At 42.1% G+C, this 72,089-nt stretch overlaps 1 protein-coding gene across 1 annotated transcript; it reads left to right on the forward strand.

Moving 5' to 3' along the window:
- The first annotated feature begins 2,395 nt into the window (after nucleotides 1-2,395).
- Nucleotides 2,396-56,457, forward strand: EFNB1 (ephrin B1). The gene is made up of 5 exons (XM_072429332.1): nucleotides 2,396-2,622; nucleotides 38,615-38,892; nucleotides 48,282-48,374; nucleotides 49,483-49,608; nucleotides 49,738-56,457. The coding sequence occupies exons 1-5, from the start codon at nucleotides 2,516-2,518 to the stop codon at nucleotides 50,124-50,126; spliced, it is 993 nt and encodes a 330-aa protein (XP_072285433.1). The 5' UTR covers nucleotides 2,396-2,515; the 3' UTR covers nucleotides 50,127-56,457.
- The last annotated feature ends 15,632 nt before the right edge of the window (nucleotides 56,458-72,089 follow it).

Consider the following 72,089-nt stretch of genomic DNA (forward strand, 5'->3'; position numbering starts at 1 on the left):
CAGAGTTTTGTCTGTTTGTAATAAAAATACTTTCACTGCAACCAAACCACACAAACAAAACGCAGAGAAAACCTTCCCGGCACCTGGACGTCGGCGCATAAATCACCGGCATAAAACCGTCATCCGGGCATCTTTTAATCCCTCTAATATGATGGAAAATAAAGGAAGCTTTAAATATACCCATAAAATTGTCATTATTACCCGGCAAAACGCCGACCTCACCTAGTGTAAAACGTGTCGCGGCGCATTGAGACGTCTCACAGGGGGAAAATATAAATACTCCAGCGATGACTGCATAGCGTTTCTCAGCATGGTCACCTAACCACTGGCACTGTGGTCCATGGCTATGTCAAGTGCCCTGAAACTACAAATTGTGGCCCCCATCAGAAGGAAATGCCAGGGAGCAACTGAGAAACAGGACAGGGGTTGTCAGCCTATATTTTCAACAACACATATAGATTGCATGTTTTATGACCGGTTACTACAATGGACTTATGTCTTTTTTCAACCTAACCTACTATGTAACTATGTAATGCATAAGTATGATGCGCATTGTTTAGAATTTATTAAAGATGATGGCACTCTGATGCACCCAACCAGCGCATTATAACAAATAAATAACAATTGCCAGGGTCACCGAATTGATTTTGTAATGGCGAAGATTTTGTAGCAATTTTGCAGTATTTTTGAAAAGTGGGCAGGCAATGGCAGGATTGCCATATTGGAATTGTTGGAGAATTCGGACGTTTTCAGGTTGCATTTTTGCATTGGTAGGAAAGGGAGGGGGGTGGCAATAAAATGTGAGAATTCTGGTTCCCTGGGAAGGTGAGTGGAGTGGGAGAGGCGGCTGCAGGTTTTGCGGTGTAGAATAACAAGAAGCTAAACCAACAAGTTTACACAGAGCTGAAAAGAGCTTTCTCATTGTATGTTAGGGGGGGAGGGGGGTGACCTGTCTATTGTGTCCGGGACCTCTCAGGGGAAATGGGCGCAGTCGTGTTAGTGATTGGTTGGGTGCACAACGGTGAGTTTTGGTAGCGCCTTTGTGCTTGAAAATTTGTCTGTAATCATCAGATACATTGGGGTTCACCCATAGTGGGCAACAAGGAATCGGCTTCTGATCCTTACATATGGCACCTGACTCCCTACCACGAGTCCCCCCTGATGTAGGGCCATGGGTGTGTTTCAAACACATCCCCCCTCAATGAGTTCAGGGTTCCAGGGGTCACCACCAGCCCCCCACTAGCCCAGGGGGCACCAACAGACCATCTCACCAGTACAGGGTCAAAAGCTTAATAGACCTCTCTAACCTCCAGTTTGTCCTGGGATCTAAGGCCCAACTATCAGACAACCCTGCCGGAGGTCCTGGAGTCCAGGGACCTACCACCAGACCATTCCCTGGTACAGGGCCCCACCATTGCAGCAGGTGGAGGGCGATACAACACAGAATGTGTGTGTGTGTGTGTGGGGGTAGATATTACAAGGATGGGGGGGGGGGGGCACTATTATTATAAATTGCCAAGGATTTAGGGGGCATTTATATAATATATATATTCACACTTTTAATCAGAATTTGCAGTTGTCAGATTGTAATAATGTATTCACATATAACTTTTAAATAAGTGCCGCATCCCAATTGTCTTTGAAATACATCCACCATAAACCAAAATAAGGGACTTTGAAGGCATTTATATTAGCAGGTGGTCAGATGGGCCCCAATGCAACAAGCTTCTGTCAATGAAAACTTAAGGAGTAATCGTTTTTGTTTTTTAGGGGCGGGGGAGTGTTATTGACTATGCACAGGGGCCCTTTATTGTCAGGTGATCAGTACCCAGACTCACAGGTACTGGGATAGGTTAATTCTGTTTACCCCAGGGACCCATATATTATTATTATTACACAGTTACCTATATAGCGCCATCATATTACGCAGCGCTGTACAAAGTCCATAGTCGTGGCACTAACTGTCTACATGATCAGGTAGATCCGTGCATACCCCGGGGACCCCTATACATGATCAGATAGATCCGTGCGTACCCCAGGGACCCCTATACATGATCAGATAGATCCGTGCATACCCCAGGGGGCCTCATAAATTATATGGATAGTCCTATAACGATCTTTTATGAATCGTACGCTGAAGTCGGTGCTATTCACTGGTTCTTTCCTCCACATATCGCGCTCAGTTCGCTCAGCTCCAACGCAGCTTCTATCTCTTTAAGAGGCGTGGCATCCCAGCGCATTCTCCGCCCTGTCATTTACATTAGGGGCGTGTTCTTGTGCGGGACTCCCGGGGCAAGCCTGCTATTGGCTGAGCTGTGGATTATACAGACCACGCCCGCCGGGGGCGGGGATGATGCGGACGGCGGGTGAGCTCCAGAGCTCAGTGTGGTTCGTCCGCTAGAAGGAGAAACATCGTAACGGCGGCTGATCGGAGAGCCGTCCATGGACCGGGGTGGGATTGTACGCGGACATCGGTGATGGGCAGTTTGGATACCTAAAGAAAGATCGTATCGGGATGGAGGCTGTGCGGGGACTTATCGGGCTCCTTATCGCCCTGTGCCGGGTCTGTGCTCTGCTCGGAAAGAACCTGGAGCCGGTTACCTGGAACTCCCAGAACTCTCGGTAAGGATTTGATCGCAGAAGGTGGCAGTCCGATGTGATCGCAGGGATTTGTCTCCTGGCGCCTCCGGGATCTTTCTCTGCTCTGCTGACATCCCTGAGATTATCGTCCTCCTAGGACCGCTCCTCCCGGGGATCAGGATTTGTCTTTTATGGAGCAATCTTCATCTCATGGTGTGTGGACTGTGCTGCTGCATATGGGCCCCCTGGGACTGGGGCCACATGATTGCTGGACGTGGATCAGGCGGTGCTGGGACTCTCCTGGTGGTCACATAGTCCTGGATTTACTACTGGGGCAGGTGAGAAGGGGACCCATGAGCGTAGAATATCTGCTGGACACGTCTGTCACTCTAGGGGCCCCAAAATTGCTAGGAGGGGTCCGCTCTTCATCTGGATCCATCTTTATATAGAATTAATGGGTATGGGTAGTAGAAGAATAGGGGGCCAAATATTCATGGGGCCCCAAAATTTCGAGGAGGGGTCTGCTCTTCATCTGGATCCATCTTCATATAGAATGCATGGGTATTTGTAGTAGAAGAATAGGGGCCCAAATATTATCTTCATGGGGACTCCAAATTGTCCCCAAACACTGTGCACTTACTCTAATGGTCCCTTCCCAATCTCTCTGTTTTCTGGTCTCTCTGTTCCTCTTTTTTTTTTGGGTCTGTTCTTGCAAAAAAGTTAAATGAGATCCAAAAACTGTCCCTTGGACTCCGTCCTGCACGGATCTAAAGGTTCCCCTCAATTTTCTCCTTGGTGAGTTGTTTAATAAATGGCTATAAAGTGAGGTTATTAATTCTCACAGTGCCCACCCATCCTGGGTTTTTTTTTTAATAATCCTGACATAGGGCCACTTCTGCCCTCATAGTTCCCCTTGCCCTTCAGTGAGTGCATTCACCTAAGTCTGTTCTGTCACTATGACTCTTCTATATGCTTTTTGTATCTTTTCTGTACCCCCCTCCCTTCCTCACACTTCTCTCTTTGTCTGTAGTCAGGTACAGAAACTGTCATCACAACGGGGCCCCTACTGATCATAGCATTTGGGGCCCCTTTGGTGACCCTGTACACTTATCTAAGCTTTTCTTCAGCCTCTCTCATTTCTTTTTTATGTCTCTCTCTTCCCTTGCATTGTAGTTGCATGTTGGGCATAGAAATTGCCCTCGCTTCAGGGGCCCTTACTGATCCTCACATCGGGGCCCTTCTGGTGACCCCATCCTGCACTGATCTGATGAGTCTCGTATAGAGAGACGACTTCCATGCCCCCCTCTCCCTTCCCTCGCTCTGTCTGTACAATAGTTATATGTTGAGTACAGAAATTGCCCTCACACTGGGGCTCTTTCTTTTTGTTCCTTCATTGCTGGGGTCCCTGATAGAGCTGATTCCTGAGGCTCAGATCTGTATAGTGAGGGGAGAAACCCAGCATTGTGGTGTCTGGAAGTATAAAGTACAAGGCACCGTCCATGTTGTCACCAGTAGCTAACTTCACAGCTTCTACATGGTCACTAAGGGGCCACTGGTGCAAGAAAAAAATGTAAGCTTCCCCCATTGTAGATGGGTTCAGATGAAGAATTTTTGGGCAATTTTTCCTCCTAATTGTGTCCAGTGGAATCACGGCGCCAATTTATACATTTGTATATTACAACCCAGGGAATTGCTGGGGATATCAACGCTTCTCACCTGTTCCAGTATCAACATGAGGACCCAGCACCTGCCTGATCCATCGAACCTGGCCCCCAAAGTCCTATAGGGCCCAGGCTGCAGCGTCACAGTCTGTATAAATGGTAGGTCTATCCTTGTGTCATCTGGTTCATTCCTATCCTCCGGTTTCACAATCTTCCTCCCTATACTATACAATGAGGATGACACTAAAGTGTAATCTTTATATCTGTGGGCCTCTATTAGAGTTGTCCCCCTTTCCCCAGCCTCATTTTTAGAATCAGGGCTGGCTTTGTTTCCAGGAACTTCTTAATGAAGTCTGAGACCAGTTTTTTAGTTTTTCAGAAAGAGATTTACAGCTGCACAATGACCTCTCTGATTGTCCCCATTTATTGCACCCGTCCCAGAAGGCTTCCAATCTGCTTTTCATGTGTCTAACCCTGTCTTCATGTGTCTGAACCCTGTCTTCACATGCTGCCCGATAGATGGCCAAAAAAAAAAAGAGCTCCATAAAAAGCGGCCCCTTAAGTTGGAGGATAAATCCTGCAACTTAGATCTCCGCTTTTATAATAGCAGTTTCTGATTCTTTTATTCTTTATCTGAACGTTGGCTGTGCAAGCACCATAGATGGTCATTGGAAGCCCAAGTTTTGTGTAGGTTAGCAAAACCAAAAACTTAAAAAAATCTAAATTGTAGTGAATGTGCAATGCAGATGTAATTTGTAGGTTCAAAGTGATAAAATGTTTCAAAAATGTTGCACTTCGAAAATCTATTTTGGTTGAGGTCAATGTCTTCTTGACATTGTCCATTCAAAGTGTCAAAGAAGCAGAAAAAAAATCTCTTTGATGAACTGAAGGCCCTCTGAAGTTATTCCTATTGGAAGTGTCTTTTTTCCCTAACTTTTAATGGGCCTGCTTTGTGGCCCAAGCAAAAGGGTGTGATGGGTTTTTATTGCGGGGGACGGAGATAAGGTCTCTTGTCTCTCCAATACAAAGAGCGCCTACTTAAAATGTGCTTTCATAAAGGCCGTTCATTGACATCAATGCCTGACAGAATAATACAAAGATGGATGGTTCTTCTAAAGCCCTATCACGGGCTGAGCGTGCTCCGGTTTAATGGCCGGCTGTTTTTAGATTCAGATATTGTTTATGAAATGCTGCGTTTAAATGTCCTTTTGAGCTTTTTAGGACTTAAAGAAAAATGTTCCCAAATTACGAGGCTTACAATTTTTAAAAAAAGTTCTCAACTGCAAGTGTAAAAAAAACTTTCACCATTTTTGCACCTCTCCCTCGTTAAACACTTAGGAGAAATGTGCCATTTGCCTCTTAGTGTCTTGTTGACCTTCAGTGGTCTTTCCACGTCAGACAAAACGTCTACAATGTTATATTGGGAGACGGATGGTCTACTGTAAAGGAAGGCTCTTCTTGGCCTCCTGTTGACATTGTGCGGTCGTTTTTTTTTTTTTGTCTGACGTTCTGGCTGGTTTGTTCACTTTCCATAAGTCCAGAGATTGCACGCCGGTGCGGCTTCTAAGTCGGTCTACTGCTTGCGAGTATTTGCAGATAGCTTACAAAAGTCTGGCGTTGAGGCAAACAAACCCTCATAGAAGCTTTTTTTTTTTTTTTGTTTTTGAAATTCTTGCATAAAGGCAATGTGAACGCATTGGGTGCGGCTGGAAGCTTCTCCTTGAAAGGGTCTTTGTAATTAGCTTGCTGGAAAATAAAACTTTGCTATATGTGCTGCCAGAGGGAGCTGTAATCGGTTCCCATCTCTGACAGTCAGCAGACCACGGTCACCGATAGAATTCGATTAACCTTCTCAGACGTCATGGACCCCCGCGTTTCTTTTTTTGGATTGTCCTGACTATGTTTTAAATGTTTTCAGTGCTAAAAGCTGCGTGAGTGGTGAAAGCGATTATAGCTGCTTGATGGATGTGTGGGAGAATGTAGCATTTTATTTTTTATTGTAGGTAAGAAAAGCCCACAAGTTTTTCATTCCAAGTCCTGGATTAAATCCCCCCCCCCCTTCACCGTTTTAACTGTTTTTGATGTAGGAGGGAGTGAAACTTATGATCTGATGTAGGGATTTTTTGTTCTTTGGCTTCCTAGGAGCTTTGAGGTAGGGAAATCTTCAGAGGGTCTCCTGTCTGGTTGGAGGACTGTGTTGACCCATGTTCAGAAAAGGGTCATCTTTGAGCCTTGACCCTCAAAGGGCCTACAGATGGGTAATAAGTTACTTATAACTCTGCTGAGTAAACTGAAATTGATTGTCTTGCTTTCCTTGAGTTTTGTTTTTAGACATGTTTACTTAAGTCAAAGACTTCTGCCAGAAAGGAGCATCCAGAGAACAGCTGAAAGGCGTCAGGGCCAAAATGTGTCCTTAATGTTTTTACGTGTGTTAACACCTTGCCATGTTAAGGAGACTCCTTGCTTGAAAAGAATTGTGGTTTCCACCATCATCCCTTGCATGGAGGAGCTAAAACATTGATTAGACCTCAACAAATTCCTGATATTTAATTTGTATCTACAGGAAACCTCCAGCTGACCTTCAGAATTATAAAACAATATTAACATTGCTCCCCCCCCAGTGTCCTCCTTCCCAGTTTATTATCTCCAAATCTCCAGCGTTTTGTAAGGGCCATAATGGCGGTAATATCATCGGCCTTCCTCTATGGGTATTTAATCTTTGCAGTGAAGTTTCATTACACCTAATTAAAGTGAAGGGTTCTGACAGCGGGACAGGCTGCAATTATGACTTTATTGGTGCTTTGAAAAAAAACACACGGGCCTCATATTTTTCCCAACAGTAGAAGCGAAGGGAATTCAAACTTCTCTTCAAAAATTTCAAGTTGGCCATAAAAAGTTTAGCAGTTCTATTAATACAAATTCGGATTTGTGTTCTTGTTTTACCTGGAGGTTTTGGGTTACTTTTGAATCTTCTACTTCACGTCATTGGATAATTTGAGGGAAAAAAGGGAAACATTTACTTTTTTCATTATCAATCACAATTATAGGCAATTTTCTTTTTGAAACCCGAGTCCTTTTTTTTTTTTTTCTGTTTCAAAGTAAAAAGTAATGTATCCAGTTTTAGAAAAATTGAATTGCTTGTATTCAGCGTTGGCTAAAACTAGTTTATGGTTTGCCAATTTTGTGACCTAGTATGATATCCCATTCCTAGACCTGTTCAGAAATTTTTTGAAAATTTGCGCTATTTTTCTTCATTGTGGGTAAAATTCATAAAATTATTTGGGGTAATGGTGTTTTGAAATGCAGATTCATATTATAACTTCTGCATTTTGCTGATGGTGAAATGAATACTACTTGTACTTTTTACCTTTTTTTTTGCCCCCTTCTCTGTAGCCCCCATAGCAGGACGTGTGTGTTTTTTCCCGTAAAATGCTGTCTTAACTTTTTTTTTTCTTTTCTTTTCTGGACTTTTAACGCATCATGCTGCAGCTGTTAAGAAATAGAAAAAGCTGCGAATGTTTGAAGTAATGGCTGCGCTGCATGTTTTTGAAAGCTTAATGTGTGGTTTTTGGGAGCGCGGTTAAGTAGAACAAATACTTTTATTTCGAGACCTTTTTATATCCCCTGAGATTTTTGTGCCCAGGCTTCAGGCGTGGCACTTTAACCCTTAGCGCGCTGTGGGACTTAACGCGTCCATCTTGGCGCACAGTAATTGGTTGCTGGTCGTGGTTTTTGGGCAGTGGTGACATTTTTGCATTTTTGTTCAGCTTGCGGCGGATAAGACGATCGCTCAACGATTTGGTTTTGCTGCGGCAGGATTGCGACGTAGTTGGACAATTCGTTACTAACAAGCTCTCATTTGCAACCTGTGACAATTCACTTTCCTGCGCCGTGTTTCATCCGGCAGCACCTGGAATTAATGGCTCCGGTGCTCAGTTACCAATGCGAGTTTATTTGATGTCGTCTATTCCTCCAAATGCTTTGCATAGCAACTAAATTATTCTGCGCTCTGGGACTGACAGATTAATATTCAGCATGTCACCCTCACAGGTACTGCGCTCCCAACAATTTCCACTTGTCTGTAGAGACGAAATGCAATAAGGCACCTCGGAGTGGGGAGGGGAGTCTCGCAGCCCACCTCCTCCTGTGCGCTCACCGCTAAAGTAATGTGACAGATCCTGCAGACGCTCTGTGCACGGGCTGGTCGCAATATTGCCGTCTAAATGCTGGAGGGGGGGAATAGGGGGAGTTATTTACTCCAAGGGGGGATAGTAGTAACAGGAAGCTGTCTGATAACTCATTAAAATAACTCAAATCCCAAAAAGAAAATGTAACCAATGGCAGCATGACAAGAAAACAAATACAGCCATCACATCTTAAAGGAACTACAAAAACCTTGATCCTGCCAAAAACCCATTGCACTTTGTGTGAGCCGAAATCCCACAAATTCCTCCATTATGGCAGATTTGGGGGGGGGGGCGGGATATTGTAGTCTAGATCATTAGAGCAACCTAGGGTGAGAACGCTGCCCCTTCAGTATCAATACGGTACAGTGAGTGCTGTTACTCTAGGAGAGAATTACAGGACCCCCCCCCCCCCTCCTGCTTATGTTATAGGAAGGTGAAGGTCTTCTGTAGTCCTGTGTGTTTCAAAGTGACAATGCTGCTACTTCATACATGCAGTATAGTGAGTGTGGTCACCTAAGGACTACAGAAGACCTTCTCTAACATAGGAAGAGTGAACAGTTCTGCTCAGTAGAAGAAAAGTAGAACACCCCATCTATGGATAGTTGTATGGCTTTGTATAATTTTGAACATTACATTTTTGTTTTTGGGTTTGGATATGATTTTGAGCCCACTGGTCATATTTCCAGAGCAATATTCTATCAGTGCTTTGTAACGGGCGGTGTCAGCTAGGACAAAGCTTGCCTGGTGACACTATATATTGTGGAGGATTGTTTGGTCTTCCTGGGTTCTATTTTTGCCCTTTCTTGTTTTAGGGTTTTGCAGTGCTGAGTAAGTCATTCTGTGGCTGGCACGACGTTCTCCACGCTGCTCGTCTTTCACTCCTTTACCCCTGGATGTGACCCTTTCCATGCCAGTGAGGCCGGCTGAAATATAAATATGTGAAGCACTTTCTATAACCGGAGCGGAGTCCCAGAAAAACACTTCAGAGGCTCTTGAGGAGGCAGGGGAGACCCTCAGTGATGGGTGGGTGGGGGGGGGGGTTCTGGCGCCCGGATTCTGCACAGCGAGGAGTATGGCGCTCATTGTGCGGTCTTTGTGCAATGTCTCCATGTACCCATTCATTAAACCCCCCCATCTACATCTGTAATAGGGGGGTAATATTCTATCTGTGTCTTCTACCTCCCCCACCCATTCCAGTGCTGCAGCTTCCATTGGTGCTTCCAGCATTTAGGACTTTTGGGAGTGTCGGGCGCCTTGATTCCCCACCATGTGCTGCGGTTCCTTCTCAGCCCAGGAAAGGAACTGCAGCACATGGCAGGGGTCTGATACCCCCTAAATAATTGGAAAAGGATCTCCCATTGCATTTTTTTGTCACCCCCCCCCCTATCAAAAAATTTAAAAAATTATCATGAGTGACAATGTTTCTCATGCAAGAATGCACTTTTGCGTTTGTTTTGTTAAGATGGTTGGGGGGTAATAGGCAAACCTCCATTACCTAATAAAAGGCCCACCATATTGCCCAGCACTGATGGGAACTTCAGCAGGGAGAGGTAGGTGACACGGGATGCCCGGGGACCATAATACCTTTTCTATTATTCACATACAATATGTGCCATGATTTTTTTTTTTTTTTTCATTGGAGTGCAGCAAAAAAATAAAAAAATCTTGTTTTTGTTCTGTAACAGTTTTAGGGTCCAGTGATCCTGCCAGAAGATCGAATATTTTTACACTTTTATAGTAGCTTTGTCACATTATAGCATGGTGTCATAATTTGGTAACACTCAGCCTCCACGTAGAAGAGAAAACCTAATAAAGCCATTAAAAAAATTGAATTCCCATTCGAAATACCCAGGAAAAAATAAATGTTAAAAATTGTCCTTGCAAAAAAATAAAAATTTTGTTTCAGACAAATATTTACCCCATGCAGTGACCAGAATGTGATATTTTTACATTGAATTTTTGGGTTGGATTTTGGGGATTCTCTTTGTCCTGCACCGTATCGGCCATTTTTCCAGCTGCTCTCCAGTGAAGCGCAAAAAACCAACCATTATCTGTACTTTCAGGGCGCTGCACTCAAGAATGCATCTGGGGTCCGATATACCATAGAAGCCGACGCATTTCTCTCGTTTCAGATATGGCCGTTAACCCCCACAGCTCTCGGTTTTGCAGTTAATGTTGGTATAGCAAGGAGGAGGTTAAAGCAACCGCGCCCGCGTTATAATCCGCCATGCGCTGTAATCCGTCTTTTTTTTTTTTTTCATTTTTATAATCACTTCTTTTACTCTCTAATCTTGTGATTTCTCAATTCGGTCGCTTTTTTATTTTTTAATTTTTTTTTTTGCCTTTTCAATTTTGGCGGTTTAATTCCCTCCGCGTATTGAAAATTTGGCGACTTCTTCAGGCATTTTCACCCCAGTTAACCTCCTTCGATAGTAACATTTTAAACTGCGATTTATCTTAAAAGAATAACATTGTTATCAGCGGCAGAGTGAATGTCCAAACATTCGTGTGCTGCTCCTCTTTAGACTTCCATTGGCCTTGTGTGCAAAAGCTGCCTCTTATCTGCAATACTTTATGTATTAAAATCGATAGGAAAGGAATCTCAGCAGAATCTCAGGCAGAGCCGCAGACCTCCCACTGGGATTTCTGTAAAGTGGTTCTGCTGACAAAGGTTTTTGTATATGTGGAACGGGCAGGAAAGGGTTAAAAGTGACCAGTTTCCCATTGGGGAGATATCCTATGACTTCCTGTTCTGGTGTCACAACAGGAAGTAAGGAAATCCCCTATTATTTGCCCTTCCAGTCTTTTAAAAGTAGATGTGAACACATTTATTGATCACATAATTCAATTCCTTGCAATCCTGCCATAAGGGTCTCCAAATAGTGCTTGTGTGTTGTCACCCTGTTGTATAGGTTTTTGATGGAGACTGTAGCAATGGCAGTGTACATTTAAAAGCACATTTTGCATCTCGGTATAGAGATTCAAACTTTGCAGGCATGCTTGTTATAGATAGGAAGTGACTGCCAATGGGGCTGCAGGAGATTAGCAACACTGAGATGTAACAAATCTTTGCTGAGAATAAAATTAGGTGTTTTTGATTCAGAGAGCCAATTAAATATCCTCCAGTTGGGGTTCACATTGACTTTTCTAATCTAGATATATTGCAATCATGTTAGAGTAGAATTGATTTAACCATAGGTGTAAAACCCACCAATCAGAAAAGCCGCCTCCTCTCCATGCGCTCACCATTGTACCGTCGCCCCTGCTGGATCTCCCGTACCTAACTCACAAGAACATCGGCGAGGAGCCCTAAATGCCATTTGGAAAATCCATTAGTGAGTCGGAGCTTCTGCCAAGAAAGAGAACAATAAAACAAAGCAGTGACTTGTAAACGTGTTAATTAGTCCGGGGACCCAGCAAGCTGCACCGCGCCAGATAATGAACTTTCCTGAAGAGTGCTTGAAGACGGTGGAAACTCCCGGCCCCAAAAGGGTTAAACCCGCTTTGGGGAAATGGCACTTAAAGTGCATTTGTGCATCTCTGCAGCCCCGGGGACAACAGCCATCATGCAGTCCAGAGTTTGTCATGGTGAAATATTAAAACGCATGAATGGAGCTGTGACTCTGCCCTCAAATACCCTCAGAATTCCATGTGTGTGGTTTTGTCCCCCCCCCTTTACATAGAAGCATGGACTATTCCATGATCATCTAAATTGCGTACAATGTCAGCGTTTTACCCCTAAATTTATCTGATGATTTCCAGCCTTGCTGCTGAAATTATAAATTTTACAAATAACGGTTCCTAAAGCCGGGAGGGTGGCTGATACATCAATTGTTTGATCTCCGACTAGAATTATTAGTTGTCCGTGCCCATCCAGGTTTAAAGTAGCCAAAATAGGTAAATGCCCCCAAGCTGCCCCACATTCTACCAACCTTTGAGCAAAAACGCCACTCAAAGCATCTTCGGAATCTAAAACTTTGGCATCTGATTTCTGGTCCCTCATTGTGCTTGGTTGGTCTTCACGCCATGATTGCATCTTCTAATGACATTACAACCAACAAGTTGCACCTTTGAGCACGAGGTGGGACTGAAGTATTGGATTTGAAAGATTCTCGAGCAGCAGTTTACATCAAAGAACAACAGGGCAACTGAAGGGGTAAATCTTAATACTTGCAAAGGGGTACAGTGATTATGTATTTAAGATAATTAGTAGTGGTGCCATATTTGTAGATTCCTTAGTCCTAGATTGTGATTGGCTGGGGAGGACATGTGACCCCACAAAAATGTTGCTTCCCTATAAATGTTCCTGCATGTGTTACAACCAGCATAGATGCAACCGGAGCTTAGAAAGTGACCCGATACATCTAGGATGGTCACCTCGATACTAAGGTTTTTAAAACCCAATGGTGACATAATAGACCTAGGACCAGCAGTCATGCATCCGCAATGTAGTCCCCCAACTTAAAACAATTTCAGGCTCCTTGTGAGGGTTGGGCTTCACAATTTTATGGGTTTCAATGCAAGCTTCCCAAAGTCAGAAGCATTCTTTAGTATGTGTTGTGGGTTGTTGAGTCAGAATTTTGTCCTATCCTTTATTCACATCCTGCTGATGATAGAAGACTGGTAGATGTCTGTCATAGGAAGACATTGTCCTGTCAAAACTACAAAATAGGTTTTTTACAGCAGTGACCCCTTAAGCGGATAACCATGGTGGAGGACCAGCTTACCTGTTCCACCATGGAGCCTCCAAGTTTAGAGTTGCATGTTGCTATGCATTGGAATGCATCAGTAGGCCTTCTGACTTGTGTTCCCCTTTAGAAAACGAGGCAACACATCAGCTAACATTATTCAAAACATGTCTATGGAACAATAAAATGTAGAGATTTCTTGGATGCAGCTCTCCATGTATGGTGGTCCTGACTTCCTAGCTGGTCAGTGTTTTCCTCCAAGTCTGAGCCCAGAATTTTGTTTGGAATCCGTGTGGAAGGAAGCTGTAAGCAATTGGTGGATTTCAGATACTACTTTTAGGTAACCAGTCATGTAGTAGCTGAAAAGTGCCGGGTGGTGCGCCCAGCTAAAACAAACCCGGGGACAACACCAGAGCTCTAATCACCTCTTGAACACGGGCCAGTTGGAACATTGTTATCCACCTTATAACTCTGCCCAGTAATGTAAAATCTATCGAATGTTCGACCTGTTCAAGCTAAATTAATATTAATGCAGCCTTTATGCTGCATTCAGGAGTTTAGAACCATTAGCAGCAGTGTATTTTTTGTACATTAGGTATGCGGTATTGATAATGCAACTTAAAGGTAAGCACTTAAACAAAATCAAAAGCATTAAAAGCATTCTTTGTTTAGAGCGTGTGTCCAGCTCTGGTCAGAATTCCTGTGACGACATCTTGTTTTCCTGATTCAGGGCAACTGTGCGGCAACAAAGTAAATAGGACACCATTGGGCACGTGTGAGCCCATTGTTTCTGTGAATGGGTCCCTTTTTCGATTCATTTTCAATTATTTGAGGTTCAGCTGAAATATATTTATAATTTTGTGAGGTCTCCAGAACTTCTTGAGTTGATGTTCTAAATGAGGTGGAACTTGGAGCTCCTTCTGTCTGCTGCTGATTAGGAAGAATCTCTTGCGGGTCTCTTTGCTTTACTCCTCAGGATGCTCCCTGGATCCACTCATCCTTAATATTATCACCACTTTATAAAATTTATGATCTGGCGTCCACCAGTCCAGGGTGGGAATCTTCATCTCTGATGGGTTCCATTGAAGTATATGAAGGGCCAGGTGCCATATTTTGCTCAACTGTTGGTTTAGGGCCACAGTAACATTCTTTGAATAGTGATAGAGACACAATGACATCTCCCCCCCCCCCCCCTTACAAGTTTATAATCCTAAAAATAAAACTTTCCATTTGGAATGTAAAAATTGGAGATCCGCATAATGTAAAACATCTGTTTATCAGTCAACTGCACACACGGTGTCTGACAGACAATCAAGAAACGTCTGAGATTATAACGCTAACAAACCTATTTTGTTCCGGCCGATGTTTGGAAGACGTCTGTTCTGCAGACACATGGTGAAGCAGTGCCTTGTGCAGGTCTCCATTTGCTATTTTCTGGTCGCCATTTGTAAAGTTACAAATTCGTTTTTATAAAGCCAGAGCTGAAAATGGGGATTATCCGCCGTGGCATTTTTTTAAGCTGCTTGTAGCTTTTCTACCTGTTCAGACTTTTCCATGCTGGGTGTGATGTCCTTGGTTGCATGAGTTTGTCTGAGCTGTTAGTGAATTCACCTCCTGTCCTTCTGCGGAGGTGAGAATGACGGCTCCAGATGAAAAGACATTAGGCCAAGCTGGAGCTTGGAGGGAACAAAGGTTGCTTGTCCGAGGTTGTGCCTTGAAACCCCTGACTTTCTACTGATGTTTTAACCCATTGCATCAGCACATTGTAGGGCATTTTGTGCTCCAGGCTTGGTTTTGCTACAACAATTGTATCCAAGAACAACTTTACTCAGCAACCTAGCTAAACATTTACCTTTATCACACTCTAGAGGTCTTCACTAGGTGACCCTGCCCAGGAAAGGTCTACATGAGTGCTGCTGCCTCATTTTTTTTTTTTTTTTACTGGACTGTATGTAAATGGTGGAACAATTGTAAAATAGGGCTACAAAGTGAAGGTCTTTGAAGGAAAGGAAGGGGTGGAACATTGATAGCGAAGGTTGTTCCTTAGGTCCATGACTGGCAGTGCACAGTTTGTGGTTTCTAAGTGATCAACTCGCTCACATTTGTTTTATGCCGTTTGTCACCCAACAAGTCTTTCAAGGTCAGCCATTATTCCCTTTCCAGGAGATGTATTCATATGTAGAAATGGGTTATGGTGTTCTAAAAGCCCTTCTTTGTCAGCATTAGGTTGAAGATCAAGGTTCTGTGCAGGACACTCGAGTGCCTCCACACCAAATTAGTTCCCCATATTTTTTTGGAGCTGGTTTTGTACCCTGGGGCACAGTCATGGAGGAACAGAAAAGGGTCTTTACCAAACTGCCCACAAGGCTGGAAGATCCCATTTATCTGCAATGTCTGTATGTATGATGGGGAATTACCAGGACTGGGGATACCTTAACCCCATAATTTGGAAGGGGGTCCACATTATTTTAATAGGTGTTATGGTTTTTTAGGTTGCAATACTGAAAACATAACTCCATGGGCTCAATTCATTCCTGTTGGTCAACCACACCCATCTGGAGGCTTTGTGTATGGCTCAATATAGTTCAGTTACAAGGAGCTTGCAGGATAGTTTTACAGTGCCAGGTGATCTGCCATCCGTTAGGGTGGACATCCATTAGTTACAGTTGTCTTTCATGAAATTGGATGGCCAATCTTAATGGCCAAGTCACACCAACACTGTGCACTCCATTGCTTAAAATATCAGCCCGGGTCTGCAGCATGGCTTGTAACACCGTGCATCCAGATCACAATGCACTGTTTTTATTGCTCCTCTCTCATGTGACAACTGAAACATCGTCTGTCCTCGAGCAGAATGACTGAGCGCTTTCATGCCTTGGGGCACTTTGTAGCTGTAGTACATATATGTTTCCTATTCCCTCCTGTAAGTTATTTATGACTGATGAGATATGATAGCATTGGGTCATGGAGGAGGGGGTTCAGGGATAAAACAATTCTCTAGGTTTCCAATTTCTTTCTGTTCCAATTACACAAGCGGCGATCTATTTGCAATAATGATTATAATGTTTCTGTAACGTTTGGTTCAGATTTGCTTTCCTGAAATGTCCTTGATTGTTCACAGCAATTTGGTTGTAGATTATTCGCTGCCTTTGGTAATCCTGTTAAAACCTCATCATCTAGCCCTGGTTAGGGATTGTACACTTAATCCCTTTGCTATAGAATCAGCCAAATGGACGGTTATATCATTTTTTTTTTATTTAGTTTCTCTCCCGGCTATGTTTGCTGGATGGAAGCTTTCCAAGACAGAAAATGAATGTTTATTATTTTTAATGCAATTAAAAGAAATCTGTCATTTCAAAAAAATAAATCTAGGAAAAGACAAAAAAGAACTTTTAATTTGTGTCTGGCGGGTAAAGTCTGCACACTTCTTCTCCATGTGTTGGATGGCTGGTCCCCCCGAACATGCAGTGGTTTCTTCCACATGCTATAGTGATGTATAGGTGGGCTGACTGAACCATAGAACTTACCAGGGGACGCCGGACTCTGACCCACCTGGAAGTGTTAAGCTACGTACACACTTCCAATTATTATTGTTGTTAAACGAACGACGAACGATCCTGCACGATATCTGCGAACGATCGTATAGCACCGATCCTGCACATACAGATAACGACACGATCGTTCGTAGATATTGTACACACAATAGATACGATCGTTTGAGCGATACAGGGAGTGACGTGCACCACAGGAAGTGAACGAACGTTCGTTCGTCACGCATGCTCAGACCATGGACGATCAACGAACGATCGTACACACGAACGATGGTCCTCCGATCCGCCGGTCGTTCGTTTCCAACGACTTTCCTCGTTCGTCGGCGTCGTTGGTTACTTTTTTTACGAACGATTTTTGCCCAATCGATCGTTCGTTCGTCGTTCATTTTGAACGATAAAAATTGGAAGTGTGTACGCAGCTTTAGATGCTGAGGTTTCCCCTGCGCACGACCTTTTGCCGGCTTTCCCTAACACAAGTGTCAGTAAAAATCTTACCCCTAAAATCTTGCTCAAGTTCTTCTTGGGACTTTTGCACGCAATAGTAATTTATTAGCATCTGCTGTGAAATGTCTTGGCTGAATGGGAAGGGCACAATATTTTTGGTGCTACAAAGCAGAAAGCCAATCTTGCACAATGCATGATGAAATATAGCGGCCACTGTATATATTCCAATATAAACTATACATGCAAGCAAGGCATGTGGATATCTATATGCAGGGTTCAAGTGAGAAATTTTGGTGGCACGAAATTGTAGGCAGGTGGGTGTCCCTGTATTGTGATCAAATATTTCAGTAATTATCAAAAAACACCTGGAGGGTTTATTGAAAAATGCCGGGTGGCGCGCCCAGCTAAAAGGGGCTGTAGAGAACGTTTTATATGAATGTCCCTTTAATGCAATCTCTTACAAATGATCTTTTCCTCTGAATTTTGTAACCACTATTTTTGTTTTTGTACTATTTTTCCCAAATGTGAAGCCGCCGCCTTTGTATTGACGTAAAGAGCGCATTGTAACAAGCTTTTATGTCTCGCTGCTATTGATTTGAGGTTACAGATTTAATGTCATTTGGCTACCTCACCTTAAAGAATCGTCTGTACCCCTCCTCCCATTTCTCGCTCTTCGGAGTCTTTGTTTAAACATTTCTGCTGTTTTTTTTATATGATACACTTTGATATCCTCATGAAAGATGGCGTGATCCATCCATGGCCAGAGTTTGGCTCCACGCCCCCACGGGCAGGCTTGTGATCATTGAATTCTGTGTTTTTATAAAAAGATTCTCCTGTTTTATCCCGTTGGCCTGCAGGAAGGTAATGAGACGAGGGGAGCTGGTTGTTCATGGCCTGTGTGACCACAGATCGGGTCTAAACTGAAAACGGTTTTTGGTGTCACTAGTTCAAAGTTTGCATTAGCATTGATCATTTTGTTAAATATGTATTATTTTTATATTTGATATTTTTTTAGACCCGGCTCATGTCTAGGATGGTGGTAGGTGTCTACCAGCTCAAATATTGGAACAGTTTTATTTAGTTTAGCACTTCTCGTGTATTTTTTGAAGTCAGCCATTATTTATCAGTGTTTAGTAATAAAAAGAGCCAAATGCATTTCAGTTTACTGTTTTGAGATGAGTGAAAGCAACTCTGATCTCTGGGTGATGCAGTTTTTTGCTGTACAAGTAGAAATGAGGGGAATGCAGGTAGAACGTTGGCCCAGGAAGCCTCAACCAATAGGGACCAATAGCAGATGACCGCTTCCCCATAGAATCTTTTCCTTTTAATACGAGTCTGTTATGTTGGGGCTAAGGTTTGTAATGGGTAAAAGAACGGTCACGGGATATTCTTTTTTTTTTTTTTTTTTTTTTTTTTTTTTTTTTCCCCTACTCTTTAGCTCCTGACTTTAATCCTTCACAAGACTCTACAGATGTCAGGAAAATCCTCCGCTTGAAAGTGGAAATTGATCTGATGATCGGAGCTGAAAATGACCTCTTAATCTTCACCTCTCATTTTGGGATTATTTTATGCTGAATGCAGCATTTGCTAGCTCTATGCAATACAGCAAAATATTGTGCGACGGGATTAGCTTGGGTTTTTTTTTTTTATGATTTTGAAGGTCTTAAATCTGAGTTGTAGGGGGTTATTTTTTTTTTAATGACATGGTTGTGTAGGCCTAATGGAAAATCTTAAGGGATCAAGATCTGCTTGAACCTTTCACCAATGTTTCTGATCAATGTTTCTGATCACTTGATCTGTATTTGTTGGAGGTAATTACCAGTGATCTGCAGTCCATGTAGAAAAGGAAACCCAAAGATGTTACCACCAGAAAATGAAAAATCCATATTTCCGTATACTGCTTTGCAGACCCAACATTGAATAATGGTCAGGTACAGATGTTGGATGAGAAGACCTGGCTCACCATTCTAATTCATCCCAAAGGTGTTCAGTAAGGATGAGGTCAGGGCTCTGTGCAGGACACTCGAGTTCCTCCACACCAAACTGGTGACCCCATGTCTTTATGGAGCTGGCTTTGTACCCGGGGCCATAGTCATGGGGGAACAGAAAAGGGTCTTCACCAAACTGTGACCACAAGGCTTGAAGAGTGCAATTGTCTGCAGTGCCTTTGTATGATGGAGGATCACCAGGACCCTTCTCTGGGGACACCTAAGCTCCAATATCTGGAAGGGATCTACCTACTTTTGACCATATAGTACACGTGAAGGTCTTTGTGTGCTTCCCATAGTTGATGTACATCAAATTTGCCACGTGACTGAACAAGCAGGGTAGGGTCCATGTCTCCCATCTATGTCTTTGTTTGCCATTGGAATGTTGGTTCTTTGCCAAATTTTCCCATAGAATATGCAAAACATATCAAGAGGTGTGGAGCCTTGGACCATTAGATTATACACATTCCCCATCCCATTCATGCAATTTATAGGACCAGCCCTAAGCACTTAATCTCCAAATGGACAATTTTTGTTTCCCTAAAATTTGAGCTTCCTGGCATTCCTTGAGTTTGGTTGGCATTGCAAGGACTGATCCATGTCTCTTCGTTGTTGCATGCTGCATTGAGCATAAGCAATTGAATGTGTCTGCAAGCAAGGACCATTTTGGATTCTCTTGGGTGATGCCAAAAGACTTATTATCCAACGCCCATTATGTGCGCTCGGTATGCACAATTTCATTTCTAAAGAACGTTAACAGAGCCATTAAAAGTTGTCTCAAACCATAACAAATCTCTTGTGCTGAGGGATCCTTCTATGAAAAAAAAAAGCTCTAACTGTGTGCGTACAAAATCATGCTTTTTGTTTGTGGAAAGTTTGTCTTGTGCGTCCTACACTCGCAAAACAAATACTCTTATGTTTTTGTAGAAGCTTCCCAGCCGTTTTTATTTTAGTGCAGACTGATGACAGTTTTTGAAATATGTCTGAGCACCGATTTACATTACTAAGCCATTCCATGCCCACACACACATTCAAGCTTTTGTACACCGTTTAATTGATTTATTAGCTTGTAATTTTTTTTTAAAGGAATAATTACCCTGATTCATTGCATAGGTAGGATGTGATCTTCGGCTGTGAGACAGAAATGTAACATCTCTCAATCTGTGCACACCTAATTACGTCAGTGTTTGAGTTTTGTGGCATATATGCCTAATCTTCTCTAGCACATTGTTTCATCACTTATTGCTCATTATTACCTGCGCCTGACACAGTGCTGATGCTTTTCTCAGACACCGCAAAATACTGAATTGGTTACATCAGGTTGGTGCATTCCAAGAGCAGACACATCCCTGGAGATGGGACTCATAAATTGCAGATGGAACCGAAAGAACTTTTTTTTTTTTTTTAACCTAAACTTTTTGTTTCAATGTCTCACCACCCAATGGTTCCTAGGCAAGCGGCTCTGGTTGATAAATAGAAAATAAGTTGTATACAAAGATGAGTAACCCTTGCACAAAGCAAAATTGTAGACAATTGTCCTCCTGCAGCCTTGTGGTCACAGTTTGGTGAAGAACCTTTTCTGTTCCCCCATGACTGTGCCCCAGGGTACAAAGCCAGCTCCATAAAGACATGGGGTCAACAGTTTGGTGTGGAGGAACTTGAGTGTCCTGCACAGAGCCCTGACCTCAACATTACTGAACACCTTTGGGATGAATTGGAGAGCCAGGTCTTCTCATTCAGCATCAGTACCTGACCTCACCATTAGGGGGGCAAATTCCCACTATCAGTGCCTGACTCCACCAATGGGGGCAAATCCCCACCATCAGTACCTGACCTCACCAATGGGGGCAAATNNCCACCATCAGTACCTGATCTCACCCATGGGGGCAAATCCCCACTATCAGTACCAGACCTCACCAATAGGGGGCAAATCCTCACCATCAGTACCTGATCTCACCAATGGGGGCAAATCCCTACCATCATCACCTGACCTCACCAATAGGGGGCAAATCCTCACCATGGAAGAAGACGTCCATGTCTTACACATGCATTGAATATGTATGTAATGACATTGACGTAGATGCTCATCCTGTCCATCAGTGGTTTGTGACACGAGTTTGATTGCCAGTCATAGAGGAGACGTGAGTCTCGGAAGTCTTCAATCTTTCGCCAACACACGACAGGAAAAGTGACTGGAAGCCACCCTTGTGTTTTAAGTAGCAGCACAGGATGGGAGGCAACGGGAAGAGTCGCTGGAACAATGGGCTTGCCTTTAAAGATTATGATTTATTTCTGACCCTCTTGGTGCTGAGACGTTCTTTGGTCACTGAGTGGTAAAAGTGGAAAAAAAAAACTTTACAAACTGCATTTTCCATTGTTCATCCTCAATGTGTATGTACTCAGATGTTTTACTGTCTGTTCTGATTGTTCCCATCGGATCTCCATGTTCTGTTTTTAAAGCTTTGCAAAGCATTGAAATACCCACCCCCCCCTCTCCTTTATCTCGTTCAGCACTTTTTTATTTTTTATTTTTTTTAGATTAAGTTGATGATGCCAAGTTTATACATAAGTAAGCCTTGTCTGCCAGCTTTTTGAATCAACTCAAGTCATTGGAAATAGTTTTGTCTCTCTGTCCAAGTTTTGGAGATTCCTTACAACTTGCACACCTTAAGACTAAAAATAAAGACTAACATTATAATATAAAGCTCCTATGCCACATTTGGGTTAACATTTTTTTTAAGGCAACAAAAATGTTTAACAAATGGAAACAACAAATCTTCATTTGTAGCTAGTTGTAACTTTGTTGGCCATTGTTACCTTTCCATGTCTTGGTGGCACTCTGACTGTTACTCGTCTTGTGCCACCAGTGTGCATTCGGTGCCGTTATCTCTTCTGATGGGAAACAAAAAATCAAGTAATGTGACTTTTTTTTATCTTTATTTGTGTGCAAATAGCAGATTAGAGTTGGAACACATGAAGAAAGCCATATGCGTTGTATTTCCAACGTTGGTAATGCGATCTTGGCTTTACAGTTACTAAAAGTAATTAATTTGAACCCAAAGGACATGTGCTCCGAAGGCTGCGAGTGACACGCACCATCTGACACCAAGTTCACATAATCCCAGCTACTGGATGATGGTAGACAAGTCGGTGACACATTTTAGATGTCATAACAATCCTCGCTAAAGCAACAGACACAGGTGTCCAATGTCAGCGCACTCTTGGTGTGGTTTAGCGTAGGCAGGCCTGTCTGGGCACTCGATATGTAAACTTTCAACTGCCCCGGATATTTTTAGGCTTCCTCTTTGTATGCAGCTCTTTCTTCTTTCCAAGCTGAAGCAAAAATAATGTTCAGCTGAAACTTTCATTAACACTTTTCTGTAATAATAACTTGTGTTTAATAGCGCCAACATATTCTGCAGCGCTATGCAAAGTCCATGGTCATATCACTCCCTCAAAGGGGCTCACAATTTAATGTCCCCACCATGGTTAAACTTAACACAGTGTAAAGCCAATTATGGGGGGAACCAATTAAACTATCTGCATGTATTTTGAGATGTGGGGGGAAATTGGAGTACCTGGAGGAAACCCACGCAGACACGAGGAGAACGATGTCTGGCGACAGGTTCTCTTTTGCAGATTTTGGGAGGAATAAATATAGTAACAATAATGTTTTTATTGGAGGAGACGCTGGTCTGTGCTGACCCTGCCAAGGCATTTGGCCACATATACATGCCTAAAGCTGCCATTGTAATTCAGACCGAAAAAGTCTCTTTTTTGAAATTGGGTGACAAAGGCCTCAGCTCGGTGCTGAGATAAGTTCCTTTAGAACCCAAGTGACAAAGCCCAAAGTGAACCCTTCCATGAGCTGTGAACTACTTGATTCATGCCAGATTTGCCTTTCTTCTAAAGTTGTCCAAAGTGGTCTATCTACTGTCCACTATTCCTCCTGGTCTTGCCTAGGCTTGCTGGTCAGATGATTAGCCCTAAAAGTAGCCCAGAGCATTGGAAAATTGAGCTTTTCACCCTCTACTCTTTTATATTCTTCACACAAAGCCTGTTAACAAAGGGACAGAAGGAATTCTATCATTGTCCAGCCCCGTCATGTTCCTGGAATGTGGATGACCATCGTTGTTGGTTTTCTTATATCAAACATGGAATTTTCTTTCCCCACGTGGAGACACAATTCTGTGGGAACCTTTTATTGTCTCTGTGATGTGCACACAATGAGTCTTCACATTTCTGTTGATGAATCCTCCAGCAGAGGGCTGTCCAGACATTCAGCGTTTCTCAATTCTGCACCACAGAAGCGCTGGAAGCTGAACAACAAATTTCTTTTTGATATTTTTAGATTCGAGTTGAAAATTTTGCTGCATGTGAAGAAAAACTTTGATTTGCAAGCTGATTTACAAGAAGGAGCTCCCTGTTTAATAAAACATTCTGTAATTAGGAAGGGAGAGGACTCGGGCTGCCGGAATTAACTCCCGACATTTCACAATCTACAGCAGCAAAACGACTCCACCTTTTTATCAGGAGCCGTCTTGGAGATCCAGTCAGTGGCTTTGCCTAGGTTGAAATGTCAGTCTGCTGCACACAAGTGAAAGCATTTTTTTTCTCTCCCCCTCCAACTGCTATGCTGTGTATGCAATGTAGGAATTTCCCTTACATGGTTGGTCCTATACATGGCATTTGCAACCAGGCAGAAATTTTTGAAGCAGGGTGGGAAAAAGCTGTAGGTGGTTGACAGTCCTTGTATTGTCGCCCAATTTCTCAGTAACCACCGAAAAGCAGCCAGGTTGTTACTGAAAACTGCCAGGTGCTACGTCCTGCTAAAAGGGACTGTGAAGAACACTGGCAGGGGTCTGTTAAACTTTAAGGTTCCTGCAGAGATTGCTCGGGGTTCTTTGAGCTTTGGCTGGTTGACCTCTTTCCATCTCCCATGGTGCTTGCAGTTTCCCCCCAGCCCCTATTAGCCGGGTGCACCACCCAGCACTTTTCAGTAACCACATGGCTATTTTTGGTGGATACTGAAAAGTTTGTCACATACAGAGTCTGCCACCCACCTACAGCTTCTTCCCACCAAGCTCAAGAAAACTTCTATGGCGAATACTGCTATGTCAATTATTAGAGCCAGCCAAACGGTACCAGCAATCTTTTGAACAGTCTTTAATGGCAACATTTGACCCACTGGCCACCAGTTTAGTGCCATTATTCTAACCAACTCCTCCAATGTATTTAAATTGGGGATCCCAGAGACCTGGTTTCAGTTGTAGCACAAACAAATTGGGCAAAATTTTGTTTATTGTTTCAGTGTCTTTTGAACAATTTTGCAGAAACTTATATAATATTGAGAAGGACTTTTATAACCTGGTTATTTTCCTAGCTATAGAACGACGTCCTTTCGTCTACGGGGTTTCTTGTCCACTAGAGGGGGCTGAGTTGGCTCGCTTGCAGGTAGTGTTTTGCTGTACTTCTCCTATTCATTCACCTACACCCTTCAATGTACACATAATTAGGAACTCCTCCTGTGACCGAGCCATTTGTCTTGTTGTAACACGGCATCCAGGCCTGGGAGAGGATCCAGGGAAATGACAGCATGTAATGATGGTGTTACAGACAGACCGCTTTCATGTTCCCTAATGGACTGGCTCTGTCTGTTAAACTCATTACCCCCCCCCCCCCCCCCCCCCCCCCCCCCCNCTTCCCCTACATGCACCGCTCTCCTATAGCATAAATTTGCTTTTTTTTTTTTTTAGAAAAAAATGTGTTTAAGCTTGTCTCTTTCCTAGTTTTATGACCCCTTTATTTTAGTCTTGGTGCCGCTTCATTTATTCTCAGCTCGGACTTTTGAAAAGTCTCCATGCAATTAGGTTGGGCATTTTGGAGATTTTATTTGTCTTTTTTTGTTTTTACTAAAGAACCCAGAATGCTTTGCTTTATTATCGCATAACCATTAAATTACTCAGGCAACAGGTTTAGGGGTTCTACTTTTTGCACAAAAAAGGCGGTCGATTGAAAACTGGCTGCTAATATGCCCAAATACTCATGACGTTTTTCTTGAAATGTACACCTTTAACATGAAGGGTATCTCAATGCTTATTGCATACAGAGCCAAGAGTTGCCACCATGGCTGTGAGGTCAGAAGCTATTATTGTAGTTTTCTCCCGGCTCCTTTTAGCTGGGTGCACCACCCGACACTTTTCAGTAACCACCCGGCTGTTTTTGTATGGTTACTGAAGAGTTGGATCACAATACAGGGGCTGCCACCCACCTATAGCTTAAAAACATTTCTGGGGTGAATACTGCAATGTGTACCTGGAGTTGGGAAACTGTACAAACTTCACAGCCATGGTTGCCAGAATGCAAAATTTGGCCTGTTGCTTTCTAGAGGTACACATTCATCTGTACATAAATTTGTTGATTTTGGGTTTGTCCGCCTTTACAGATCCATTCTTTTGATTTAGAAGTTGATGTTTGTCTCACAGCTGTGCGAACTTTGTTCTATTCCCGTAAGAGGCAGAGCTGGGCCTGCGGTCCGTATCATTGGGTCACTCACCTGCCAATAACATTTTTTTGGGGAGTTGAAATTTGTGTCTTGGCTCCAAGCATAACTATTGTTCCATTAGCTATAAATCCTAATAACTACACATTTTTGGTTTCATGTCTCTTCCCTTTGAATAGAGTCTTCTGCAGCACTTCTTCAGCCCCCCTCGCTGTCTCCTTCATACAGGTTTGGCCCCACTCGTGGTCCAGTTATGAAGGAAGTCTCCCTCTGGGTATGGGAGTGTTTGGTCTTCCCAGGATCCATTCTTGGCTTCCTTTTATGTGTCTGGTAATCTATCCCAGCTGGGCTGCTGTGTGGAATCTGGCCTGCTGAGCCTCTCTCTCTCCTCTTTCTCACTTTTGCCTTGATTTCTTTGTTCCTTGCCTTTGCCGTTGCTTGACTCTCGACAGCTGAGGGAGTTTTGCAAAAGACGAGGGGGATGTCATGTAACTGAGCACCCAAAGTGAACTTTTTTTCTTCTTCTTTCCCCAGCTTGCTATCCGGAGCATGCAGAGGCATGTGCAAAATTAGGAATGTAGAAATCCATATTATTGATTAGCAACCAGCTTCCCTGATGGTGCTCATTGCCTGTGTAGCTTCACGGTTGACCTCTCTGAACTGTGATGAATCAAATGTTGCAGTCAATGGACACCCAGGTGGGGACTCTACTAGGGGGACTTCTTAATAAAGGAGTTCATAAAATAAGAAGACAAGAGTGGTCTGAAGGGAATTGGCCTCTATAAATTAAATCACTTTGTTAGCTTTTGTACTGCTCTGTAGTTAAGGTCAGTTTAAGTTGTGAATTATAGGTTTGCCAAAGTCCATAAATTGCTTTATTTTGTATCAGTTAAGTTAGAAGCTAGCTAATCAAAAAAAAAAAAAAAAAAGCTTGTATAAGCAAGCACACTTCCTGGTATAGGTTGACAGCACTCTGCCCTTACATGCCCAATTGCCCAATTTTGCTACTATGTTGTCACCTTGTTATATTAGCTTCTGCAAAAAGTGGCCACTCCAACACAAACATTGCCATTTTTGCACCTTCAGGGAACCCACCCTGATATATACCAGCCATTGCTGGGGTTCATGTAGACAAGAGGTGGCTTAACTTGTTACCAAGGTGCAGGTTCATGTATTGCTTTTTCGAAGATAGTCACATTGTGTACACACATTAAACAGTGTTTTGTCATTGGTATTCTGAAGCATCAGTCCTCCCGTAACTCATATTTCAGGTTTGGCTAGTTGAATAAGCTACCGGCTTATTTTGCTGACTCTGGTGGTTAGGTTCTTCTCCAAAGTTTCTGGGTAATTCCCTTTGCTCTTGTTACTTCAAGGAGGCTCTTGGTCTTGGTGCTGTGTTGCACCAAAAAGTGTAAGGCTTTATGCACTGTCCCTTCAAGCACCCATGATATATATCAAATGTAGTAGTTCCATTGTTGTCACTTAGTCCTTCAGTCTACAGCCCTTGGAGGAAAGGTGACAATGTGGTCTGGGAATTGAAGTTTTTGGGCAGTGGTGTCATGGGTGGTTAATGTCTCCTTCACCTTCTGCTCACTCAAAGCCCCACTTCAGCAGAGACCTCAAGCAGAACAATAGTCACATGATTACTAAATTAATTTAAAATAAAAGATGTGTTTGTGGCAACAGATTTTACGTCTGCTTCAACAAGCCTGATGAGCATGTACAAGGATCAGTTTGAGGAGCTTTTAGATTTGGAATATAATAGGAGACGGTCTAAAGAGGCCAGACCTTTACACTTTGGCCCCACTTCTCTGTCAACACAGGTGAAGGCTGCTGAGTGATGTATATTCCCTGGAAACCTCACCATCCCAAGCCCTCCCAAAAATCAGAGCTGGAATGTGTTTGTTGGAGTAGACCAGGGCATGTTGACCCTGATGGACTGCATACTAATTGTTAATGAGCTAAATAGAGCAGCCGATGGAGCAGATTGTTCTCCTGAGCAAGTCATGGGGTGGCCTGGAGGCATTTGGTTCTCCGATATGCTTTGATCTTGTCCTTTTTTTTAAAACCCATTTTGTACTAAGTTTTTAATTTATACCTAGAACATCTCTGAGGCCTAAACAGAGGCTAAGATTTTTTTTTTTTCCATTGACAAGTGGTAGAATGGTTAGTCCAGAAGGCCTGTTTGTGCTGAAGATGACAGAAGTGTGTAAATTTGGAAGCTGGCCTGGAAAACCATCCCCGCTGTTTACCACGGAGTAAATGAAGTTACTTTTCAGAATTAGAGGAAATGAATAGCGTACTGTATGCCGGTCTGTTTATGCAGCAGGTTCCAGGCTTGTGGAGATCTTAACACGTATTTTGAAGCCTGAAGCTGGAATGTTGCATTCAGAATCGTTTTTTTTCCACTTTAATTAAAGTGAACATGTGAACCATTTAAGCTTTTAAAGTCCAGGTTGGACAAAGTACACACTATTGCCATGTGATCTTGGCTTTACCATATTGCTAGAGACTTTTCCATGACTTAGCTGAGCTAAACACTGCCTACACCCTGTCTATGAACAGTGTGTAATGGTTAGTGTTTTGGTTTCTGTGGTCAAGGAGTCGGGAGATTGGTGGGTCTTGGCTTGAAATTTAACAGGTCTGCCTTCTATAAACCAGGATCAGAATGTTTTCTAGATTGTGCTTTATCTAAGTCTGGCCTGTTGGAAATATCACATTATTGCAAATAATTGTCTATGTTCATGCAATCTCTGCTGCAGGAATTAGCTTTTTGGAGGTGAGGTCTACGAAATGACAGATTAAGATGTACAGCTGCAATCCATCTCTCCATGGCCCAACTATTTGACTGGTACATTGTACACATTGGTGGGATGATTGGCAGCTGTCCCTCCTTGTGTGTCAATGAAACCTGTACATGGGCTTAGAATACCTTCAGTGTATTCATGAAGGTGATGGATAGGTAGAATGTTGCACTGTTCTTTATGGATTGTCTTCTCATCTCTGTTGGAGATTTTGAAGTTTCAAGCTTTGAACTATTCACATACAGACTCTGCATCAATCATGTGTGTTTGTACATTTCATCCCTATTCGGCACATTCAGAGTTAGTTTTTTTTTCTTTTCCTCGAACATTGGTCTGTGAATTTGCTCAATGCGCTGTCCACCCACTTACAGAGACGACATGAAAGGCCGCTTGGGAGATAAAAGGAGACGCCATACATTCACTATGACTAGGCTTGCATTTTAATGCAAATTATATTAAATATGTGGTTGGGAAAGGACACTGTGCATTTATAGAGCGATCTGTCCCTTATGGTTTTTTTTAGGTATTTTTAGGCTTCTTTATTTCTTGGTGACTTCATGAAAATGGGGTGAGTAGAGAGGAGTGTAGTCAATCCATAATAGATCACCTTTTTGCAAGTCACTGGTGTTCTGATTTCTGAAGGTCCCCTAAACACTTTTCTTTGGGCTTTTATTGTAAATGCTTTCTAGTCTTAGCAGCTACAGATCAGCCCGTGTAAAACTCTCTTACATAGAACTGAATGAATAAAATACGTTTAAAACTGAGAAGATTGCTCAACTTTTTCCTGCTACTTGCATGGATTTTGCAATCTCTCCAGCAAACTCTCATCCAAACTTGTTGGTGTAATAAGTCATTTGTGTTATATTAATCTTCAGTTCTTATTAAAAAAAAAAAAACATTTGTTCGTAAAATCTGGGGGTGCTCTGTAGTCCAGCAGGGCATGGCTGACAACACCTCATTACACCAGAGGCAGCGTTGTCCGCTCATTACAAAAAGTTAGGAGTTCGGTGATCTTTGGCTGCTTAACAGCTATTTTTGAAGAGAGAGAACACGTGGAAACGTGCAGGTATTTCAGAGATTGACAAAATGGCTTTTTCATTGTCTATCAATTTTTATTATTTAGATTAACCTTTACCTATTTAATGCAAGCAGAATAAGGCACCAAATGCCTTCACTATAACAGCAGAAGTTAAGCTGGGTGAATCTACTGGGTTCACATTGGTATGATGACTTTGCCCCATGTAACAATCTTGCATCAAGGCAGATCTATTCATTTCAACTGAATGGGCTACATAGTGCACCAGAATGTCGGTCCACCCATTACAAAATTGTGTTGAGGTGCCATATCCCTATTTATTGTACAGCGCTGCGTAATATGTTGGCGCTATATAAATCCTGTTTATTAATAATATGCCATCATATCTCATCAATGCAGATTGCGTGCATTACTGTAATGCCTTAATATTCACTCAACTTGTCTAGACATAGCTCCTCTGTTACCCAGCTTAGAAATTGTTCAATGAAAGAGTGTATTCTTAAAGTTTAACATATGAGACTTCTTTTTCTTTTTTTTGTTTTTACCCCAATTGTGTAAATCTGACTTCAGTCACCTTGAACCTTTTGTCTACGGAGCTGCTCCTCCTGTTGCTTTTGTGTATTTCTGCTGATAAGCAAAGTCTTGTGTTCCTTAGAGAGTCTTCTGTCTTCCCGAGCGTCCCAGTGGTTATACACTAAATTAGTTTATATCAGCTCAGCTGTGGATGAGGAGCAGAAAAAAAGAAATAAATAGCTGGTCTCCAGACTCGGGCTTTGGAGAAAAGTCGGAGCCATGAGAGGAGGCTTTAAGGTTACTTTTTTCCTAATATGCCAAGGACGTTTCTTAGAGCTTTTACTGCGAACCCATGAACCCTGCATGTCACACACATTAATGGCATCAGCTGTTGTCCTTTCTACATTTTGTGTTCCTGCACATGAAAGTGCCATGCAGCAAAAACCTCCTTTTTTTTTCCGTCAGGGTCATACCTCCTAACCTGAATGTGAATGCTTTATATAAAGCTTAACATCTAATTATCTGAATGTAAATTGGTTCCTTCACTTTTGAGCCATTTTGTATTTTTTTGCTAAACTGTTTTTAAGGATTTAATGCACCCCATCTGCAAGTTGTACCGCCTTCCTTTGCCCTGAATTCAGCACCTCTTTTCCATGATCTTCCCTTCAGACCCTATAGGGGGTTTCTCCCGTTTTCCCTCCCTTAGGCTACTCGGGAAGGTGGGGGCTTTGTGAAATTTGTCATGGTCCCTGCACTTTATCCATCTTCCTGAAATAAAGAAATTGGGGTTTTTTTTGCTGGGAGGTGGATAATGCCTTGCTCCCTCCCCCTGTCAGTCTTGTTCAGAAGTCTCTCAATGAGTCCCTCAATAGAAATCTGCAGTAATTGGATGCAAATTATACAGAGGGAGCTCGAGGCTGCCTGGAATTCCTTTGGGGGGACAGGAGGCAAGGGTATAATTAAGATGGCAGGAATTAGGATGGAGAACTTGAAGAGAGAGGAGGGACGAGCATTCATTTGGATTTTAATCCCCTTATTGTTCGAGAGGAAGGTAGGAGTTTATGAAATGCTGAAAACTCTTTGTAGAGGAAAGAGTTAAACAGCCAGCAGTGGGAATAAAAGAGCTTGTCTTATTGGTACCTAACTGGTGAACAATTAGGCCTTCTGTTCAACCAGTTCATTTATAAGCTCCGATATATTGTGTGAGCTATATTTGTTAAAACAGGTGATTTTAAAGTATTGAAAAATGCTAAATGCCCCAAAAAAGTAAAATAATGTATAGGTCTGCAGCCGCTTTCTCTGTGCACAACCCTGAAAATTCTGCCTCTTGGTCACTAGCCTGAAGTTCTTGTCCCTACGTCCTCTTTGTGCATGGTTTGGCAGCTCCCGTCCATACGTCATATGCACAGCTCGCCAGCTCTTGCCCCCTGCAACTTGGGCATCACCCTTTCATGAATCATGTTGGTGTAAAATACCAAGGGGGTAGTTTCCCTACAGGAAGTTGGTTAGGTGGTTTAGCCAAACTGAAGGTTACTATTGCTTTAAAAAAAATGAATTTTTAGAAATCCCAGAGCATTGGCTATTAAATTTGTTTTTTTTTTTCCAAAATTTTGTAGGCCATTTACTTATTTCAGCCCACTTGACATATCTTTATGACCCCCCCCCCCCCAGGTGGTTTGTACTTTAATAACTTCAGATTGACAGTTTACTGAGACTTTTGCAATTGGGGGGGAAAAAAGCAATTTGTGCAGAAAGCTGCAGCATTGTTTGCTGCTGAACAAGATCTCTATGGTCCCAGTGGATCGGGAGAGGTTAGACATGATGGTGACCCAAATTTATTGTACAGTGCTTTATTGAACTAGAGCAAGCAATCAATTTCATAGCCACTAGAGCCTATAATGGGTTACGTTTTTGTATAAACCTGCATAAGTGAAAATATGAAATTTTGTTCATATAAATCAGATTCCAGATTTGTTTTCTGGTTTGAGTTGAAGGTAAGCATATGCAAAGCAGTCCCTACTAACCATGTTTGGCCATTAATTCGGTCATTGTGGAAAATCTTGTCTCTTTATAAAAGCAAATACACAAAATGCACCATTACATGTTCTACATATTTTTGCTCCATGTTGGAAAGCATGTCCACTTGCTCATTACAGCCTCTGATGATGTGATCTATTTCTTACCTGGAAAAGACCCATGTACACAGCATCTATTAAAGTGTGTGCATGGATGTCAAGATGGTTGACCTTTATGGGCTACCCATTCAAAAACTATAGCCGTTAATAAAGAGTTTGTCACCATGGCCCTTGATATGGAGTTGGCCTTTCTATTCTTTGCCCCTACCATCCTCAAAATTGTTTCCATAAGATTTTGGGCCTTGTCTATGCAGGACACTCAAATTTCCCCCACACCATACTGGTCCAATCATGTCTGGCTTTCCACACAGAACATGGTCATGCTGGAGCATTAAAAGGCCTTCCCTAAACAAAGGTTTGAAGAGTGAAGTCATCTACAATGTCTTTGTATGCTGTAGTATTAACTGTACCTTTCACAGGAAACGAATTGTAGGCCCCGTTGATGTTCCTTCATGTTTTTCTGGAAGTCGCACACATATTTGTGCAGACCGTGCCTCTATTATGAATAAGGTAGTGCCAGCCAAGCATTTAGAGTGTCAGTTTTTACAAGTCCATTAGATAAATGTGAGTCTGTCAAAGAGTCCCTGCCCCAAAGCACTTAAAACCTGTTTGGCTTTGGGAGAGGCTGGCATAAGTCTGAGGGATAAACTTTGAGTGTTTGGTTTAAGGTAATAGTTTTTTTTTTTTTTTTTTTTAACCTCTTCCCGGTTTTCCATTACTTGAATCCATTTTCCATGGTGTCAAGGCGTTTCCTTGATATTCAGTAATGGACAACTCGGGATTGTGGGTTCAAACTTAGCTTGCTCAGTTTCGAGATGTTTTACTAGGTGCTTTAACATGGGGGTAAGGTGAAGCTTATTTTAATTGTTTGTAGATCGTACCAGGCTTGCAGGTTTAACTGCTCTGTGACTTGTTATTGCATTAACATGCATTCCACCCTGAACCTTGCACTCCCACTCACCGTGGGGAAGCGGCCCCCATATAGAGAATGAGGTAAGAGGGTGGGCCACTAAGTTCTTTTCATAGCACAGAGGGCGGGAGACGGGACCAGAAAGAGAAGTTTCTTGACAGGAAATGACAGGAAAGGAACAAAAACCCCTGAACAGAATGACTGACAGGCCAGGCTTTTAATTGGTACTGGAAAGAAGACAATGAGCCTCATGAGCTTTGAGTTCTGTTGTCTGGTGCACACTGGAGATCCTGAAGAAAAACAGGGCCTACAGGCGCTTAACTGTTTGATTGCCCATGTTCATTCGGGCTCATTATAGGGAGGATAAAAATTGAGGCATTATTTGTGGCAGCTGCAGTTCCTAGAAATAGTAAAATTCCAGTGATGTGGTACCACTAAATATTTTATCCAAGTTGACCGGTGATGGGTTCCAGTTTCACAATGCTCCATGTTCTATCATGCAATGAGATAACCATCTTCTCAAACATCCCAATAAACCAGACATAATGTTTCCTTAGTAAGGTAGCTGAAGATTTCTCTTTATTGGCAAAGCATTGTAACACAACGAGCAGACTGGGGACAATTTGCTCCGCGTGGAGCATTACTGTAATACCAAGCCAATTGTTTGTCTTATATAAGCTTTACCATTAAAAATGAAAATTTAGAAGACATTTTCAGTCTTTTTTAAATTGAAGGCTTTGCTTAAAATGATCCCTGGATATCCTACCATTAGTCTTTGTTCAGAAGCTTCAATTTCTCCATTGGTAACCCATGTTACAGAGCGAGCACACAGGGATAGCACATTGTCAACCCATAATATGAAGGTTCCGAACAAAGACTAATGGTAGACATGGTCTCCTACATGTGTCCGTTACGCAAGCATGAGCCACTGTGGTCATCATTAGTAAACCATGCAATATAGGTAGAGTGCATGTAGAACGGAGGTGGCTATCGCAGATCAAAAGCACTGGAATACAGCAAAGGATTTAAAGGAGGGAAAAACTTGATGTGTATGATGCATAGGATATAGAGCAGAATAAATGTCAGATGTTTGGATAGGGTTTAATATTACTTTATGCTATCTTCGTTCACTTTGAGACCATGGGTCATGAGGTGCAGAGCGAACAAAGTTGCCTTCTGTTTCCTGGTCCAACTTCCCCATTGAGGTTGCTAATAAGAGAGATGCAGTTAACCAAGGCCCAGCTTTGATGTAGGATAGGTCTGTATGTTGGGGGAAACCCTTCATTATATGGAGGTGGTAAGCTGCTGATCAGAAGCACACGTGAAGATGATGATAATGATGAGGAATGAGTGGTGGTGGGGGGGGTGATTTTGGTGAGCAAAGGGTGAAAAGGGAGCCAAGATTTCTATGGAAACCAGTTTCTGCCTCACTGGTGCATCTTGTAAATCCATTTAGAAGCCACAAAGTGGGTGGGTGTAGAAACACATCAATAGGGGCCGGTGTGTGAAAGAGAAGAGAGCTTATGTGTGTCTGTAAGGGGGCGCCCCTTGAATAAGCGAAGGGAGCAAAAGCACAAAGAAGGCTCTGCCTGTCCCTTGTCTTGGACAGTCCATTAAGAGTCACCCTTTAACCCTAGACAATAGAACTCTACTTGTCTCAAGTATATAAGCTCATTCATTCTTGCCATCCTGGCTTCTGGGTGGGGTTTTTTTTAATTAGCTGGGACGGTGTTTGGTTCTCACAGTAAAGATACTCTCCGCCCTAGTTATGTACCTCCATGGTATAAAAGACCTCGCACAGATGGACAATGTGGATGGACGTAAAAAAAAAACGTGGAAGGGGCAGAGCAGGGTTTGTATAGTGGAAGGTCTGTATCTTAGCAGGTTGCCCCTTGAGCATGATGAGTATTACACAATGATACAGAGCTCTCTGTCCTTTCACTGGCAGTTGGCTGTGATTATCTACTCAAGTGCTGATGTCAATGGTATTGTGTAAAAGCTTGTATATTGACCGGCCACAGACCTATTACTGAGGGATCTTTTCTCACTAAAATCATATCGCATGGCCATTGCATTTTAGAAGACCTTTTCTTCTAAAATATATATTTTTATATTATGCTGCAGCTTTGTTACAGGGTGACTTTTCTGTTCTGTCTGGAATTTGTGCCCCATTGTTGTCATATGGGTGTCCAACAACGCCTTCTGTATACGTATGGTCCACAGTTGATACCCTCCCTTTCAAATGCCAAGCAGTCACCTCTAGAGTGCATGTAGAGAGAAAATATAACTCAGCAAACTAGACCCTATTATTTTAGGTTAAAATCTATTCTACAGAATGCATTGGGATAAAAAAGCAAAGCATTCTGGGTTCTTCATTTGGAAACCACACCAAAAATCTCACAGGAAGCCCCAATCTTCTCATTTAGCTCAAGCACATACAAAACCAATTCTGTTTTTTGGATTACCTGCTACATTTTCATAGCATTGGCCCGTTGCATGGGTTAAGTTATTATCGGCCTGTAGTATGGCTTTAGAAACCACCAGTCGACATGAGGTGGCTTCACTTGCTTTTTTTTATTAGTGGTATACCTTGGATTTTTCTTTGGTACAATAACTCCTGGATGAAACGGATTGTGTAGGAGGAAAATTCCTCTTGTGTTCTATGACTTTTCATGTAGCTTTGAGGTTCTGCAAGATTGAGGTCATTTGTTTGGATTGCAGTTCAGGTGAAACAGATGAAGGCAGTGAATGATCCCTCTCCAGTTATTCTTTGAGATTTAGTGGGTTCTGTTCATCTCATTTCCATCTCTTGCTCCGTTGCCAACCGCCTTCCCAGTCCCACCCCCTCTGTGCCAGTCTTTATGCGGCTGAATGGGCGAGGAATGTAATCCGTATTATACGCCTTTGATGGTTAACTTCCCCACTTCATCGGGATAAGGGGAGTTGTGGGGACATGAGAGGGGGCTTGTTTAGGCTCTCTCATATGCAAATGATGGCCATTGAGAGCTGTGGAACGTAATGAGATAACACGTCTTTAGAGACCCCTGCACAATCATGGAAATCCTAAAACAAAAGCCGAGCCGGGACGTGAAAGGGATTTTGCCAGGCGGAGACTGGGGGTGATCCTTGTTCTCCCCCCCTTTCGACACACACACAACAGATTTTTTCCCACCCCCAAAGGAGCCAAAAGCCCCAGGGATATGCCAATATACTTCTTTAATATTCATGAACTTGTCAGACCGAGTTTCTGTCCTGGCAACTCTTACAATCGTTGTGTGAAGGATTTTTCTCTAAAGCAGACCATTCCGTAACTGCGTGAATAAACGCCCGATATGTCAAATTGTCAAACTTTAACATTTTTTTTTTTTTAGAAACGCCATCTATTCTTGAGCTCCCACCGGTGAATTTGCATAGGCTCAAATGTCAACAGGCTGCTGCAGGCAGGAGGAAACATTTCTTCAGTCTCCTGATGTGAGAGACTGCTGCAGGGGCCGATCGTTGTTGAACACAACCAAGAACTGCACAGGCAGAAAGATTTGGGGCCATTTCAAAGCCCTGAGTTGCAATTTTGGTTCCAACCATTGCCATTCAAGTAAATGGCAGCGGTTGGGAAACATTTTATGAATTGTGCTGCGGTGGAACCAGGCATGGTTTCAGAGAGTGACAGGTGGCGTTTGGCTGCATGGTTGCATTTGGAAGAACTGCAGTTTGCTATGCGGCCAAATGCATACTGGAAGTGTTATATGGGCACAGCACTCCTTTAAGGATGCAACATTAAAAATATATCTGACAGGTGCACGTTACCTCCACTTCTTGTGCTACTGTAATGCATCAAAGGCCATGTGAATATTTTGTAGGACCTAAATGTGCTTATTAATCTGAACTTGGACATTGCCCAAAGTAGTATTGAGCCATCCTTGATTTTTTTTTTTTTTTTTGTTTTTCAGTTTTCGGCCCCGCTGGTCTCTTTATAGGGTCTTTCCCACCCTGCTTTGCACGCAGCCCCACCCAATGTCAGCACACATATTAAACACACACATTTATCACACAGCTTGTGAATCTTGCCTGGTAACAAAGCAATTCTTGTTTACCCAACTTGGAAGGATCATTTTTCAGACCTCACAAATCCCCTCTTCACCTTTCCCATCAGAAAACACCTCCCTGAACAATAAGAAAATTGGGGCCTGCCACCTGATAGCTCTCCCAAGGAACCGGCCAGAGAGGAATGTGCAGAGCTAACAGGCTCTTGTGAGACGGCCTTTGTGCTGTGCTCCTGAATCTGCTGGGGACGCCCTGCCGAGGCTTTATCCCTTCCTCTGGAGACTGCAATATATATATTTATGTGTAGAAATATATCTTTTCATGTAGGCCTAGAAGACTCCAGGCTTTGCTGTCTGCCAACCGAGTAAAATATTAACCAAGGCTTTCTCTAGAACACAAAGCATTTTTACTGTTCTGTAGGATCAAAGTAGGGCATTTGCTCGCCCTGTCCGGCATGTCTGTCATATTTCAGTAGGAACTTGCTTTTTTAATTAAGTTTTGTTATAATAAAACTGTGTGTGTCAGTTTATGGATTGGATTCATGGGGCTTGGTGACCGTCAACGTGATCCATTGTAGTCCGTCTTCATAACTTGTTCCACTGGGCTTTGTGATTATAGAGAACGTGTGGGGAAAAAGCATACGAATGAACATAGAGGTGTCTAGCCAATATATGTATACATAGCACAACACAAGAATCTCCCTGATCAGTCTCCTTTTGTCCCCGATACAAGAAATATATGATTTGGGACAGTTTGAGATCCAGATGGCAGTTGCTGGTGAAGTCGGCACACTGTAATGGGCAACCCAATGGTTATCTGGGGTTTTTGCACAAACCTCATGAAGGTATTAGAATAATTGCAATGTCATATAAATATATTTTGTAGTCTGATTTCGGTGACCCCTGATATGCCAACAATAAATGTTTGTGGAATGTATTCCCATCTCTTTTGCATTCACCTGTCACAAGCAGCAAATTTTGAAGACCCACAGATCTGAAAATAGCTGTAATGTGCTGGTCCATAGACATGTTTTAGAACTCATTCCTGACCTACTTGGAGCAGCACAAAGCTTCCAAATTTCTCACTATTACTTTTTTTCTCTTGGTTGCCAGTAGCCTGTAAAGCCTGGGGCATGCACACACCTAGTTTCCACACAGGTCTTGTTCATGTTGGATGCCATCCAAATGCCAAACCCGATTACACATCCCTACAGCACTCAGAGTTTGTGGGTTCTGTTCTGCTACTTCCTTGCTGCAGGCGTTTGATGTTCCAGATAGTTTTATTTCATCTTTTTTGGATTTCTCTTCTTGGTGGCCCATCCCTTGCAGTCATTCTGTGACAGCTTTAACTAGCACAAGCTGTATATGTGGACTGTGCAATGATAAAGTGTCATGAAAGTAGCAGGAGGTGTGGTGCAATGTGGGAAGTAGCAATAGGTGTGATTGTATGGTAACAGATGGAGCTTAAAAGGTGATAGCTGAACTAGTGATAATATGTGGGTGTTGGTAATAGAGAAAACAAAACGGGCAAAAAGCCGAGACATGATGTAATGATTTTTTTTATTCTCTCCACAGATTTATATCAGGAAAGGGTTTGGTTCTACACCCAGCGATCGGAGACCGATTGGACATTATTTGCCCCAAGGGGGAGCTATCGCAGCCTTATGAATATTACAAGTTGTACATGGTTCGCAAAGATCAGGCTGAATCCTGCAGCACGATAATGGATCCCAATGTCTTGGTGACGTGCAACCAGCCAGATAAAGAGTTTCGATTCACCATCAAATTTCAAGAGTTCAGCCCAAACTACATGGGCTTGGAGTTCAAGAGGAACCAGGACTATTACATCACATGTAAGTGTCTCTGCATTGACATGAGAGCAACGCTGTTGTTTCATAGAACCATACCAACTCATAATATGGTGCAATATACTTTGACACCAATGTGTGACTACTTAGCTGTGGAAGAAATAAATGCATGCACATAGGGAAGGAAATGGTACCACTTGCCTTGACTTGTGTCCCCAAAGTGAAGCTTGCTGTCCCTATTTAAATAAGTGAATTACTTTGAGCAGTAAAAGACATCCATAGATTATCATTAGTCCTCCTCCGGTATGAAAACAAATGTTAAAGCAAGTTGTCTCAGCAGAGATTCGGAGCAGGAAATGTAAATAATGAGACCTGCATTCTGTTCTGTATGAGGTCCTTTGGTATAATTAAAGTGCCTATGTTTCTCACCAGTCTTGTGTGAAATGTGCTCACACAGCAGTGCCTAGTACATCTTAAGTATTCCCCTTAGTGGGGCTCATGGCCTGTTAAGTAGAAGGGTTTCTGCAGTTTAGGGTCATAGTAAGGTTTATTGCAGCCCAGGGCACTGCAATAAATGTAAACTCTTCCCCCCTCCTCTCGCAGTAGTAATGATTGTATTCCTTAGGACTGTGGGAACTATATGAAAGGTGGATTTCATTCTAGAACCTCATTTGTATGTACCATCTAAAGCATGCAGTGGCATTTTTATTTGTGTTGTTTTTGTATTAGCTGTAATGCCAAAGTGAACACTTTGAGCCTAAATATTGAGTCTTCGAATCGAAACCTTTATAAAATGTGTTCTGTTAGGGTCGTATATATAACTTACATGGTCAGAAGTCTGTGGACACCTGACCAATAAACCTAAATGTGCTTAATAAATATCCCTTTCCAAAAACCAGGACCTTTCATCAGAGTTGTCCACATGCCCCGTGACCTTCATTATGGAGTCACATTATGGAGTCACTCACCAAAAGCCTCACCATCCACTTTTTATGGTGAGGCTTTTCACAAGATTTTCGAAGGGTTTCTATGAGAATGTCTGACCATTTACGTGTCTGGTACAGATGTTGTTAAGAGAAGACCTGGTTCATAGTCAATGTAGGTTGAGGTCAGGACTCTGTGCAGGACACTGGAGTTCCTCCACACCAAACTGGTGACCCCATGTCTTTATGGAGCTGGCTTTGTACCCCGGAGCACAGTCATGGACGAACAGAAAAGGGTCTTCAACAAACTGTGACCACACGGCAGGAGGAGCACAATTTTCTAAACTTGCTTTTACTAAGAATCCAGGGCTTGTGTAATTGGCCCTATGGATCTTCATGTAACCATTGTTACTGGTTTCCTAAATGTGCTTCCCATTAAAGTTAAACAGCTAAATATACATATGAGAACCATTTTACTTACCAAGGGATTTCTATTCTGTGCATCCACGCCTGGGATTTATCCAACAAAGCCAGGCGGGTGACGCTAACTTACAATAAGAAATATATTGTTGTTCTTTGTACACCCCCAGCCTGTTGACTGGACAGTAAAAGACTCGGAAGACTGATGAGGTCAACCCTCTGATTACTCTGCTATTACCATGTTCCTTTTGGGCACATTTGTATGCAGTGCACTTGATCAGCTCCCTGTCTGCTTTACAGGCAATTTCAAAAGGCTGATTCCAAGTCAAATTCAGGTGCTTATACTAAATTGAATAAAAAAAAAAAAAAAAACAATCCCTCAAATTTATTAGGTACCCAGCCAATTTTACTTGCATCTAGTTTTAAATTCTTCATTTAGTTTGGTATAACAGTAATATAAATATAATATGAAGGTTTTTCATCGGCAACATCTCTGCTCGGAGATGCTTTCATGGTGTAGGTAGAATATGATTATATCCAGACAACAGTGGGACTGTTCTGGCATTGACAGTGTATAGCTATAAATGGACCGCTGGCACTGGTTTTATGTTCTCAGCCAGTTTATTTTTCATGGTGCCATTCAAACCCCTTGTAACATGAATGCTGGAAAGTTTTCTTTGCAGTTCCAGTTGAAAGAGGGGAAAGAAATCCTTCACGATGCCGCTAGCCTTCCTTCCAGCAGTTTGCCTGATGTTCCCACATGCGACAGGTTGTCCCTTGGTTCCCGAAATAGTCAATTTTTGATTCGGGCCAGATGGGAGTGAGGAAAGGGGCCAGAAGCATAATCATTGACCCGGCTGTGTCAGGCTCTCACCACGGGGATTTAGGGGCTCACAGAGCGTGAAATGGCATAGCAAGGGTGTGCATTGCATGTTCCCTGGTTCTGGCTCTGTATACAGAAGAGAGATTGGGTTTTCCTGTATTTACAGTGCTGTGGTGGATGGGTGGAGGCAAATGCCCCTCAGCTATTGCTGTCCTCAAATGTGGTCTCCCTACTTGCTAGTCACATCCTGCTTCTCTCTATAAAAATCACTTTCTTTCCAGACTGACCCCCCCTTCTCTTTTTTTTCTTGGTAATTCTTTGTCATTTTTATTTCTTCAGACTTGGCCCCTGGCACCGGCTGGTTAGCGGGTGTGAGTGTGTATGGGGGAGATCGTTCACAGCAGCACACATCTGGAAGCGTTCTATCCTCAGCTGCCAGGCGGGGGTGTCCAGAAAGTCATGGAAACATTCTGCAGATCCTTTGGGTATCGGGGTTCATTTAGAAAACCTCTCTGCATTCTCCCAGCTTTGTGTTTTGTCTTCTGTCCTTCTCTCCTTCTTCCATTGTGAGTCCATTGGTTTGTGTACAGACCTCCGCCTGTCCTTGAGTTTCTTCTGCAAGTCTTTTGTGCCCTTGAGCCTACAGCCTCGTCCTTAGTCTCTAAACCCTTCTTGGGCTGATCTTTAGCCTGTGTGCTGTGTGGGAATTTCTCATTTGGGCCCAGAGGGTGTGAGAGGACTATGCCTGGACCACACATGCTTTCCAACAGAGCCACACTGTATTTCTGCTGCAAGGAGCCACGGCGTCCTTCTTCTGTATGTTTACTATGCTTTTCTGAGGGATATTTTGAAGATGTCTCTTTAGTTGCCTTGCAGACCATTCTTCTTGGAGTAAAGTCCAGACTAAAACAGACATGAAGCAGCTTCATTTATTTTCTACAAACTTGGGTTTACACCCAGGTCTAGGTAACCTACAGTTCAGTTTGTCTATTTTAATGGCTGGTGGAGGGAAAAGGTTACCTTTGCGCTGGTAGCTCATAAGGTACAGGGGCCACCATTGCATTGGTAAAAGAAAAAGGCCTACCAATATGTTAGCTGGTGCTGGCGTTTCCAGTTCCATGCAACTTCAAGAGCACTTCTCCCCAAAGTGAGAAAAATACCCCTTTTGGATAGTTGTGAGGGAGATCCACTCTTACATTCTGAATTTCTCATTATGTTTCTGTTGCACAGACAAATAGAGATGCCAAATCTCCCAAGCTGGATCATAGACCACAATAATCCTCTCGTCCAGAACTCATTTGATGTAAATCTTCTGGAGAAAGGCTTCACTGGAGCTAGCACATCCAACTACTAGTTGTCAGTTAGCACATCTTACTTTTTGTAATATGGCATTCTTTTCTTTCTGTAATACAAGTCTTCTATTCCAAAATGTAAAGTCCTCCAAAATTTGATTTGCTGAAAAGAACTCTCAACACCCGTCCCGGATGCTTGCTGACCGAGTGTAGCAGATGCGTAGAGATTGTTATCTTTATCCCAAAGTAATTGGTTTTCATAAAATGCGGACGGCCCAATACGCACATCTGTTTCCCTGCATTGCTGCCTTGTTTTTAGAACCTTTTAGACTTTTGGAGTATGATGTGTAGCAGCTCATACCTTGACGGAATCCACGCACTTATCTCTGTCCCCTTCACTAGTGCACACAGCTGTGCTCGGCATCAGATATGAAAATCCTGGAGGACAATGCGTAAGGCCCTGTGAAATGAAGCGTCGGCTTAGACCAGCCTTTGCTGTGTTTGCTCAGGAAGCCATGAAGATGGACAGGTTGTCTCTGTTTTTACGAACCGGACAGTTTCCAAAAACATTTTGTATACCATCTAAATCAAAATCTTCCGGGAGGTGACTGCTGAATATCTTTGGACATCTGCAGAGTGAGATGCTGATATGTATTTTTTTTGAAGCTGAAGTCCTGGCAGATTGAAACTAATTGTGCATTCATTTATTAAAGTGACCCTGTCATTTAGTCTTACAATTTAAGTCATACCTGGTAAAGAAGCACATAATTACCAACTGTTCCTACTTGCTGCATTGAGTCTAAAGAGAAACCAATACATTCAGGAGTGTTGATGTCCTTGGTCCTCCTTCTGACCTTCTCACCCTTGAATGAGGAACGGTCAGAAGTTGGAACCATTAGACACTACTTGGGAACCTGGGAGATGGGGGGGTATTTTTATTGATGTCTTGGCATTTGTTCATTTTGTAACCCCTGTACAGCAAAGACCAAGAAAGGAGAAGCAGCACTAGAAGCCAATGCTTTGCATTACATGCAGAGCCACAGACACAAGTTGTCCAAAGACAAGTTGTCTTCTCCTTACCTTTCCAATCACAGGCAGGAGGTGACTGGGCTGTATTGCATTTTTGCAGTGGGGAAACTTGGGTCATGCTGGATGTGCTGTGATTTTCCTGAATTTTTATTCACTCGTGTATTAAGCTGTTTTTGGGGATGTTCATCTTGCAGAAGATGCCAAAGTAGTTTAGTGCAGATTCATGTACAACTAAATGGTATGAAAATGTTACTTTTGTATTTTCTATTCTTCATTTATAATCCAGCAGCTCTGTACAGAATCGGCACTATTCATATTGCCTCCAGCCATTCTTTGTATTGTATGACCCCCTTCTTTCCTCTCGCTCTCTGCAGACCTCACATTGTGTGTTTCCATGAAGGGAGACAAATAGCTTTCATTCCAAGAGGGTTTTACTCTTCCATATTTGGGACTCTTGTTTAAAACTTCTTCCAGTATAGTCCTGCCATGTGTGACCATCAAGCTGAGGAGCACAAGACTGGTAGGCTATATGGAAATGCCGATGCCGACAGTGAGCTATTCCAACTGCATAAACAGATCTGTGCAAGTTCAGTTTTGCCAGCTTTGTTAACTATTCATTGGAACACCATGGCTCCTTAATGCATTTTATTCTGACAGTTACGAGCAAGTTGTCTACACCAGGCTGCAGTTCTTGGTTTTGAATTATGTTTCACCTGGACTGTTTGGGTTTTGTTTTATCCCCTTAGCAATACTGTTGAGATCTATAAATACCAGATGATCCAAAATTTGCTCCCTTGGAGTTTTAAATGACCTTATGAAGGTGAAGACTCTTTTCTGTTCCCCCATGACTGTGCCCCGGGGTACAAAGCAAATTACCTAAAGTTATCCAAAACTTTCTAAGGATTTGGAAAACGAAAAAAAATTGTAAACGAAAAAAAATTGTTTGAAAACATCAAATGTTACATCTAATCATTAAAGTAGACCAAAAAAAACTGAAGACAAGGTGATGACAATTATTTGGCAATAATTTTGGGTGTTTTTTATTTTTTTTTACATGTACACTACTTATAATTATATCCAGGAATGGCTACTTTAATAAATATTTTTGGGGTCTATGATCAACCCTTTTACTTGTCTAAATAACCATAGGTTAGGGAGAAATGGCTATAGCATTTGGTTCCTCCAGTCCTGTTTTCTTGCGGCTGTGTTTCATCCATGACCACCATCACGTTGTGGCTTGTAGTATATGGGAATGGGGAATGGGTTTTCGACTGCACACAGGAGAACTAGTCTATGAAATGAAAACAGTAGACTTGCATTTTGTGGGGGTCCTTTTTTTTTTTTTTTGCTTATTTTCCTCTTGCCACTAATAATCCCCATTCCACAGCCTTACTGTTTTTTCGCCTAGAGCCTTCCGATGCTTTTTTTCATTTCTTTTCTTTCTCCAAACCCCATGATCCCCCTTCCCAGACTGGGAGAGAGGTTTAATTTCCTGTGTGGGGGGAATCCTGCAGAGATTGGGAGGAGACACTACGGTTAACCCTTGTTGGGCTTCATTATTGGACTGCTGTCTGCCTTCAGTGCAACGGGGACAAGAGGTTGATTCCCTAAGATGGTTAGGTACGGCCATCTGCCACATTTACTGGTCATTGTGTATGTTTATTACACTTGTGTGTGGCTAACATAGCAAAACAAATGTGGTCGTTGCATTACTGCAGTACAAGCATAGCATTGTACAAGCACACCAAAATTGATTAAATTCCCATATAGGAACCAAAGTTTCAAATGGAAAATATGAGATTTTTTTGGAAAATAATCCTCTTGGAGTGCAAATTTAGTGTTAGAACTGCAAAAGAAAATTGGAGAGCCTTTTTTTCAAAAGAATACACAGATTGTTCGACCAATGAAGAAAGTGTAGGGTGCATGTAAAGTATGGGGAGCACTAGACACAGCCCCTGATCCCACCATATAAACCATTACTTGGACCTCATGTAGAGCACGGAGGTGCAGTCCATAATATGCAGTTAATTTTGGAACAAAACCCATTAGAACCAAGTTCCCATTCGTTGCTGAAGGTTTCCAATGCCCAAATGTTCTGCAGTGTTAGTTCCATGGCAGAGCAAGCCTGGGTTAGCACCAAGTGCAGTAACAAAGATGCCCTGTAAGAAATACTAATCCCCAACAGGAAGAAGGCAATCCAGATTCCTGAATATGGGGCTTTGTATACAGAGTTCATTTATGGAGATCTCCAAATATATTGAGACAGCAGCCCACAGATGGGTAGCAAAAATAGTAAAAAAAAAAAGTTTGATGGATAACATATAAGGAGAAACCAAAAAGAACATCTATGAACATAATGGAGGGAAAAAAGTAGGAACATGACTAAAACCTTGTATACCTAATGGGTGTGAATAGGGTTCAGGATGACGGTTAATATGAAAACATTGGATTTGACCTCATACTACTGGGAGGAAATTGTAAAACCTTGGAAAGTGTTTTATTGAAATGGTAGTGAGCACTTGGAAGAAGAAAGAGGTAGGCATTTGGTAACCTGTAAGTGAATTAAACATTTTTGGGATATCCAGAAGTATATACTTAGACAAAAAGGGACCCTTTTGGTATTTTTTTTTCTGCCGCTGGTCTTCAACGGCATTGCCATTTTTCCATGCAAGTCCAAAGTGTGGTGGTTTGATGTTTCTGGAGTTGAATAAGGGGCTGTTTGTGTGTGTATTTCTTTGGACGTGAAGTGTGTAGAGTCCCTGCCCCGGCTTATTTATGGCACACATAAAAGGGGCACTTACTTGCACCACGTCTGCTCTAACCAGGTGCATAAAGCACCCCGTTCTTTTGAGGCTTCCTCAGCTGTCCGTGCAAATTCTCACTCATACATGTGTGGCCGAAGGGCCTCGTAACCACACAACTTGTGTGAGCACATACTGTGCCTCTCCAGTTGGACATCCAGTGAAGCGTTAAACCACCTTTCCAGAAACGTTTCAGCAGGAAACCTGCTCCATGTCTGTCATCCTGGAGTGAAAATACACAGGTTTATGGAACCGAAACAAATGGTTTTACTTATTGCTGCTAAAAGTGCACCAGAAAAATTCCTTTGCTGGAGACCTGCTCTAAAGTTAACAAGACATCATGGACATTTCAGAATAATTCATTTTAATATGTCCAAATGTCATTTTGATGAATTAATTGCACATTTCTATTCAAGAGTATCCAAAAAATCAGTTTAGAAAGTAACATTCATGGCCAAAGTTTAGCAGGTAATTTGATTTTGCTGATGTTGGTAAAAAAAAATTACCAATGCACAATAAAAAAAAAATTGTGACCCCTATGTAGGCTTAGATTTACAGCACAACTCTTGAAGGCGTGCTTTATCCTCCGTCCATCAGACCTCTCTATACACCTCAATGAAAAATAGGTTTCATTGCGTTTAACCAACCAACCACTGAGCCACCATGTGAGGCAATCACATCCTATATGTGCTCGGCTCCTTGTAAATGGTATAAAATGCTAGATTCATCAGGGTGCTTGAATTCTTTTCTTTCTAGGCCAATGGTGAGATCACCGTCTATGCTCTGTGTGTAAAATGAGCCTTTAGGCATGGCCATGCCACATCAAGGTGTATCTGCAGTAGCATTTTGCCTCAGTGGTGCCCCTTAGGACTTCACACCACGAGTGTTGCACTTTGTAAGATGTCTGAGCACGTGGCAATGGACTTTTAATGTGTGTTGGGGTTCAGTTAACATGAGTGACAATGTACGTTTTGTAGTGTGCTGCAACGCTTTGTGTTTGCAGCTCATTGCAGAGCAGATTGGAGCAGCACTTTGAATCTCCTGTATGATGCAACTTGATGGGCCCTTTGTGCGATGGCATGTTCAGTTACTTTTATCTTCCATACCAATATGAAGAATATTGTTTTGGAGGAGGCAGTGTGCATTCTAGTCAGTTGTCCTCCTTCTGAAACCTTTCATGAGCTTGTTGAATGCACGCACAATTAAAATCTGCTTCTATAATGACCCTATTCTTGACTTTGCCCAAAGTGTTGCTCTGAATGAACATAAAATACAAGCGCAATGAAATCTACCACAGGATAAATGGCTGGCTTTATTGTCAGGGTGGCTTAGACACTTGCTTTAATATATCTTTTGATGTGAGCAAGCATGTTCTTCTCACTATTAGAAATGTCTGTGCTCTTCCCAGGCCTGCAGGCACAGAGGGATGGTCTCATTCTGGAGAGATGATTTCTCTTCCTCCTCCTAATCCAATGACAAGCCCCAACATCTGTATTGGAGTCTGTCAGATAATCATAATTGCTGGTGGAGTCATTCATCTTTCACTTTTGGCTACGTTCTGTGATGCAGATTATTGTATCAAATGTAGTCAGTTCAGGGATGGAACAAAACAACGTGGCAGCATGATTGAGATACATACATGTTAAAGTACAAGTAAACCCGATTTGCATGACATTTTGTTTGCTTGTACAATTCGTATCATAAACAATTGTCAATTAGTTAGGTGAACCCCCCCCCCCTCCTTTGTTGCCTCTCCGTCTTGCCACATTGCAGCCATTTACACATCCAACAAATGGCTGCATGGCATTTCTCTGAGCTTTAAAGACCATGCCTGTGTAATATGTATTGTATGCCCATTCTGCAGCGTGAGCTCAATTGGGAGCTGGGGACAGAGAACTTTCACCCTGTAACAGCAACTTCCTGAACAAATACCTTCATGGCAGGATTTCTAGGTATAGGTGGCAGTTGGCAACCTTTAGTTTTTGCACAGCGTGTACATGTCCATGAGTTTTTACAATAGTCGCCCCTTTGCCTTCCATGCTGTATGTCATCTAGGGAAATTGTAGGATCAGTAAGTTTGTTATGTTGCATTCCTGCAATCTGTTACCTTTTTGCTTCATGTGCATTTGTTTTATTTTATTTACAGCTACATCCAATGGAACTCTTTCTGGCCTGGAGAACCGAGAAGGTGGTGTGTGCCAGACACGTTCCATGAAAATAATCATGAAAGTTGGGCAAGGTACGTAATATGAATGCAATTTATTAATGTGACTATTTTCTTTGAAGTGGCAAATAAAATTGTTAATGTTGAACTAGTTACTGTTAGATTTATTGTGCACACTAAAAAATCAAGGTTGTCGTCCCAGCCGTAACAAATGTTAAGCTCACTTTCCTTACATTCTGTCTTCTGGTCAGCTTGCCTTCCTGGCTTGCTTCATTGAGAAGCCCAGGGAACACTTAGGCAACTAAAATCCTGATGCAATACCTATAAATGTTGGCCCTCGCTTACATTCCCCTCCTATTGTGTCCTACTATCCCCCCCCCCCCACCTCCTAGATTGCAAGCTCTTCGGGACAGGGACCTCTCCTCCCCGTTTGTCACTGTTTGTATCTGTCCATTGGCAATTCCTATTTAATGTTCAGTGCTGTGTAATGTGTTGGTGCTAAATTATTATTATTAAACAGAATTTATATAGAGCCAACATATTGCGCTGTACATTAAATAGGGTTTTATTAATAATAATAATTCAGTTAAAAGGGGAGCAGATCTTGAATTTTCATGCAACATTCTCATGTGTCTGTGAATTCATCCTGCTCTATTAGAGGAAACATCAAGGAGAAATCAACACCTATCCAATGTTAGCATGGGTCCCAAGCAATACCCAGCTATAGGGGTAAGGACATGCTTTCCGCTTCCCCATAATGCAACATTTTGTGCCCACTCAGTGGTTTGCTGTATCTAAATGCTGCCATTTGACAAGGATTAGCCTATTGAACTTTTGGAAAATAAACTTTGCCAATGTCAAGCACCCTGCATTTGGATCTGGGTAATGGGAAGAAGAGGGTAATGTGAGTGCATCATGATGAGGAAGGATCCTTTAAATCCCTTATGGACTTGCCCAAACTTTCCTGCACATACGTTATGGAACACAGTTAGCAGGACATAAATTGCAGCTTCCAGGGCCAACAGATCTAATTTATTGAAAGCCTTGCAGAGGGGGAGCTACAATATGTCATCCATTGGTAAAAGTGTTGATTGCTCTTTAAACTTTTGGAAAAGATGCCACTCATATGACAACGGTTGTCAGGTGTTGCAATAGTCTAAAGTAAATGTCTCCTTTTCTCTAGACCCCAACGCAGCATCGCCAGATCAAGGGTCTACAAACCGGCCTAGGGATACAGATAATACTGGAAAGCTGGTGACACCTGGCCCATGGAACAAAGTGGAGGATGGAGGGGATCCTGGAAAGCCAGGTAAGACTTGCGTCAGCATCTGAATAACCATTATGGACTGGAATGTTTCACTTAAAGCAGAACTCTAATTGTAAGTTGTATGTACTTCTGTTCAGAATGCTAAATGTGTTGGGTTTTTTTTTCTTTTAGATACTGTGAATCAGTCAGGTAATCCCTCTGGAGGAGGAGTTGAAGGCTTCTTCAGCTCGAAGATTGCCGTATTCGCCGCCATTGGTGCCGGATGCGTCATCTTCATCCTCATCATAATCTTCCTGATCGTCTTGCTTATCAAGATCCGCAAACGCCACCGCAAACACACGCAGCAGAGGGCTGCCGCCCTGTCACTCAGCACGTTGGCCAGTCCCAAGTGCAGCGGAAACGCTGGCACCGAGCCCAGCGACATCATCATCCCGCTGCGGACTACAGAGAACAATTACTGCCCGCATTATGAGAAGGTGAGCGGGGACTACGGACACCCGGTGTACATTGTTCAGGAGATGCCACCTCAAAGTCCTGCAAACATTTACTACAAGGTCTGAGGAGGACGATGGTGACTCATATTGCTCCCCCCCAACTTGGGATGGTTGTTCTGGCACCAGGAGCACAGGCCAAAGGTCACTCTACATAAAGGGACTCTGGGAGACGGAGCAATAAGACTAATTTTTTTTTCCCTATGTTAGGTATTTTTTTTATATAGAATGCCCCATTGTTCTGCTCCCTTTTTATTGTCCAGGGGGAAAGGCGGATCGGATCTGCTCCTGTCTGCTCTTTGCACACCTGCGGCAGTTACCCTTTACTTGACTTAGAAGGGACAGCATGGATTCTGTCTACCACAATGTGTCTTGTGGGGGGACTTGATAATGCAGGTAGCATAGATGACTTTGATCAATTATTCAGCAGACTGGTGATCTGTACTGGCTGGGAAGAAGCTCGGCAACCCGATGTGGGTTTGGTTCACTGGTTTCGTGTGCACTGTACCCTATTGTCTTGGGCTTGCGTTGAGATTAGAAAATGGTGGGCATACCTGGACTCTGATAATGTGGACTATACCTTGTGTATCTTCCGTGTAGAGCCAAGGTCAATCCTGCCCACATAAAACCCACGCTGGCTGAGCCATAGTGCAAGCAACGACTCCAACCATTCATGCACCGGTACACACCACGCATACTACCTGTGTATGCATATGCACTTAATTGCACACTCCTTCCATTAGACTGCGTCTCACCCTTTGCTGCCCGTTTGGTTAAAATGTGATGGAGCTAGAGCTTTATGTGGTTTGTAAAGACCAAGTGGAAGAAACCACCAGTTCTACATGTTGCCAGCTGCCATCGTCTAACCCAGCACGAATGCTACACAGGATTTTGTTGTCACACGTTGTATACCTTTGATGCAAAGTCCTTTATAGTTTTCTGGACATGTCTTATGGAGTTTCTATGACTTTCCAAGATTTTGTCCTGTGTTGCCATGGTTGTACCAATTTCCACAATGTTTTTGATTGATAATCATACAAGTAGAGTGCTGGACCCAAAACGGGACATATAAGACATTTAATTCAGGTTTTAGAGGCAGTTCTCTTTCAACAGGGGTGTCCTTGTGTCTCCTTAAATATCTGAAGATGGTGGTGAGAAGTAGGAACATGTCAATGGTATGCAAATCATCCTTCATTGGGGGTCCATCAGCCAGTAAAATGAAGAAGAAATCTCAAATCCCGCTCAGCAATTCTCCTCCATGGTACTGGCTGTTAGAAGCCCTGATGAAGGGAAGGATAAGTAGTGCAGATTGCCTAGACTCACATTGGCTTTCTCTTCCTTCATGCACTGTTTATAAAAAGTAAACTAATATGCAGCTGTGTACCCAATGACAGGTGGTATGTCTCCTTGTTTCTTCATTCGGACCTTGGCGCAGACAATAGCACCTGGTGACCTAAACCTCTGTGTATTCCAGCATTACTGATGAGATTCCTCTTCAGTTCTGTAAGAATTTGTGATATAAGGCCATGTGTATCAGCACGCTTTATATACATCGGGGAAGAAAACTGCTTTGCTTGAACAGTCTAACAGAATGTTTTGTACATTTTGTGTTCACTTTTTCACAAGCATTGAAAATGTGTGCAGAGCCAGCTTGCCATTAGCACAATCTTGTGTCAGTGGTGCTGGCAGCAGCCCAACTGATGCACATGGAGGTGCTAGGTAAAAGTAGTGATAAGGACAGCGATTTCCAAATGTGGTCACTTTGTGTATCATCATTGCTTATACTTAAGCCCGAGAATCTGCGATCCAGCATTGACCCTAGTCCAATTGCATTGTGTGCCAGCCCTTTGGAACCTTCCAGGCAATGTCAAATATACCAGTCTGTTTCCATCAGCATGTGCTGTCAAAAAGCAAACATCTTAATAAAGTGTAGCTCTGTGCCGAATAATAAAGCAACAACACAGTTCATTGCTTTAAAAATTTAGAAAAATACCTTTTGATTTTGATTGTGAGATCCTAATGCACCTGGACTGAGATAGCGATACAGCCTTTGCTTCAGGAAAATCCCAAGCAGCATTTTCCCCTGCAGTGCTCCAAAATACCTCCAGCCTATGCTATGAGTATGAGAGGGGGAGATATTTTGCAATCTTGCAGCGCTAACAACAATGAAAATTAGATCTTGGTGAATTTTTGGCAGATCAACAGGTATTTTTCTATATATGCAGCATTTTTAAAGCAATAAATAGTAGGGATATCTGCTTCTATTGCACAGATGGACCGAGTTTTGAATATTATTATTATTTTGGCCAGACATACACTTTGAATTGCTCAATGCAGTCTAATGTGAAACTTATGTACATGCGGTTCACACATGAAAACCTTTATGCAAACGACTCGCCACCCGCACTTGCACTCTGCAGATCGTCCCATAAGTACACCAATATGTATCATTCACGTTCATGGCGTCTGTGCCTTTATAGACACAGGCCCTATAACCGCAGGTTGTCCTGTGTTCTTTCATCTCCCATGTCTACCACTGTCTATATAAGCAGACATTCCTGTCTCCTCATCCCATCCCCATCTCCCCCGCACCACTTTGCTTTTGTTTGATAATATCACCTACCACATTTAACCCATTTTATGTTAAACCTTCCATCTGAAGGGCCCCTCGAAGACAGGCGAGGCATGGCACCCCTATTCCTTTGCTTGTTTTATTAGCTTTTTTTTTTCACGCTATTTTGATTTTTCAAGTGCTACACAAAAGCACATGCATATGCTTGTTCACTCCTCTGCACTTAAACACACCCTGTTGTAAATCCTGTTGTGGAAGTGTTTCCTATACGCTTGCCTGAGCACAACAGCCGAGTTGGGACATGTGCTGCACATCTGACTTTTACCTCCATTATAACCAGGAGGATGTGACACGAGCTAGAGATCAGGAAGGGTTATATACCTGGCACGCTACAGTTGGCATATTTAGATTTTTAAGGGTAAGAGACGTAGGCCAAGGTTGTGAGGCCACTAGACATTTTTTGTGGCACTGTTGGTTTCCAAAAATACTGCATAAAGTCCTGGGTTTGCTGTGTACCTCTCACCCCTGACTACCTGCCTTGCTTTTGGCACCACCGGTGCTTCTTCTTTCCTTGGGCAGTTCCTGTGCCCAGTTTTACATTCTATGCAGAATTGGATCCGGTGTCCCTTTTTTTTTGTATTGAGGCAGATTAAGGGCTTCTGTGCTTTAAAGCAGCAGCTGTCTGTCTGCTGGAGAAGGGTCTATGAGACGTGGAGTCTCATGTGACCAGGGAAAAATAAAAAGGCCTTAAAATAGAATTTTAAAAAGCACCACACACTCAACCCCTCCGCCCCATGTTCACATCAAGCACCGATGGATGCTGGAGTTTTTAATTTTAACCATAGCGCGCAGGGGCTGCTCTTTTTGTTTTTTCTTAGAAGAGGCCAAAATGTTTTTAAGCACATGGTCTGTCGACGAGTATTCCTTTACCGGCACTCTTCTTTTTACCTCCTCTGTAAATATAGTGTATTCTACAACACAGACTCATTTTCTTCTTCTTTTATGGGCTGCTGCAGAGTTACCCAGGATAGGAGAAGCCGGGATCCTAAATAAGATTTGATTTGCGGAATACTATTGGATATTCTGCAGTTCCCAAACCAGATTGTAGTCTAGGTGAATGGAGCAGAATCCCGTAAGATGCTGTTCCGCTGTAGAATGGGCAATCAGCAGAATGCTATGAAATATTGTTCTGCCGACCCTGAACCGGCTCATAGCTGAGGCGGATGAAATTTCTCTGCACAATATTATAGCAACGTCTTTTTGTCATATGTTTGCTTCCTTTTATTTTATCCCCGTAAATTCAGGCCCCGAGCAACATTGTACATAATTGTGAAAAAAAAAAAAGGTGAACTTAAATTTATTAGCACCTTTCTTTCAATTTTCTTCAAATTATAAAAGATTTTTTCCTTCTGTATCTTCAGAGAATTAACTTTGATATTTTTTTGTAAATAATGTGTTTTTTGAACAAATACTGTAAAACTGTTTTTTGTATAAACTCCAAATTTATTTTCATTTGTTTTTATTAGTCGAAATAGATTTTTTTTTTAACATAATCCCACGCATATCTATTCAGACGTGAATCGAATGACGCACCCTAAAAATGTATTCACAGGATATGAAGCAGGCTTCAATGTAAAGGCGGTAGCAGAGGAAATGACTGTTGTATGTTATTATATATTTGCATAAGATGGGGATTTTAGATATTCTGATAATTGGGCTTAGACCGCCTATGTCACTAGTGGCCGGGGCAGACCAACCATAGGGGCAAACAAGGTTTTTTACCTGCTGTGTTTTATGGTTGTGTGACCAGTGATTGGGAACCTTTTACATACTAAGAAAAGTTTCAAAATCTGGTATTTTCTCCTTAATTTCCAGACCTACTCCCCTTTTTTTTTTTTTTACCATACCCATTGTAAGAAAGAGACTGGGCAAAGGTGGGGCACTCAAAAGCAGTCTACCTGATGGGATTCCAGTTGGGGTAATCCATGGTTAAATTGGGGAAAACCATTTATTTGTAAAGCGACTCTATTGCCATGCAATTTGAAGATGCTGCCTGTAAAAGATGTCCTATTGGTTCAAATTTCACCACCCATGTTGGCTTTTGCCGAATTTTTGCCGAAAAATCTTTGCTAACAAAAACTGGTCTCCGTGCATGCTTTGGTCACTTTAGGACACGGTTTGGATTGGGTAGGTGCTTGGTCGCCTGTACCATGCTGTGGTTGCATTTGCTGGTCACCATTAGAATGCATCGGATACTAAAGAATATTCAAGAGAGCAGATTTGCAATGCTGGCAGCAGGGTGGATAACTACATTTTCTTTTACATGCAGCATTTTTCATTTTGTGTCTGTTGTGTTGAATGGTTCAATGTTTGAGACCTTCCGGACGTGAGGCTTTCACCATGACTGCTCATTCAACTTGGACACAAAACCTGCCAGACACACCAGAAGGGGTCATGTATGACATTTGGGCACATGGTAGTCTTGCATTTTGGTCTTTGCATGTTCTGCCTCTTCTCAGGTGAAACCCCCACTGCACACCGCACCATACATTTATCCCAGGTGGTGTCTTGTGTTTGTGACTGTTTTGCACAAAAGCTCTTACATCATTGGCTTTTTATTCCCATTTCCTTTAATGAAACACAAATTAATTTGCACTGTGTCACAGATCAGTGTTCTGATTGTACTAAAAAAAGGAAACATCGGGGTGTGCCTGGGTGAAGAAGCTATTTGACAAATGTGCAACATGGCACACACAACCAAGAGATTCAGATATATCCAGAATTACATGATGATATTCCACCTGACTCCTTTGACTCTCTGTAGTTCTGTTGTATAATGCCTTGTTTGCCCTCAGATTTACTCCAGCTTCAGCCTACACATTGGATCTGCCGCAGGCTCTCCATGTTGGGTCAATTTTGTAATTTTGAGAAGATTGTGTTAATGATTAAAGGAAAGTAGTTCTAGCAGACTGTAATGCATATAAAGTCTGGAAGAAATTGAGTTTATGATTCTAGTCAATAACCATTAACTGCCTGATTTCTAGAATTAATAAAAGCTAACTAAGTATAATAAATGACAGCTTTGTAAGAATGAGAGGACGTATCCTTGGATTATGGAAAAACTTGGGCTGCAGCTCCCGCCCAGGTTTCCTTATGTGTGTGTATATGTGCATATGTTGCTATAAAAGGGTGAACACCGGGTTAGGATCTAGTAAGGTGTCCTGATTTGCTGCATCTTTTAGGCAAAGGAGGGTGTCCAGCTTCCCAGAATCCATTAGTCCCCCTGCTGTCCTATAACCTCTTGACTCCTTTCAGCTTTGCCCAATAGAACACCATTAAAATGAGTAGGGTAAACACTTTTTTATATATATTTTATTTTTGTTTTACATTTGGACTGTGCCTTTTAGACCCCGAATTCTCGGACGGAGCTTCTGGCTCCAACCTGCTATGCACGCCATTTCATGTCCGAGGCCTCTCCGTCGGGATGCTTGTCTCATATCGCCTGGCGCGAGAGGCGGGGTTCGATTCCATCGTTTTTAGGGAAGAGATTTTTGTGCACACATTGAGTTTTCACTGTAAGCCACATATTCCAATAACGCCTCTGTTTTGTTCATCATTCCTCAGGCACTTTGTAATATTTTATTTCTTCTTTTTGTTTTTAATTCTTGACTTACCACTATACTTTGTTTCCTGTTTGAATACATTTGCCCTACAGCTCTGCAGTTTAAACTTCACCCCATGTCCATGTTTAATGCCTGGAACTCCAGTTCCCTGGAGCTATGTTGGAGTCCTGATATATTGTTAAATAAAATTTTTTTCCTATGGAAATGAGCTTGTGTTTTGTTTATTTGCGATACCAGTACTCTTTAAGACCATCACACCTACTTCATGGCCATGGGGACTTCCCTCTAAATGTCCAGGTGTCCTCAGTACTAGCAATGCTACATCATACAAAGATATTGCAGACAATAGTGCTCTTCCAGCCTTGTGGTCACAGTTTGGTGAAGACCCTTTTCTGTTCCCCCATGACTGTGCCCTGGGGTACAAAGCCAGCTCCATAAAGACATGGGGTCACCAGTTTGGTGTGGAGGAACTTGAGTGTCCTGCACAGATCCTGACCTAAACCCTACTGAGCACCTTTGGGATGAATTGGGATGGTGAGCCAGGTCTTCTCATCCATCATCAGCACCTGACCTCACCAATGGGGGCAAATCCCCACCTTCAGTACCTGACCTCACCAATGGGGGCAAATCCTCACCATCAGCACCTGACCTCACAAATGGACACAAGTCCATCAGATGCCCCAAAAATATTGTAGAAAGCCTTACCAAAAAACAATGTTATAGGGGGTAAATCCAAATTAATGGCCGTAGGGGAAGGAGGGGCAACGTGTGAGGAGCTCGAATGTCCTGTGCAGAAACCTGACCTCAACGCTACTGAACTCTTTGGAAACCCTATACCCTTGGGATGAAATTAAATGGGCAGCTAGGTCTTCCCATCCATCAGTACCCAAACCACAAAGTCAACAAACTTTTTGCCATAAAGAGTATTTTGTATTTGTGCTCTTCCTAACTTTTGGTGGGTTGTGGAAGCAAAATCTTGACTGTTCTATTCCATGTGTTCGTAATGGATCAGGGAGGACTTTGCTACCCAGGTAAACAACGCATGCTTTACTAAGCATATGGGGCATTCTCCTTCCTCATTTTGTGCTTCAGATGTAAAACATTACATTTCTGTCCATGATATATTCTGTCCATATCTTCAGGTTTTGGACACAATATACACATTGGTGTCCTCTGTGACAGGTGGCTCATTGAAGATTGAGTTGTTTCCAGTCATCCCCAGCGGCTGTGTCCTTTCGGTAATATAATAAGAGTCATATCTTAGGAATGCATGTCAACAGACTCAAAAGAAGACAAAAGTACAAGTACCCCTTTAAGCAAAATGATGATGTACTCAGGCATGTGAAGGTACAGCAAAGCTGTAAACTAGACGTAGCTCAGAACTGGATGGAGAGCATAAACTGGCGTACCTGTTCATGGTCCTTACTAGCACAAGATACAAGGTCACAGAGAATAAAGGAGGAACTGAATAGTGTTGACCAGAGAAAGAATAAAGCTCAACTCCAGGGTGCAAGCAGGTGTTTAAACACAAGAAGTGTGTTTGTTCTTACTTGTATCTTGGTGTGTTTTGTGTAATTCAGATCTGTTCAATAGTCCATCATGTATCTTCCTGTAATACAGACCAGTCACTGCAGCTCGCTCTCCTTGTGCATAATGATTGGTCTTGTCAATGCCTCTTCCTGTAATATACCCCAGTCATTGCTACTTTCCCTTCTTGTGCAGGGTGACTGGTCTTGTCTTTGCCCCTTCCTATAATAGACTGCTCACTGCTGTTCTCTGTTCTTGTGCAGAGTGACTGGTCTTGTCTCCACCATTTGTTATGGTCAACTTTATGCACAGGGACAGTGCAGTATAATGATGACCCCTGGAGCCAATAAAAATACCTAGTACTTCCGTGTACCATGGAACATGTGACTCACTTAGGCACACAGCAGAGTTCCACAGGTAGTCCCTATCCCTGTATAAGCTTTGACTCTTTGAATTCTTATCCAGAATTATCCTTCATGGTGGCCAGAGAAAGGTCAGTGGCTTTTGCTGAGGTCAGCATTAATCTCCTGGGCGGCTCATTTCTGTATAGATTCATATGTGTAAAAGCGGTTCAATTTCTTTCATGAAAATTTATTTTACAGTATAATATATTAGTAGAAGTATAATATATATAAATTTTCAAACACAAACTCGTCAAAATATTACATTAAAAAAAAATTTAATAAACTTTGACATGATTTTGTTTTAAACTTTATTACACTCAATAAATACATTTTCATGAAAGACAATGTACTGCTTTTGAACATATAAATTCAGTGTATTGCATTTATTACAGTTGTTTTGTATTGAATGCAATACAAAATAATTTGAAATTCCCGCCTCTAGCGGCGGACCCACACACCGACATTGCTTTGTCCTGTACGGCCAAAACTTGGGATTCATGTTAGGTTGGCAACAACATTGTACTTGATATAATGTGCCAGTAATGGTGCCAACTGCCCAAACATATATTAGCAAGCAAAGTAAAAGCAAGTGATGACAACAGAAGGTAACAGTTTGCCTAATTCTCAAGAACATTACATTTTCTAACTGGAGCTTTTGGATGGCTTTTAATGATAAAAGGTGCAACTTTTCTGGACAAGGATCCTGTTTCTGTATTTTGTAACCCATCAGAAATTTATTCATGCAGACTCGTTAGGTTAAAAATTCAATATGCAGAATGGGCCGCACCTTGCCAGCTAACAGCAGCTCTGTACAGAAACCTCCTCGCTGTGCATTTGGAGTGCTGGATTTTTTTTCAGCAGCCTTTTGGAAAGAAGTCTTTAAATAACTTGCTATCCAACAGATGAAACAGTAAAAAGACAGGAATTTGCCTTGAATATAAATTAAGACTAATTAAACATAAACTGAAGATCTTTCCAGTCCTCATGCAGCAAAAATCAATTAACAGCAAGGACTGTGGCTTAATTGAATTAATCAGCAGTGAGTGGAGATCGATGTGGAGTCTGAAATGTGTATTTGGCAAGGGGGGTCTGGCTCATAATTCCCATCCACTTTGGGTTTATCTGTGGTCTCCTGTGTCTCAGCCTTCTGTGAATTCATTCTGCAGGATGATGACTTTTATGCATTAAATTCTTCTGCCTAATCCAGGTAGGACCAGTCAATAAGAAATTCAGGATTGAGGATCAAGATTTACTGGTAGGCAGCTACCATTAAGGTGTACAATAAGTGAATGCACCAAGATGCAAAGTCTGTACCAGGTCAGGAAGGACCATACCATGACAAACTCAGGATTGGGGATGATGATAATATATTGGTAGGTAGCTACCATTTGGATGTAGGAATGGGCCCAGAGGCAATGCATGAGCAGTAGGGACCTTTATTATTGTGGCCATCAGCCATCCAGAAGAATACATTCCAACCAAACACAAGGGAATGGACCAAGATGCAAAGTCTGTACCAGGCCAGGAAGGACCATATCATGACAAACTCAGGATTAGGGATGATGATAATATATTGGTAGGTAGCTACCATTAGGATGTACGTATGGGCCCGGAGGCAATTCATGAACAGTAGGGACTTTTATTTGCACCAAGCTAGGTAGGACCATATCATGAAGAAGAACTTGATGAACTTGATGAAAATATACTGGTAGGTAGCTACCATCAAATAAGTGAATGGGCCAACAGGAAATTGGTAAGCAGTAGGGACCTTTACAAATGGTCACTACCAGTCATCCTGAAAAGTACAGTTCCAACCATACAAGTGAATCAACCAAGATGCCATTCCTGAGCAGTAGGGTCCTTTTTCTGCAAAATCTGCACCAGGATAGGTAGGACTATACCATGAAGAACAACTTGGGTTCAGAGATGAAGATATATTGGTATGTAGCCACCGCTAAGGCTTATATCTTAATGATGACTTAATTAAAAATAAAGTTGCAATACAGTACCCCAACATAATGTAAACCTGTTCTTCCTCCCCTTTTTAAAATTCATGCAAATCCAATCATTAGGATCTCATAAAACCTTCAACACATCAATTTAAATCTGCAGCTTCCATATATATCATAGCTGGAGATCCCTGCATTGCTCAGGTGCTTCCTGTTATAGAGTGACAATACTCGATCTCCATCTCCAAGTTGTGTATCTATGTTGTCACCTTGTTGCACATACATCTGATGGAGACAACAAATGGCTATTCCCATGCACATTGTTGTCACTATCAGTTGTAGATTCTATCTAAAATACAGTATACATTCAATATGGCTCTTTTATTACTGATCTTCTTAGTTTACAGAAAGACAAAAAGAGTGACACACAAATCATTGACGATGGAGTCACCAAAGACAATTTCCTGCCTGTCTGTCAGATTAGGATTTCAATAAACTCGATTTGTGTGACAGCAGGAGAATGCCATAGACTTTCACACGGGTGAAGATCTGCAGCGATCATAACTTCCAATTTACAAGCTATGAATCATTGACATGATGAGCTCTCATGTGGCTCAACCTGAAGGAGGGGTTCTACCAGCTGCACAGCAATGATGGCTGTTACGAGGCTTATTTCAAGTGTAAATCCAGTGCAAGAAATCTACCCCATGCTTGAATAGGGAGATATTACTAATGTGCCGGTGCAGCTGAGCCGGTACCATTATGACTGCAGCACAAATAGAGTGAGATCTTCCTTACTGACTGCAGACCCAACATTGGGATGAATAGAAATGGGCAGCTTGATCTTCCCATCCATCAGTACCCAAACCACTGACTGCAGACTGCAGACCCACAGACCCCACACAATGGTTCAGGGGTTGGAGCTCAATAAAACACAAAAATTTGTGATCACAATATGGCTGGAGGTTTGTGGACACCTGGCCATTGCACATATATATATATATATATATATATATATATATATATATATATATATATGTGTGCTGAAGTGTGGCTGTCAATCAGATAAATACAAATTGTAATATTCTATCAATTCATAAATCAACACTAATACCCATATTTAATATAAATTAATTCACTTCAGCACCCCCTGGAGGTCCAGCGCAACTTGCCACATGCATTGAAAACTGTGTATTCCCAACAAGTAAATCTGATTTCTAGAAAGAAAACCAGGGCCCTGGAGATGGGATAATGTAAATTCAATCAGCACTCTCTATGGACAGGAATCTTACAAATGTTTGTGTTGTAACATTCCATATTTCCATCCATGGAGCGCGAGTTGAATATTTACACCGGGATGATCCATCTTTCGTCTTCTGGGTATAATAAAGTCCACATTTAAGCAAATAAATAAGCAACGCCTCTGACAGGTGAAACATCCCTTAATAATGATCTGCTTCCTGGCATGTGGGGGAGTAACAAATGACTGTTATATTAGCACATCCAGTTCATGTCAAACATGGATATGACCTAAACTGGACCTCGAAAATTTACCCCTTATGATGGCGTAGTTGTCACTTAACTGGATCCGTCCGATGATTGGAAGGCTTGGTTCAGCATTGCAGAATTTGGAAAAACCTGGATAGCCCCTGTAAGTAAATTCGTCAGCCAGTTACTACACCGATTTTAACCAGGAATTTATCTGCCGTCCATTAAGATTTGGGATGGGCAGGTGATTTTCCTGAAGTTCATTTTGCTTTGAAAGTCCTATTATTGTGAGCGGTGAAAATTCACTAATGTTCAAAAATTAAACATGCTAAGTTAATTGCAAAGGCCTTGAACATGTTTATATCACTGCAATTGCTGGGAGGGGGAACATGTCACAAGAGAAAAAAGCATGTAATCATTCTGGTTTTCTATTACTCATCAGTTCTTCTGTATACATGAGCAATTCGTTGTCCAATTTAACAGGAAAATATGGAGTGAAATTCCATCCAGCTTTGGACTGGGTTGCCATTGGCAGTTCAAAATGTATGCTACAATCAGAACAAATTCATAAAATTCATGAAATATTTCCTACAAATAGGTAGGCAGCGGGTATGGATTTAAGATTTAATATTAGGAAACAGTGGATCGGACTACTCAATGCCAATGAACCCTAACAGAAAAAGCCCAGACAAGCAAAGGTGGGTTCTGCTCTTTGGATGTCCACCTGAACCCCTCTCATGCTACATTTGACACCTGCAAAGGAATGGTGGCCAGCTCGACCCCAGGAATCCTCATCTGGAAAAATGCTCTTCTTGATGAAAAAAATATTCCATAAACCGCAGCAGGAAATGAGGCCCAATGTGTGTTCATAAACCTTGAGCAAAATCCCTTTGGGGACCTTCTCCACATATTTGCCTTTGGATGCTCTTGGAGTAAACAAAGCTGTGAGTTATGGTTCGAATTAAAAACTCCGCAGACAACGTAAGGATTAGTCATTATTGTTCTCGCGTTCAGGGAAGGTAACACTGAGCACCTGCTGAGATACAGCCAGCGGCAAAATCAGAAGTAGCTGCGAGCCATATGTGTCTTGTGAGCTACTGGCTGGGTACCAGCGCTGCATGGAGACACCTGAAAGACAAAATAGGCAACCAGAGAGATGCCATACAGCCAGTGAGACAGGAAGTGGCTGCTCAGAGGCTGTGAATCAGCTACAAGTATTTCATAACACATGGCAGATACACTTAATGCCATCTTCTGTATTATGTCAGCAGTATACGAAGTTGTGTTGTAGTTCACGGTGCTGATAGAACAAGTCACGTGTCCCTTTGTGTTATAAGACATTGGGTGGCATGCTGCCGCATCCAACTATCTGATCTGGTGCCAATGAGACCTCTGCTCTCTGACCCCGTTCCCTTCTTTTCGGAGTTTGCATCTATTATCTGCTCTATAATTGTACCGTTACCCTCCGCTACAGAGCCTCCCACTTCACTTGCATTCTCTCATACACGTTGGTCCTTTTGATGTGTCCCGTCACACACGGGTTCCATCCCCGCTCTCTTTTTTACATATCGCCATACAGGCCCAGCGTTTCACTCTCTATATTCCTCCCCCCAACCTTCACCTCAATATGGAAGTAAATAACTAGGATCACATCCACCAAATGTGAAAGAGTCTCTATGAAAATACATCATGTGATGTGAAATTTATGATCTGTATGGATTGTTAATAATAGTTCATCTTTAACTCAGTGGCTTACAAAGAATGAGGTGGGGGGTCATAGAATTAGCTGGGGGCGAGACTCTTACTATCAAACCATGGTCATTCATATACATCATGATCTGAAGGAAATCTGTAATCATGTGAGGGAACAAATTAAGGAGACAGAGGGGGCAACTTTGGTGTTTTTGGTGCTTTTACTTACAAATGGCCTAACAAAGATGTCCAATTGGCTTGATATTGTTAAAAAAATGTTTGGTCATATCTGTGTCATTTTTTTCCACTTGCCAAATTATCCACCACACCGAAAAAGCTTTCCATGTCTTGGTCCCTGCTCCTCCTCAGCCCTTCTCTTGTTATTAAAGGATGAAGTTGGTTGGGTTGAGGGCAGAAGGTGAGGACCAAGTAGGTGAGTGTTTTATAAGTCATCTATTGCCCACTTGGTCCAATTACCTGAACTAAATACAATCTGTGGTGTACGCTGCCTTCCGATTTTATAGGTTTTACAGGAATTTAATTTTATTGCCATATTTCAGTGGCCTTGTCATGCTTCCAACTGGTGGTTGGGGGGGGGGGGAGGTAAGGACCAAAGATGGTTTATAAGGTAGTGGGCATATGGAAATCTATTTCAGGACAGATTAAAAGAACATACTACTGCACAATAAAAGGTAAAATAAGAGGTCATGATCTTTCTCTTGAATGGAGGTTTTACTTTCCATCAGGATGATCTCCTCATGCCTTCAGAAATTAACAGGGAATGTCCATTTTTGACCAAAAGACACATTGGTCCACAGTGGCCTCCAATTTATAAGCCCCAATTCTTCTTTCTACAACCTCACACAGGTCTAGAGAACATCAAGGTTGAGTTAGGATTCATGATTGGTGGGGGCTATCATGAGAATCATCGGTGCTGTGATTATACGTAGCCAAATTCATTGCTACAAATCGAATTTCTGATTAGGGGAAATCTGCAGATCCCTTGCCCACTATTTCTGATTACCTGTGCTAAATTCCATCAGCGGAGTACACGGCCTTCTGTTTTTTTAGATTTTACAGGAATATCATTTTATTGCCATATTTCAGTGGCCTTGTCATGCTTTTAACTGGTGGTTGGCTTAGGGGCAGAAGGTAAAGACCAACTATGGCTTCTAAGTAAGACATATGGAAAGCAATTTCAGGACAGGCGAAGAGAATATACAACTGCACAATAAAAGTTTAGAGGTCATGATCTTTCTCTTGGAAGGAGACTGCACTTTCCATCTTGATGATCTCCCCATGTCTTTATGAATTAACATGGAATATCCATTTTTGGCCACGAGAGCCTACAGTGGCCTCAATTTACAGGCGTCAATTCTTCTTCCTACAACTTCACACATGTAAAGAATTTCAAGGTTGAGTTAAGGTTCATGAGTAGATGAGAGCCATCATGGGAGCCGTCGGTGCTGTGACTATACATATGGAAATATACTCAAGACATCCAACTTTTTGTATGAAACGGCCATCTGGTCTTTTTGCAGCCCAAAAAATTGTCGACTCGGTTTAATCCGCAGATCCATTGCCCACCTCGTCCGGTTACCTGCACTGGATACCATCTGTGGTGTAGGCTGCCTTCTGCATTCATAGGTTTTACAGGAATCTAATTTTATTACCATATTTAAGTGGCTTTGTCATGCTTTCAACTCCACAGGAAGTCTCCCTTTCATGCTTCCAACCGCCTCTTCTCTGTTGCCGTCCTATACGGGGAGCAGAGATGGAAAGTTGGGGGAGGGGGTCGTTGTGGATTTACCTGGGATGTCTCCCATAAAATTGAAAACCTGATGGATTTAATGGCTGTATTCCGAGGAGGGGGAAAAATGTTCCCAGCTTCCAGAGCCCAGCGAGGGGGCACCACCATTACTATGGCTTTTACGAGCCCCTCGTTACTGACAGCAGCTGAGAGAATGGTTGAAATGCCGAAGACAGGTCTGGAAGATGCATTATGGGTTATTAGAGGAGAAAAAAGAGAGACTTGGGCTCATTAACACACTCACAAAGATCCCGCACATGTGAGAGAGACACTCAGAAGGACATCAAGTGCTGAGTGTGAAGACAGATGACTTGGAGAAGAGACCTCACCAGGAGAACATTAGGCTCCTACCATGAAATCCATTCCTTGGACTGTTCTGCAGCCGCTACTGCTCAGGATTCTTTGCTGCCTGGGACTGCACAGAGGCAGCAATGCTGTAGTGTGGGTTGGTTGGTGGGAGTGCAGTGCATGTAGACAGGAAGTTGCTGTGAAGGATTGCGATCTTACAATGACAATACGTGAAAAATATTTTACATAGAAAGGACATTTTTGGTAATGCACAAAGCAAACAAAATGATGTCTAAGCATTTAAGAAAAAACACATTAAATGTGTATACTTCAGCTTTGAGTACAACCTGTTGAATTAATGCAAAAAAGCTTTTCTGAAAAATTATTCTTTTGTTGTTTCATGTGATGTGTTGAGGATTGATTAATGCAGTTACTGACAGGTCCACCTTAATTACCCCTGATACTTCTGTACCTGGGGACTTTAGAAACTTTTCCAGATCTGGTCACCTACTCTATGCTATGGTTTCACACACCAGCTGGTGCACCTCTGTAGGCACCAAATGGCCACATGATGGGAGCATCTATAGAGCAGATCGATGAAGTCAGAAGTCCAACTAAACCCAAAGCTTTGGATGCCGAAGATTTGGTGGTTCTGTAAGAGAGTCAAGATTGGAAGCATGTACAGGTGGACTGGTGGGTATATTGGTAAAAAAAAATTGAAAAGTGTAAAAGGAGTTTTTTGAATTGTTTTTTATCACCCCTTTAATATAAGTTTCTATGTTTTGAGGAGGTCAGAGGCTAATCTGATCAGCACCCTGAATGTTCCATGAACATATGACTAGCAAAAAGTCCTCATTGAGGTCACCATTCTACAGGCACCGACTTTTACCAGGCCCACATATGATTTTACATTTTTTTAGGTTGGTTCGTACTCCAGCTGCTGGACAAGTTGTCGAATCCCATATCTCCTAATTCTTCAACAGAGAAGATCTCAAATTATCACAACCTGCAAATTCCTTAATCTGAGCTGAAAACGTGAGAAAAAAATCACATAACAAACCTCCTAGAAATATGAAATGGAGGCTCTATGATAGTGAAGGGCATGAAAATTGAAGACTTTGTTTTTTGTTTCATTGTATGTTTTCTGGAAGTTGGGGGGTCACCTTCTGCTTCTGGGTCAGTCTATGAGTGGGAATACAGAGGCCCAGCCTGGTATAGATGATAGTGAATGGGCAAACAAGAAATGTTTCAAAGAAGAGATCAAAAGAGAAGAAGGATGATGATGTATCTTTGGTCGGGAGAACATGGGAGAAGGAAATTTTCAACTTCAAAAAACGTATTGAAACAGATGGCTACAACTTTAATCTAAAGGTCATCATCATTCCCTCCATTCTTCAGTGCTCCATCTTTCTCTGGACAATACCTATTTTAATTTCAGGGGCTTCCATACAGTCACGTGATGAGCATTCTTCTTTTCCAGTTGTGGGCGGTCTTCTATGCTGCATTTCACTGGAAGCCCAGGTTGCATGATGGTGCTAGCCCTAAGGGTTTGTCCATGAGCACCATGGCTTACAAGAAGTAAATGATGGCAAACTTCACCAAACCCAAAAGTAGGGGCCACTAAAATAAAAACAGAGTCAATCTAATAATAGGGTTTTGAAGGGTGTCAGCTTTGGTGTGCTCAGTCAGCTTTGCAGGTGACATGGCCCCAAGAAGCCCTTTGTGAAACCAAACAGCTAAACATATCCCTGAAATACAGATTGGGCTTGGCACTGATATCAAGAAGTGACTTTTGCCCAAACTTTTTGCACCATTTCTAGTGATATATTTATGAACTGACCAGTTCAGCCCTACAGGAAACAATGCACACTTCAAAGTCCACCCATTTCAGGTCCTAATATTAAGTCATTCTGAGACTCAGAAGAACAGGCAATGAAATCTAATTTATTCTCAGGTTAATAAATAACTTCTAATACTGTGCTGCAAATTCAAAGCCTTATTTTTGCCCATTCCATGATGGCCTTTTGTGCCCCCAATCTAACATTCCCTAGGGGCAAACACGACTCATTGAGTCCAACTGGAGTTTTACCAATGTGAGCCTGTTCAGCATGAATCACGCTACCCTGCCAGGTCAGAAAACCTTAATATGTCTCAATGTTCCACCACAGCAAAAGCCAAGGTGATGTTTCACCAAAGCCCTCTCGAGACACCGGTTTTCGTTGGACTTTTGCTGGGCTGATTGCGATGAAATCCTGGATTCCATAACATTTACAATATAATCCTTTAACTCTGCCCCTCTAACCGCTAGATTGAAGCAGACGAGATAATTCTGACATTCAAACAGACACATCAGCCATGGAACTCATTTCCCAATAAAAGGAGAAGAATGGTTCCAGATGCGAGAGGGATGAGGGGGGAGTGATAAGAGACCCTTCTCCTATTAAAACAGATAAAAAAAAATCCTGCTGGAGAGGGAGGGCTGGTCCAATCTGTGGGCCACATATCTCTAGGAAATAGAGATGGATTATACCTGAGGAGCATCCAAACGTCACCTACAATTAGGGCCAGGCTGTAACTAATGAATAGGAATAAGATCAAGGAGGCTGACTGGTTTGGTTAAAATAAATGTAGACTCAAATCACCATGAAACTCATATATTGCATATCATAGAAATGTTGGATTTAAACATTTAAAATCTGCAGAATTTGTTAAAATAATCCCTTTCCTGATATAGGCTGACTATGATCTGTCTCTGCCTTACAGTTTTTCTCCTGTATTGTCACCCTGTCCCAAAGGATTCCCATGGTGGACGTCTTGACATACTATGTAGGCACATTGCACCAGTGACAGCATCAGGATATAGACTCTGAGATATGGTATGCAGACAATGATGGAATGCATATAGACAGGAAGTGGCTGCAAAAATCTTATTGAGATCAGTAGCAGATGTCACAGAGGATTGGTGGCAAATCTACTTCCTCATTAATATGGTGAGTACATGTTGTTATCCTTGGAAGGGAAGTGTGTTGTTGGCATGATCATGTAAAATATGGGAAAAAAATCATGACAAAAGGAAACAAATGCAACCACCACATCTAAACATTGGTGAGTTGTAATATGTGACATTGTTTATTTTTGGGTTTAGGTGCACATTAGCAATCCCCCCCCAAAAAAGAAAATTGCCAAATTGTCCAAATTTTGGCTGAAATTTTGTAAACCAACCAAATGTTAGCAAATTATTGTCAAAGTGACCACAAAAGGTCAGTGGAAAATTCCCATTATCGAGTGACAGGAGGAGGAGGAGGAGGAGGAGGAGGAGGAACACTTTCCCGGTACCAACGAGCAGCAACTCAGCTCTCCATACATCTGTACCCTTGTTCCTGCTTGCAGTTGAGCCATCAAAAAGCTGCTGTGGCCCGGCTAACATGTTTTTTACATTCACCACAGTCTTAAATGTTTTATCAGTCTATAAACCAAAGCTCAGACCCTTTGGATGGGAACACAACACAAATAGAACCATTTGGACTTAATTATCGTACAAAAAAAACTTGTTTTATTCTATTCTGACACCCTTTTTTTTATGTTGAGGGCTGAAACTGCTGAGTTTAATCAGGAAAATATCAGTATTGTTATTTGCCCAAAATTTTTTACTTTTCTATAATATTATTATGATTATGATGAAAATCAGATGACTGATGTCTTTGTTCTCTATTTTTTTTAAATCTGTTGGTCACTTTTATAAGGATAAAATTATATAAGAGAGATTGGATTTTGTATGGTGGCCATTAGTGCTTTGAATATAGCAGCATATATTATGCTATGCTGGCAATTGTAAAGCCCTTTCACCTAAATAAAAATGGCAATTCTGAAAGGAAGAGAAGGGGAATTAGACAAAACATGGATGGATGAGGGTAGAGGTTGGGTTGACTAGCCAAGGCAAGTCTTCAATAACATAAATTACCATGGCACCCTATGACCATGGATCTCAGTGGCCACTTGGGATCCATCAACTCTGATGCAATTCATCCAAAACTTACTCAGTCATAGAATGCAGGGTCCAATTTATGAAGGAGGGTGGACTCAGTTTTGGATGATTTGCAAAATGAGATGACACATGAGATGAATGGCCAATGGCATAAAAAATTATGAAAGGTCTGATACGGTTCTCATTGTACTCAGCGGAGGTAATTCTATCCCCGTTCCGAAAAGCTTCCCTAAATTTAAAATGTTTCTAAGGGCACATGCAGAAATGCACATTGATTTTAAATGGCATTCTAACCAACCCAGTCATCATAAAGTAACCCACTACAACACACCATGACACACAAACATAAATCATGTACACCATGTTTAAAAATGTCACAGATCCAGTTTGCAGTGCATTGTAATGCCTTGGTACCATGTTCAGTATTGAGCAGACAGCTCACATTACCATGTGTGTGCCACAGTATTAGACTAGGCAAAAATGGGGCTTGCAACCTAAAAATTAATTCATAAAGTTTAACTTCCTGTTTTCTAAGCACCGTTGTCAATAATGGAACATAGGCTGGTATGAAATACTTTTATGATTTTTCTTTTGCCATTTTCATAAAAATGGAGCCAACCCTTCTATTCCATGGTACCATCCACCAGTGAACCCACCCCACACAGTGGGCCTAATTTATAAAAGCTCTCCAAGACTGGAGAGGTTACACTTTTTTCAGTGAACCTGGCTGATCCAAAACACCTGGAATGGATCTGGTCTAGGATTGAATACATTTGCTAACATAAACAAAGAAACCCATTTCAGGTTTGCTGGATCACCCATGTTCACTGATGAAAGTGTCTCTTTCCCAGCCTTGGAGAGCTTTAATAAATCAGGCCCAGTATGTCTACATGTAAAATGTCAACCTGAGTCCTCTGCAGAGTGGTGAATCGAGTTCTGTGTAAATAGTTCTCCAGTAATAACATGTGCTGTTCTTCCAGGCATAAAGCCTGTCTGGTCTGGCTCTATAGGGGTTAGTCAAAGTCTTTGCAGGCCTAAGGGCGAGTATCTCAGTCAAAAATGTTAAGGTCATTGTACAAAAAGCAAAAGGCCTGTAAGGCTGACAAATTGACAGATGTTCATCAAGTTTGGAGATTAGGATAATGTGGGTGTGATACTTTGATTGTTTACTACTAGCCAGTGACTCCATAGAGGGATCACTAAACCAAGGAAATTTATCCTTAGTATGTAGTTTACACTTCTCTGTAGGTATGCAGCCCTGCCTCAAGGCCTTTGTTGTTTAAAAAAGGCTAAATGACAATTGTCATAGAAAAAGTAATTACTGAAGTGCACAATGGCCAAAAATATGTGTCCCCTACCCTTCCAAATGATGGAGTTCAGGTGTCTCCAGTGAAGGGTTCAACAACATACAAAGACATTGTAGACAATTGTGCTCTTCCAACCTTGGGGTCAAAGTTTTGGGAAGACCCTTTTCTGTTCCCTCATGACTATGGCCAAATGTATGTAGACCCCCTCCAAATAGTGAAACAGTAGAAAAGAAGTTAATGGTACATCATACAAAGCCATGTTGGACTGCTGTGGTCTTTCAGTCTTGTGGATCCCAGCAGTGAAAGAAAAATGATGGAGTTTAGGTTTCCTCTGTGAGGGGTCCTGGTAATTCTCCATCATATAAAGACATTGTAGACAATTGTGCTCTTCCAGCCTCATGGTCACAGTTTGGTAAAGACCCTTTTCTGTTCCCCCATGACTGTACCCCGGGGTACAAAGCCAGCTCCATAAAGACATGGGGTCACCAGTTTGTTGTGGAGGAACTTGAGTGTCCTACACAGAGCCCTGACCTCAACCCTACTGAACACCTTTGGGGTTAATTGGAATGGTGAGCCAGGTCTTCTCATCCATCATCAGTACCTGACCTCACTAAACGGGGCAAATCCCCACCATCAGTACCTGACCTCACCGGTACTACTTTGACCATTTAGATAATGCAGCAGTCTGCATAGTATAATTTGGATAAATGTTTGGCAACATTGGCGACTTCTCTAAAAATAAATTCAGTTGAACCTTAAAAGAACATCCCTAGTCAAGGCCCTGTCTACAGTCTAGGGCTAAGATTCAGGGAACACAGGGGATCAGTGTGAAGTTTGGTACTTGGTTTCAACACCATTACTAGATCTCCCTTTCAACCCCCTCCCCAATTAAATCTGCCCCTCTGCCTCCCATCTAATAAATCTTTCCTCCAGCCTTTCAGTCCTGTACATTGGTACCAATTCTTGTCATGGACTTTACCTGTGCTTTACCTGATTACACTACACAATTCAAGCATGACTGGATGGAGATTCTGTTCCCATGCATTACATTAATTGGAGGTGTGCACAGGAGCAGATCCTCCATCCATTCTCAAAAAGAGGTGTCATTACCTGCTGATGGGAAAAATATTAAATATAAGCAGAATTTCAGTTTCAATGCTTTTGTAATTTTCTCAGGATAAGTAGTTCTTGTTGCAGTATTTCCAGTTTTCCCTCCTCTTCCTTAGTAACTAACACCTATGTCATTGCAGTTGATCCAATCTTTGAAGATATTGATCTCTCAGAATAGCAATGAACAAAACAATCGAAATGCTTACATGGGTTTTGTTGGATATTCCGGCAGCCCCTCTGACCGAACATTCTAGACTTCTAGACTTCAGCTGAAAAG

This window comes from Pyxicephalus adspersus, chromosome Z, assembly GCF_032062135.1.
Source record: "Pyxicephalus adspersus chromosome Z, UCB_Pads_2.0, whole genome shotgun sequence".
Taxonomy (NCBI): domain Eukaryota; kingdom Metazoa; phylum Chordata; class Amphibia; order Anura; family Pyxicephalidae; genus Pyxicephalus; species Pyxicephalus adspersus.

What these genes read in the sequence shown, in the direction of transcription:
- EFNB1 (XM_072429332.1), top strand. Translation starts at nt 2,516, where the DNA reads ATGGAGGCTGTGCGGGGACTTATCGGGCTCCTTATCGCCCTGTGCCGG. An exon ending in AATCATGAAAGTTGGGCAAG is followed by an intron (nt 48,375 to 49,482) that starts GTACGTAATATG and finishes CCTTTTCTCTAG; the next exon opens with ACCCCAACGCAGCATCGCCA. An exon ending in AGGGGATCCTGGAAAGCCAG is followed by an intron (nt 49,609 to 49,737) that starts GTAAGACTTGCG and finishes TTTTTCTTTTAG; the next exon opens with ATACTGTGAATCAGTCAGGT.